Here is a 72,089-nt window from a genome sequence, read left to right on the forward strand (position 1 = left end):
GCGTAGGAACTGCACACATGAAATAAATTTCCTGAAGGAATCTGAAATTCTAGAAAACAAATTGGTCCAGAAAGGTTATGATAAGAAACTATTAGAAGAAGCAAAAGAAAAAGCTCTACAAAAGAATAGAAAAAGACTTGCTTAAAAAAAAAAAAAAAAAATTGATAAGGAAGAAGGGGAGACTACTATTAGGTTTATAACAACATATAATGAAGGATCTAAACAAATTAGGAGGATCCTTAATAAGCATTGACCTATTCTTAAGGCAGATCCCATTTTAGGAAATCAATTAGGGAACCATCCTGAGCTAACTTTCAAAAAGGGTAGACATTTAAGGAATATTCTAGCTCCTAGTAGACTGAAGAACCAAATGGATAAGGGAAATATAAATTCCAGCTGGTTAATGGGTAAAAAAGGAACTTTTAAAATGTGGCAAATCTAAGTGTGTGATGTGTCTTCCACACATTAATGGTTCAACCACATTCACAAATTCTGATCATTCAAAAGAGTTCACCATTAATGTTAAGAGCAATTGTCACTCCACATTTGTAGTGTATCTCCTTGAATGTGGGTGTGGCCTCTTTTATATAGGTCGCATGAAAATAAAAATAAAAAGGAGGTTTTATGAGCATGTGTATAACATCACAGAGAAACATCTTAAACATAGTGTGCCTAGACACTTTATGGAGGTACATAAGTGTGATCCCAGCAGTTTACGCATACAAGTGATAGATTGGGTACCCCCTAAAGAGAAAGATAGACTCCTGAAGCTGCGCAAATTAGAAACCCTGTGGCTATATAAAATGAATTGCTTAACTCCATCAGGATTAAATATTGACATAGACGTTGCAGCACACATGTTTTTATCTGATGTTTTACATTTAAGAACCTCCTATATATTTCCATCTGGGATTTAACATATTCGATTCAAACACCCCTCATTGCATGTAAATATCTTTGCCCCATATGGAAACTTTTTTTTCCCATCAGGGACCGGTGTATAAATAGAGTTTTAAATTTTATGTATTTTTAATACTGTATGTCTTTTTAGGAATATATGTTTTTAACTTTATTATGTAATTGGTGAACATATATGAATATATTTATATATATATATATATATATATATATATATATATATATATATATATATATATATTTTTAAGACTATTTTGCATGCATTTTTATAGCTTTTTATTATTTTTTGGAACAATGAACTGAATGGGTTAAACTGAGGTTGAATACAAAAGGGGCGTGTAGTTCAATTACCTGTACTGCAACCTGATTGGTACATAACAATTATATTAAGAACAGCACTACAGGATAGATTCATCTGTCCTCTTGAGAAAGCCCGTTCGCTAAACGGGGGAAACGCGTTGAGGTATCCGCTACACCTTACTGGTGATATCTGAGTGTATCTGTACCGTATATCTGCTGTTGGTATCTTGACATCACCTTGTGGGCTTGTGGTGATTGTTCCGGTCAGCAGTGAATTGTACACCTCATCTATTACATGCTTTTTTATACTTCACTTCTAGTAAGTGCAGTACTGTTTGTGTGTCATATGTATATTTGTGAATAAAACACACTTGAATCTTGATGCGCTCTTTGTTCTTTTTCTATTCGCACAATGAGGACAAGCTAGTGGCATCGCACTGAAATCGTTACCAGTTTATCCCTTCATTTTGAGAGATTTACCCTTGGTAGCCAAAGAGATTCATTCTCCCATGGTACAACAGGTATATATATATCCTCTGACAATATCCAAGTAACTATTGGGCACCAAACCACTTATGGTAACTAGAAACTTATATACATATACCTGAGGCCATCTATTTGAAATAACCTCTATATACCTTAAAAAGTATTTAGATTATGACAACCATTTAACAATTACGTTATTACATAACATTGGTTGTCCATAATTCTTCTCTGGGCACCAAATAAGCAATTTGTATTTTTTAACCTCACTTCTCCCCTCCTTCTGACCCATCCTCACTTCTCTCCTCCTCCTTACACATCCTCACTTCTCCCCTCCTCCTTATACATCCTCACTTCTCCCCTCCTCCTGACACATCCTCACTTCTCCCCTCCTCCTGACACATCCTCATTTCTCCCCTCCTCCTTATACATCCTCACTTCTCCCCTCCTCCTTACACATCCTCACTTCTCCCCATCTCCTTACACATCCTCACTTCTCCCCTCCTCCTTACACATCCTCACTTCTCCCCATCTCCTTACACATCCTCACTTCTACCCTTCTCCTGACACATCCTCACTTCTACCCTCCTCCTTACACATCCTCACTTCTCCCCTCCTCCTTACACATCCTCACTTCTACCCTCCTCCTGACACATCCTCACTTCTACCCTCCTCCTTACACATCCTCACTTCTTTCCTCCTCCTTACACATCCTCACTTCTAACCTTCTCCTGACACATCCTCACTTTTACCCTCCTCTTTACACATACTCACTTCTCCCCTCCTCCTTACACATCCTCACTTCTACCCTCCTCCTCACACATACTCACTTCTTCCCTCCTACTTACACATCCTCATTTCTCCCCTCCTCCTGACCCATCCTCACTTCTACCCTCCTCCTTACACATCCTCACTTCTACCCTCCTCCTGACACATCCTCACTTCTCCCCTCCTCCTGACACATCCTCACTTCTCCCCTCCTCCTTACACATCCTAACTTCTACCCTTCTCCTTACACATACTCACTTCTACCCTTCTCCTGACACATCCTCACTTCTCCCCTCCTCCTTACACATCCTCACTTCTACCCTGTTCCTTACACATCCTCACTTCTCCCCTCCTCCTGACCCATCCTCACTTCTACCCTCCTCCTTACACATACTCACTTCTCCCCTCCTCCTGACACATCCTCACTCCTACCCTCTTCCTGACACATCCTCACTTCTCCCCTCCTCCTTACACATCCTCACTTCTAAGCTTCTCCTTACACATACTCACTTCTCCCCTCCTCCTGACACATCCTGACTTCTACCCTCCTCCTGACACATATTCACTTCTCCCCTCCTCCTTATACATCCTCACTTCTATCCTTCTCCTTACACATCCTCACTTCTACCCTCCTCCTTACACATCCTAACGTCTCCCATCCTCCTTACACATACTCACTTCTCCCCTCCTCCTTACACATCCTCACCTCTACCCTCCTCCTTACACAAACTCACTTCTCCCCTCCTCCTTACACATCCTCACTTCTACCCTCCTTCTTACACATCCTCACTGCTACCCATCACCTTACACATACTCACTTATCCCCTCCTCCTTACACATCCTCACTGCTACCCTCCACCTTACACATCCTCACTTCTACCCTTCTCCTTACACATCCTCACTTCTACCCTTCTCCTTACACATCCTCACTTCTTCCCTCCTCCTTACACATCCTCACTTCTATCCTCCTCATGACACATCCTCACTTCTACCCTCCTCCTTACACATTCTCACTTTTCCCCTCTTCCTTACACATCCTCCCTGCTACCCATTTTCTTACACATCCTCATTTCTATCCTTCTCCTTACACATCCTCACTTCTCCCCTCCTCCTGACACATCCTCACTTCTACCCTTCTCCTGACACATCCTCACTTCTACCCTTCTCCTTACACATCCTCACTTCTCCCCTCTTCCTTACACATCCTCACTTCTATCCTTCTCCTTATACATCCTCACTTCTCCCCTCCTACTGACACATCCTCACTTCTACCATTCTCCTTACACATCCTCACTTCTTCCCTCCTCCTTATACATCCTCACTTCTACCCTCCTCCTGACACATCCTCACTTCTACCCTCCTCCTTACACATTCTCACTTTTCCCCTCTTCCTTACACATCCTCACTGCTACCCATCTACTTACACATCCTCACTTCTATCCTTCTCCTTACACATTCTCACTTCTCCCCTCCTCCTGACACATCCTCACTTCTACCCATCTCCTTACACATCCTCACTTCTATCTTTCTCCTTACACATCCTCATTTCTCCCCTCCTCATTACACATACTCACTTCTCCCCTCCTCCTTACACATCCTCACTTCTACCCTTCTCCTTACACATCCTCACTTCTCCCCTCCTCCTTACACATCCTCACCTCTACCCTCCTCCATACACATCCTCACTTCTCCCCTCCTCCTTACACATCCTCACTTCTTCCCTCCTCCTTACACATCCTCACTGCTACCCATCACCTTACACATACTCACTTTTCCCCTCCTCCTTACACATCCTCACTGCTACCCTCCTCCTTACACATCCTCACTTCTACCCTTCTCCTTACACATCCTCACTTCTTCCCTCCTCCTTACACATCCTCACTTCTACCCTCCTCCTGACACATCCTCACTTCTACCCTCCTCCTGACAAATTCTAACTTTTCCCCTCTTCCTTACAAATCCTCACTGCTACCCATCTCCTTACACATCCTCACTTCTATCCTTCTCCTTACACATCCTCACATCTCCCCTCCTCCTGACACATCCTCACTTCTACCCTCCTCCTGACACATCCTCACTTCTATCCTTCTCCTTACACATCCTCACTTCTCCCCTCCTCCTGACACATCCTCACTTCTACCCATATTCTTACACATCCTCACTTTTATCCTTCTCCTTACACATCCTCACTTCTACCCTCCTCCTGATAAATCCTCACTTCTACCCTCCTCCTGACACATACTCACTTCTCCCCTCCTCCTTACACATCCTCACTGCTACCCTCCTCCTTACACATCCTCACTTCTACCCTTCTCTTTAAACATCCTCACTTCTTCCCTCCTCCTTACACATCCTCATTTCTACCCTCCTCCTGACACATCCTCTCTTCTACCCTCCTCCTGACACATACTCACTGCTACCCATCTCCTTACACATCCTCACTTCTATCCTTCTCCTTACACATCCTCACATCTCCCCTCCTCCTGACAAATCCTCACTTCTACCCTCCTCCTGACACATCCTCACTTCTATCCTTCTCCTTACACATCCTCACTTCTCCCCTCCTCCTGACACATCCTCACTTCTACCCTTCTCCTGACACATTGTCACTTCTACCCTTCTCCTTACACATCCTCACTTCTCCCCTCTTCCTTACACATCCTCACTTCTATCTTTCTCCTTATACATCCTCACTTCTTTCCTCCTCCTGACACATCCTCACTTCTCCCCTCTTCCTTACACATCCTCACTTCTATCCTTCTCCTTACACATCCTCGCTTCTCCCCTCCTCCTGACACATCCTCACTTCTACCCATATCCTTATACTTCCTCACTTTTATCCTTCTCCTTACACATCCTCACTTCTACCCTCCTCCTGATACATCCTCACTATAACCCTCCTCCTGACACATCATCACTTCTACCCATCTCCTTATACATCCTCACTTCTATCCTTCTCCTTACACATCCTCACTTCTACCATCCTCCTGACACATCCTCACTTCTCCCCTCCTCCTTTCACATACTCACTTCTCCCCTCCTCCTTACACATCCTCACTTCTACCCTTCTCCTGATACATCCTCACTGCTACCCATCTCCTTACACATCCTCACTTCTATCCTCCTCCTTATACATCCTCACCTCTCCCCTCCTCCTTACACATCCTCACTTATCCCCTCCTCCTTACACATCCTCACTTCTACCCTCCTCCTTACACATCCTCACTGCTACCCATCACCTTTCACATACTCACTTCTCCCCTCCTCCTTACACATCCTCACTTCTCCCATCCTCCTCACACATACTCACTTCTCCCCTCCTCCTTTCACATCCTCACCTCTACCCTCCTCCTTACAGAAACTCACTTCTCCCCTCCTCCTTACACATCCTCACTTCTACCCTCCTTCTTACACATCCTCACTGCTATCCATCACCTTACACATACTCACTTCTCCCCTCCTCCTTACACATCCTCACTGCTACCCTCCTCTTTACACATCCTCACTTCTACCCTTCTCCTTACACATCCTCACTTCTACCCTTCTCCTTACACATCCTCACTTCTTCCCTCCTCCTTACACATCCTCACTTCTATCCTCCTCATGACACATCCTCAATTCTACCCTCCTCCTTACACATTCTCACTTTCCCCCTCTTCCATCCTCACTGCTACCCATTTTCTTTTTTACACATCCTCATTTCTATCCTTCTCCTTACACATCCTCACTTCTCCCCTCCTCCTGACACATCCTCACTTCTACCCTTCTCCTGACACATCTTCACTTCTACCCTTCTCCTTACACATCCTCACTTCTCCCCTCTTCCTTACACATTCTCACTTCTATCCTTCTCCTTATACATCCTCACTTCTCCCCTCCTCGTGACACATCCTCACTTCTACCATTCTCCTTACACATCCTCACTTCTTCCCTCCTCCTTATACATCCTCACTTCTACTCTCCTCCTGACACATCCTCACTTCTACCCTCCTCCTTACACATTCTCACTTTTCCCCTTCCTTACACATCCTCACTGCTACCCATTTTCTTACACATCCTCATTTTTATCCTTCTTCTTACACATCCTCACTTCTCCCCTCCTCCTGACACATCCTCACTTCTACCCTTCTCCTGACACATCCTCACTTCTACCCTTCTCCTTACACATCCTCACTTCTCCCCTATTCCTTACACATCCTCACTTCTATCCTTCTCCTTATACATCCTCACTTCTCCCCTCCTCCTGACACATCCTCACTTCTACCATTCTCCTTACACATCCTCACTTCTTCCCTCCTCCTTATACATCCTCACTTCTACCCTCCTCCTGACACATCCTCACTTCTACCCTCCTCCTTACACATTACCACTTTTTCCCCTCTTCCTTACACATCCTCACTGCTACCCATCTCCTTACACATCCTCATTTCTATCCTTCTCCTTACACATCCTCACTTCTCCCCTGCTCCTGACACATCCTCACTTCTACCCATCTCCTTACACATCCTCACTTCTATCCTTCTCCTTACACATCCTCACTTCTACCCTCCTTCTGACACATCCTCACTTCTCCCCTCTTCCTTACACATCCTCACTTCTATCCTTCTCCTTATACATCCTCACTTCTCCCCTCCTCCTGACACATCCTCACTTCTACCATTCTCCTTACACATCCTCACTTCTTCCCTCCTCCTTATACATCCTCACTTCTACCCTCCTCCTGACACATACTCACTTCTACCCTCCTCCTTACACATTCTCACTTTTCCCCTCTTCCTTACACATCCTCACTGCTACCCATCTCCTTACACATCCTCACTTCTATCCTTCTCCTTACACATCCTCACTTCTCCCCTCCTCCTGACACATCCTCACTTCTACCCATCTCCTTACACATCCTCATTTCTATCCTTCTCCTTACACATCCTCACTTCTCCCCTCCTTCTGACATATCATCACTTCTCCCCTCCTCCTTACACATCCTCACTTCTACCCTTCTCCTGATACATCCTCACTGCTACCCATCTCTTTACATATCCTCATTTCTCCCCTCCTCCTTACACATACTCACTTCTCCCCTCCTCCTTAGACATCCTCACTTCTACCCTTCTCCTTACACATCCTCACTTCAACCCTCCTCCTTACACATCCTCACTTCTCCCCTCCTCCTAACACATACTCACTTCTCCCCTCCTCCTTACACATCCTCACCTCTACCCTCCTCCTGACACATCCTCACTTCTATCCTTCTCCTTACACATCCTCACTTCTATCCTCCGCATGACACATCCTCACTTCTACCCTCCTCCATACACATTCTCACTTTTCCCCTCTTCCATACACATCCTCACTGCTACCCATTTTCTTACACATCCTCATTTCTATCCTTCTTCTTACACATCCTCACTTCTCCCCTCCTCCTGACACATCCTCACTTCTACCCTTCTCCTGACACATCCTCACTTCTCCCCTTCTCCTTACACATCCTCACTTCTCCCCTCTTCCTTACACATCCTCACTTCTATCCTTCTCCTTATACATCCTCACTTCTCCCCTCCTCCTGACACATCCTCACTTCTACCATTCTCCTTACACATCCTCACTTCTTCCCTCCTCCTACTTTTACATCCTCACTTCTACCCTCCTCCTGACACATCCTCACTTCTACACTCCTCCTTACACATTCCCACTTTTCCCCTCTTTCTTACACATCCTCACTGCTACCCATCTCCTTACACATCCTCATTTTTATCCTTCTCCTTACACATCCTCACTTCTCCCCTCCTCCTGACACATCCTCACTTCTACCCATCTCCTTACACATCCTCACTTCTACCCTCCTTCTGACACATCCTCACTTCTCCCCTCCTCCTTAAACATCCTCACTTCTACCCTTCTCCTGATACATCCTCACTGCTACCCATCTCCTTACACATCCTCACTTCTCCCCTCCTCCTTACACATACTCACTTCTCCCCTCCTCCTTACACATCTACCCTTCTCCTTACACATCCTCACTTCTCCCCTCCTCCTTACACATACTCACTTCTCCCCTCCTCCTTACATTCCTCACCTCTACCCTCCTCCTTACACATCCTCACTTCTCCCCTCCTACTTACACATCCTCACTTCTACCCTCCTCCTTATACATCCTCACTTCTCCCCTCCTCCTTACACATACTCACTGCTACCCTCCTCCTTACACATCCTCACTTCTACCCTCCTCCTTACACATCCTCACTTCTCCCCTCCTCCTTACACATCCTCACTTCTCCCCTCCTCCTGACACATCCTCACTTCTACCCTTCTCCTGACACATCCACACTTCTACCCTTCTCCTTACACATCCTCACTTCTATCCATCTCTTTACACATCCTCACTTTTCCCCTACTCCTGACACATCCTCACTTCTACCCATCTCCTTACACATCCTCACTTCTATCCTTCTCCTTACACATCCTCACTTCTACCCTCCTTCTGACACATCCTCACTTCTCCCCTCCTCCTTACACATACTCACTTCTCCCCTCCTCCTTACACATCTACCCTTCTCCTTACACATCCTCACTTCTCCCCTCCTCCTTACACATACTCACTTCTCCCCTCCTCCTTACATTCCTCACCTCTACCCTCCTCCTTACACATCCTCACTTCTCCCCTCCTACTTACACATCCTCACTGCTACCCATCTCCTTACACATCCTCATTTCTCCCCTCCTCCTTACACATACTCACTTCTCCCCTCCTCCAAACACATCCTCACTTCTACCCTTCTCCTTACACATCCTCACTTCTACCCTCCTCCTTACACATCCTCACTTCTCCTCTCCTCCTTACACATACTCACTTCTCCCCTCCTCCTTACACATCCTCACCTCTACCCTCCTCCTTACACATCCTCACTTCTCCCCTCCTCCTTTAACATCCTCACTTCTCCCCTCCTCCTTACACATCCTCACTGCTACCCATCACCTTACACATACTCACTTCTCCCCTCCTCCTTACACATCCTCACTGCTACCCTCCTCCTTACACATCCTCACTTCTACCCTTCTCCTTACACATCCTCACTTCTACCCTTCTCCTTACACATCCTCACTTCTTCCCTCCTCCTTACACATCCTCACTTCTAACCTCCTCCTGACACATCCTCACTTCTACCCTCCTCCTGACACATTCTAACTTTTCCCCTCTTCCTTACACATCCTCACTGCTACCCATCTCCTTACACATCCTCACTTCTATCCTTCTCCTTACACATCCTTACTTCTCCCCTCCTCCTGACACATCCTCACTTCTATTCTCCTCCTGACACATCCTCACTTCTATCCTTCTCCTTACACATCCTCACTTCTCCCCTCCTCCTGACACATCCTCACTTCTACCCTTCTCCTGACACATCCTCACTTCTCCCCTCCTTCTGACACATCCTCACTTCTCCCCTCTTCCTTACAAATCCTCACTTCTATCCTTCTCCTTACACATCATCGCTCCTACCATCCTCCTGACACATCCTCACTTCTACCAATATCCTTACACATCCTCACTTTTATCCTTCTCCTTACACATCCTCACTTCTACCCTCCTCCTGACACATCTTCCCTTCTACCCTCCTCCTGACACATCCTCACTTCTACCCATCTCCTTATACATCCTCACTTCTATCCTTCTCCTTACACATCCTCACTTCTACCCTACTCCTGAAACATTCTCACTTCTACCCTCCTCCTGACACATCCTCACTTCTCCCCTCCTCCTTCCACATACTCACTTCTCCCCTCCTCCTTACACATCCTCACTTCTACCCTTCTTCTGATACATCCTCACTGCTACCCATCTCCTTACACATCCTCACTTCTATCCTCCTCCTTACACATCCTCACCTCTCCCCTCCTCCTTACACATCCTCACTTCTCCCCTCCTCCTTACACATCCTCACTTCTACCCTCCTCCTTACACATCCTCACTGCTACCCATCACCTTACACATACTCACTTTCCCCCTCCTCCTTATACATCCTCACCTCTCCCATCCTCTTTACACATCTTCACTTCTATCCTTCTCCTTACACATCCTCACTTCTACCCTCCTTCTGACACATCCTCACTTCTCCCCTCCTCCTTACACATCCTCACTTCTACCCTTCTCCTGATACATCCTCACTGCTTTTTTTTAAATTCTTTTTTTATTAGTTGCAATCCAATATACAGGTACAACGGAAGACATAATAACGACAAAATAACAGGAAAAAAAAAACAATAAAGGATACACAGTAGACACATCTGTATATTTTGTTTATGAACTCTTTAACCTCAGAGATTCAAAATCTGTCTTCTTATTTAAATATGATCTTTTGGATTACCAGTTTTTTGTACCTAAAATAATTAAAGAAAGAAAAAACGAGAAAATGGAAAGAGGGATTAAAAAAAAAAAAAAAAAAAAAAAAAAAAAAAAAGAATAAACTCACAGGTTCCCCCCTGTCTCCCATAGACCAAATCCTAGGTCCATACGACCTATATCAAGAACAATGACCTTCCAGATCTTAGATGACCCTTAATAAACTTCTCTGTAAAGCGAGATCCAAGATGCTGGAAATTCACCATGCAATACTAGCTCTGCAAAGCTATCCGAACTCAAAAAGGGATTCAATATACCCTTTTGGACTTGGGTGGGATATGTTTTAATTATGGGCAGCCATCTTATGAGAAATGTTTTAATTTTTTTTTCACCTGCTGATTGCGTATGAAAAGATTCGAATATGATTTGATTTTGTATTTCTTTAATAAAGAGTGGGAAGCTGGGGGCTGTTTTTCCTTTCCATGTTTTCAGTATTAAATGTCTGGCTAGTAGTATTATTGTATTAAGTACATTTTCATGAAGAGCTTGGTTATTTGTATGATTTTTAAGAAATATAATCTCTTCTAACCCAATAGTGATCTCAACCCTAAAAGTTTTGTTAAGCCAAAAAATAATCTTTTTCCAAAAGTGATTAATCTTAGGGCAAAGCCCAAACATATGTAGGATATCTGCTTCTATATACCTACAACGTGGGCAGAGGAGTGTTCATGATGTAAACATTCTACTTAATCTAGATGGAGTGTAATAATAGTTATTTAGCAATTTCATGTGTGATTCTTTCCAATTCATTGAAATCCTACATTTACTCAGGGCTAGAAAACTTAACTTTATTTTTTCATGGTTTATATCCGGGAAATAGGGTATCCACGTATCGGATATTTTATCTAAAAGAATTTGACTTTGCTTAGCCAGCATTATGTTATATATTAATGATATTGACGATGTTCCACCTGAGGATTTTTGTATATGTATTCTAATATCGGACCATGCACCATCTCTATCTAGAGTCCAATCTTTACTACCAATAAAGTGCCTTGCTTGTAGATAAGCAAAGAGACTGTTTCTAGGAAGACCAAATTGCGTTACCAGAGATTCAAATGAGGTTACCTGCCCAGAGTCTAATAATAATTGGTAGACATATTTCAAACCTTTTTCTTCCCAGGTTTTAAATATTACCTGGGAATTTCCAGGTAAAAATCCCGCATTGCCTCTTATTGGGAGATATTCAGAGAACAAATAGTTTGCTCCAATTACATGACAGAATTTACGCCAAGCTATCAATATATTATTAAAAGATATTAGGTAACGTATACTCAGAGGGATTTCATCTGGGGAATTATGTAAAATAGCTTTAAGTGAATAAGGATAGATCATATAGCTCTCAAGATCAGTTGCAGAAAACCAATTGGTTTCTGCTAGCCAGTCGAATGCAATTTTGACCAAAGCGGCCAGATTATAAAGACTAATATTTGGTAGTGCAAGGCCCGCAGTGCCACGTTTTTGAGTCAATTTGTTGAGAGACAAACGCGCTTTCTTACCATGCCATATGAACTTGTTAAACATGGCATTTATTTCATTAATATCTGATTTCTTTAGAAGTAACGGCAGATTCTGGAGAGGGTATAACAGTTGTGGAAAGATAATTGTTTTTAGTAAACTGACTCTAGCTGTTATAGATAAGGGAAACGCTGTCCATATTTCTAGATTTACCTTGATTTTTTGAATAAGCTTTTGGTAATTTAAATTATACCAGTTTTGGGGATTTTTATGCAGATGTAAACCTAGATATGTAAGCGTGTCGACAACTTTAAACGGAAGTTCCCGTATACTAAATTTAGTTTTCTGGAGCCACATCAGTTCACTTTTAGTATAGTTTATTTTATACCCTGAAAACGAGCTGAAAAGGTTTAAGTATGTTAGGATTATAGGTATTACCTGAGAAGTGTTATAAAGAAAAATTATAATGTCATCGGCATACAGGAGAATTTTTAGTGTTGGTGTAACTAGTGGGGTCCCTATGCATACCTGTCTTAACCGGATGGCCAGAGGTTCGAGGGCGATGTTAAACAGTAGGGGGGAAAGTGGGCAGCCCTGCCTTGTACCTTTTTTAATGAAATTGCCTTAGTTAATGTCCCATTAATCAGTAGAAAGGATATTGGATTCCTATATAAGTTATGTATAAAATGAACAAAATGATTTTTGAATCCAAATTTTTCCAATGCTTTAAAGAGATAGTCCCACTCAATCGAGTCAAAGGCCTTCTCGGCATCGAGGGTTAACAAAGCTGTATCATATTTTGAATGTTTCCCTTTAGAATTTTTAATGTTCCATATATAATCTATAAAGGTTATCACTTTACGGATATTTTTTGAAGATTTTCTAGATGCCATGAAGCCCGTTTGATCCGAATATATGATTCCATCGAGACAATTCATTAATCTAGCAGCCACAATTGATGTTAAAATTTTATAGTCTGCATTTAAGACCGATATCAGCCTGTATGATGATAGATCTTCGCTGTTTTTAACTTTTTTTAGTATTAATGTAATGTTTGCCGCTGAAAAATAGGCTGATATTGGGTTGTTATAAATAAAGTAGCTATTAAAAAGTTTTTCTAATATTGGGCTAACCTCTTCTACCAAAATTTTCAAATATTCAACTGGCAGGCAATCTGGGCCTGCCGCTTTATTTAAATTAGCTTCATTGATTGCCTTAGTTATCTCTTGTACAGTGATCGGTAAATTTAAGGCTGTAAGCTGTTCCTCGTTAATTCGAGGTATTGTGACTTGTGACCAGAAATTTTCTTGGTTAATCTCATTCCCATTAGTATTTGTATATAACTTCTGATAGTAATTAAAAAATACCTGGCTAATATCTCTAGAGTCTGTGTACCTCTGGTCAGCATCTTTAATAGCTGGAATAATATTTTTCTTCTTTCTATTTTTAATTATGCTAGCTAGATACTTAGCCGAGCATCCATGAAATCCTTTAAACTTGGTGCTAATCTTTTGCTCTTCTTCCTGGGATTTTTGTCTTAGCACGATATCCCTTTCCTGTCTCGCCTTATTATAATTCCCCCAATTTATATCTGATGGATTATTATATAATTTCTTATACGCATTTTTAACCTGATTAGAAAGCTGCCTTTCCCGGGCTAGTGATTTCTTTTTACTGGTATTCACGTACGCCTTAATTTCTCCCCTTAACACCGCTTTAGATGCTTCCCAAAAAATTTGAACTTTATTGAGGTATGAAATGTTATGTGTACAATAATCTCTCCATTTCTGTTTTAACCAGTAGGCAAATCTCGTGTTATTATATAGATGTCGTGGAAAAGGAATACTTTGAATATCAGGTTTAAGCCTATTTCCTAACTGGAAAGACAATGAGATGATCGCATGGTCCGATATCAGGATATCATTTATCAGGGGTTCAATCCTCATTAAAGAAAGAGATTCAGAAACCAATAAAAAATCAATTCTCGAGAAAGATTTATATGATTTGGATTCACATGTGAAAGTATGTAAATTAGGATTTTTAATACGCCATATATCGAGGAGCTTGAGTTTGGAACAAAGGCTCTTAAAGTATTTGGCATGTTTATTGTGAATTTTCATATTTTTTTTAGTGAATCTTTCTGCTTCTGGAAATAAGGACATGTTAAAATCACCGCCAACAATTAGATTGGCGGATGTGAATGGGAATAATTTAACCTTAATTTTTTCCCAGAATTCTTCTGAGAATTTGTTTGGAGCATAAATATTGCAAAGTACAAGTTTAACTGTATCAACCTGAATCTGTATAATCATATATCTTGCCTCTTTATCTAGTTCAATCCTATTGATTTCATAGGTTAAGTTTTTATTTAACAATATAGCAACACCTAGCTTTCTATTAACACAAGGAGTGGCCAACACCTCACCAACCCATTTGGTTTTTAATTTAGAGATTTCAGTCTCCTTTAAATGCGTTTCCTGTAAAAGGACAATACTTGGATTATGTTTGCCTAGTTCTTTAATTATAAGTTTACGTTTGATTGGTGAGGTGATGCCCCCTACGTTCCATGAAAGCACATTCAAGTCATTAAACATCATCTCCTATTTTCTCTTATTTAACTGGGAGACAGGGGGAAGGGAAGAGAAAAAAAAAAAAAAAAAAGAAAAAAAGAAAAAGAGAAAACACCACAGAAAATGAACAGGGTCGGAACCCCCCCTCCCCCCGGGGGAAAAAAAACAAAAAGAATATGTATTTTATAATGACATTGCCGAAAAATATGTATATAAGATAGAGCTTATTAAACATCAGGTTCTAATACATTTATACCCTTTTGCAAGTACTCTGTATCCTAATAAACAGTTATCTAGATCTTAAGAATTCTTTAGCCTCATTAGTGTCACTAAATGTGTGTCTACTACCATTCTCTTCCACTATGATTTTGGCTGGGTATATCATTCGGGCTTTTAAACCTTTTTCAATCATTAACGAGCAAATAGGGGCCATATTCTTTCTTTTCTGGGATGTCTCTACAGAAAAGTCTTGGAATAGCAAGATCTTTCCCCCCCCTATTATAAGTGTATCCATTTTCCTGAACAGTTTTAAGAGTTCTAATTTGTCTTGGTATCTTAATAGTTTAAAGATGCACATTCTAGGTCTTAGGTTATTTTCTGTGTGTCTACCCATACCTATTCTGTGTGCTCTCTCAATGGGAAGGGGGAGACAGTGCGCAGGAAATCCTAGTGCTTGGGGCAGGATCTTACTAGTAAATTCTATTAAATCCGTATATTCTTGGGTTTCAGGTAATCCAATTATTCTTATATTATTGCGTCTGGAGCGATCCTCCAGATCCTCCAGACGGGCTTGCATATTTTGAATCTTAGTTGTTTGTACAGTTAGGGCTGATTCATGTGACCCCACTAGGTCCTCTAAGTCGGAGACTCTATTCTCCACTTCCGTCATCCTAGTAGCAAACTGTTTTACCTCAGTATTTAATGCGATTAGTTCAGAAGATATACCCGATAACTCTTTTTTAATCATGTCAAATTGTGGGGAGAAGAGGTTACTTAACTGCATTACTAGGGTTTGCATATCAAAAGGGGGTAGAGGTGTTTCAATGCAATCAGAACTAGTGTCAGTGACCTTAGCTTTTTTTTCTTTAGTTTTAGCAGGCATAGTGGGAGAGTGATATTTTACCTGAGTGACAAATTTTTCCATTTAATTATGTGCATAAAAGAAAAAATAAACAATATGTGGATGTGCTATACGGGATGGTGGGAAAAGCAAGTGATCAGGAGCCACCAGTAGGTGGGCGAAAAAAAAAAGAAAAAAAAAAAAAAAAAAAAGAAGATTGGTTGTGTTCCCCCTTGATGTGGGGAATAGTGAAGAACTACTATCCCTGAAGGGGATTAGACTACAGTGCTCGTGTATGTGTGTTATTGAGTGTTTTATCAAGCCTGCATTCAATTGTCAACAATACTAAGTCTCACTTATAGCGATATTGATTCCCCTTTCCTATACCTTCCTAATCCTTACCCCTTTAACTCTTCTTTAACCTTATCCTTTAATTAAATTTCAACTCTGCGGGCGGGTATTAATTGCTACAAGTATCAGAGTCTTATCTGAATGATACACACTAGCTAGTTCAAGATACCATATAATTAAGTTGTATAACAATACTAAAGGATAGTTTTAACTTAATTTTGCGGTTTACAATACTTTACATGAGCAACATCTTAAGTAGATAGTTTAGACCAGCAAACACATAAATACCTATAGCAGCACAACCTTAGTCAACAAGATTTTTATGCTAACGAAAATACAAGGTTTCATAAATTCCTGTAACAGATAAGATTATTGCAAAGGTAACCAGCTGTAACCAGCGATTATATTTCCAGATCAGTAGAATATGCTAGCAAGACATGCCTATATTTTAGGGCTTAAGCCCCTTTTTCCTCTTTTTCAAGACAAAAAAAGCCTATAACAGCACTGAATAATATTTTAAATAGTCTCCCATATATTAATCCAAAGGATGTGGAGTATCAGGCAGTCAATTTTAAAGGCCAGTAATAAATGTCTTAAAGAACATCAGTTTCACTATTATAGATGATGGTTAGTAGCAGTTTGTTGCAGTCATGGTATGTAGGGGCCAGCTGTAAATAGGAGCATTTATATCCAGTATTAGCGTATTTCAGTGGCGGGTCTTTTCACTATGACTTAGAGGGATATTTAGAGGGATAATTGTAGCAGCAGGTCCCGTAATAAACTTAGAGCTCCACTTTATCCAACTTATCCTTACAGGATGTAGGATTGTTACTTTCTTTCCCAGCCTTTTCTGGGTAAGCCAGAGGATCACCGGCAAAGCGAAGATACAATCTAGGTAAGTCAAGTACAGCAAGGGCACAGAGTAAAGCTGAGTTCTGCGATATAGGTAACCTATTATCTTATGCTTTTAACACTGTGTCTTGTCATGACATGTATTTCCACACTCAATATATGCTCTCAGCGCAAGTCTGTCTTACCCCAGTTCTCGCTTCTCTGATCTTCATAGGGCACTGGGGAGCACCTGCAGTTTATTCTCAGCTGCACACCTCCTCTCCTTGGTGCAGCCACACAGGTAAGCTAGTGCCCTGCTAATCACTGTCTGTGTCCGTGTGCTTCGAGCGTCTGTCTACAGCGGGTCTGCTGTAACGGATAGACAGGAACTGGTACCGCCTCCTCTATTCCCCCTTGTTCCTCCTCGGGGCGTCAGCGGGGAGCTTGCTGCAGTAGATAACCAGGATCTACACCGCCGCCGCTATTTACCCCGTTCAGCCGTTCAGGTCCGCTTTATCGGTAGGAGCTTCAATGTACCAAGGTAGCCTTTTTCCCTCCGGGGGCCGCTTACAGGGAGGGTCCCTTGAAATAAAAAAAGATTTCTTCGCGACCAGGTCGCTTGCTGCTCCAGCTAATCAGAGACTCCTTAACTCGGGCGGGCCGAAGCCTCGCAGAGCGCCACAAAAAACACCTGGTTAGCACTCCAGGATAAGTGGCTAGGAGCGGGGAGCCATAGAACGACGTTCTCTCACAACACCTGTGCGCAGGTAGTCTGCACAGCACCTCCCTCACCGGAAGTCTCCATCATCCAGTGACTTTTTTGATACATCCTCACTGCTACCCATCTCCTTGCACATCCTCATTTCTCCCCTCCTCCTTACACATACTCACTTCTCCCCTCCTCCTTACATATCCTCACTTCTACCTTTCTCCTTACACATCCTCACTTCTACCCTCCTCCTTACACATCCTCACTTCTCCCCTCCTCCTTACACATACTCACTTCTCCCCTCCTCCTTACACATCCTCACCTCTACCCTCCTCCTTACACATCCTCACTTCTCCCCTCCTCCTTACACATCCTCACTTCTCCCCTCCTCCTTACACATCCTCACTGCTACCCATCACCTTACACATACTCACTTCTCCCCTCCTCCTTACACATCCTCACTGCTACCCTCCTCCTTACACATCCTCACTTCTACCCTTCTCCTTACACATCCTCACTTCTACCCTTCTCCTTACACATCCTCACTTCTTCCCTCCTCCTTACACATCCTCACTTCTACCCTCCTCCTGACACATCCTCACGTCTACCCTCCACCTGACAAATTCTCACTTTTCCCCTCTTCCTTACACATCCTCACTGCTACCCATCTCCTTACACATCCTCACTTCTATCCTTCTCCTTACACATCCTCACTTCTCCCCTCCTCCTGACACATCCTCACTTCTACCCTCCTCCTGACACATCCTCACTTCTATCCTTCTCCTTACACATCCTCACTTCTCCCCTCCTCCTTCCACATACTCACTTCTCCCCTCCTCCTTAAACATCCTCACTTCTACCCTCCTCCTTACACATCCTCACTGCTACCCATCACCTTACACATCCTCACTTCTCCCCTCCTCCTTATAAATCCTCAATTCTCCCCTCCTCCTTACACATCCTCACCTCTCCCCTCCTCCTTACACATCCTCACCTCTCCCCTCCTCCTTACACATCCTCACTTCTCCCCTCCTCCTTACACATCCTCACTTTTCCCCTCCTCCTTACACATCCTCACTTCTACCCTCCTCCTTACACATACTCACTTCTACCCTCCTTCTTACACATCCTCACTTCTACCCTCCTCCTTACACATACTCACTTCTACCCTCCTTCTTACACATCCTCACTTCTACCCTCCTCCTTACACATCCTCACTGCTACCCATCACCTTACACATACTCACCTCTCCCCTCCTCCTTAAACATCCTCACTTCTACCCTCCTCCTTACACATCCTCACTGCTACCCATCACCTTACACATCCTCACTTCTCCCCTCCTCCTTATAAATCCTCACTTCTCCCCTCCTCCTTACACATCCTCACTTCTCCCCTCCTCCTTACACATCCTCACTTCTACCCTCCTTCTTACACATCCTCACATCTCCCCTCCTCCTTACACATACTCACTTCTCCCCTCCTCCTTACACATCCTCATTGCTACCCTCCTCCTTACACATCCTCACTTCTACCCTCCTTTTTACACATCCTCACTTCTACCCTCCTCCTTACACATTCTCACTTTTCACCTTTTCCTTACACATCCTAATTTCCCTCTGTACACATTCTCACTTCTACCCTCCTCCTTATACATCCTTCTCCTTTCCTCCTTCTATCTATCTAACTATCTATCTATCTATCTATCTATCTATCTATCTATCTTTCTATCTGTCTAATTATATATCTATCTATCTCTATCTATCTATCTTTCTATCTGTCTAATTATATATCTATCTATCTCTATCTATCTATCTATCTATCTATCTATCTATCTATCTATCTATCTATCTATCTATCTATCTGTCTGTCTACAAGTCTGACAAGAAAATAATTATAATCACAACAGTAGCCTTTTTATTTTGTTATACATTTAATATACCCTCATCTAGATGGAATGTATAAAGATATTGTAAACAATGTAACAATAGCACATTGTACCTTTTGAAGTTACCATGTAGCCATAGAACTTTAAATTAATATAATTTCATTTAAAAAAAATAAAATTGCCTTATGTAAAAACACTGCATTTTCAGTGCATGTTAAAATGTCATTAAGTATAACCATTTTTAAGTATGAAGACATAGTAAGACTGTGCCACCGAAAAAAATCACTATGTTGATTGGTTTGTAGAAATAACAGTCAATTTGAGAGTAATAAGAGAATGTGTGCTTTGAAGTCACACCTTTCAAGAGATCTAACAACACTGGATACTCATCTTTGTTAGTTTGTTTCCAATTCATCCACACTTCACATTTTTTTCACTGTTGTATAAGGATAGTGTTAATGACACACATAGTAAATCCTTTGTTAGGTTTGTTTAATTTATAATGACAGGGACTGTCACTGGAATATGCATAAACGCTCCAATGCTGTTGAGGACATTATTTCACTTTAAATTGTCATTGCCTTATGACTGGATAATTTGCATTTATATATTTTACTATTTTAAACTCATCATCCCTACTACTATGTATTTAATGTTCTTCTATTCAAATTTCTTACCCAACTCGTTTAATAAAGCTGGATAAACTTTTTCTCCTTTTGGAGCAATACTATCCAAATTCAGTACTAGCTACTATTTCATTGCTTGTGCTGGCAAATCGTTATGGAGTGAAATTAGCTGACACTTCTCAAATCCGACCCTAACATTTACTGCCTATTGAGTAGTAGTTTTAGGGACTCACTAGCGGAAAACAAGAAAATTATGCCTAAAGCTCATACAGTGTCCATAATTATGGACACAGCAAAGTCAAATTTGCCATTTAGCCATGCTGAGATGAAACAAACATTACAACAAGCCGCAGTTTAATTGTGAGCTTTTTGTTTGTTTTTTAGTTATAAAAATGTAAGTACAAAATGTGACTTTTTATTTTGGGTATAATGATACAAAATGTTCAGATATTTAAAAATAAGGGCACGTTGGTTCTAAATTCTGCCATTTTAGGCATTTACAAAAAATGGCTGAAAAGTGTTTTATTTATTTGTTATTATACTTATTGTGCACATATTCTGTCTCTGAATTAATAGGAAGCAATTCAGATATTTAAAAAAATCAGATCCACTGAGTAGCATCAGATATATAGCAAACACAAATATGAGAAATTGAAAAAGACCAAGGGCGAGATTACATATGCAACGCAAGCTTCAGCGTAACTGCTGAAACCCGCATCGCCCGTAATTTCTCCTTGCACATCGGGGAATAACATAAACCGCGCCGACAGTTCATATACTGCCGTAAGTCGGATAAATTGGCGATGTTCAGAAATGTGAGTAAATTCACGTTTCTAGAGTCGCCAGTGACTTACAGCAGTTTTGAAACTGTCAACACATAAGAAAAAAAAGAAAAAAGTTAAATCTCCCGTAACAGTCTAACCCGTCTCCCAAAAATAAACCAGACACGTCAAAACCCCTATATCCATCATTACCTCACATCGCAACTAATAATAAAAGTATTAACCCCTAAACCGCCAACCCCCCACATCGCATTAAACCTAATTAACCTATTAACTCCTAAACTCCTAAACCTCCAACCCCCCACAATGCAAATACCTAATTTAATTACTATGCCCCCTAACCTAACACATCCTAAATTAACCCCAAATACAAAAAATAACTAAGTTACAATAAAAATAAATTACCTAACATTAAATTAAATAAATCTAAAATTACAAAAAATAAAAATGTCTAAAATGACAGATAAATATAACCCGAATTATCAAAAATTAAACCTAATCTAATACCCCTATGAAACTAAAAAGCCCCCCAAAATAAAAACACCCCCTAATGTAAACTAAACTACCAATAGCCTTAAAAAGTGCGTTTTGTAGGGCATTGCCCTAAGTTAAACACCTCTTTTATATTAATTTTTTTTAGGGGGTGTTAGGTTAGGGGGCTTAGTAATTAAATTAGTTTATTGCGTTGTGGGGGTTGGTGGTTTAGGAGTTTATAGGTTAATTAGGTTTATTGTGATGTGGGGGGGGGGGTTGGCGGATTAGGAGTTAATACATTTATTAGGTAGATTGCGAAGTGGGGGTTTGGCGTTAAGTCCTTGCGCTGAATGTGTGATACCGATTTGTGACAAAGTTCTATGTTAGTTTATGGGAGTAAAAATAGCGGGCAAAGGGTGAAATATGCGCGCCGCATTTATATGCGGCACCGTATATGTGATTGCAATACCCGACTAAAGACTGGTGATGCCAGCTTTTGCGGGCAACACCGCGTATGTAATCTCGCCCGAATTTGCAAAAATCAAAAACAAAATTACCTTTGTTTACAGCTAAACAATAAAAATAAGTTAAACCCTGGAGTATAAACATTTCAACAACATCACAACGGTAAGGATAAGTTAGAATTTGTTAGAGATCAGAACCCTAAGTCAGTAGAATTATAAAACAAAGTTTTATGATCATTTAAAAGAGCATATTCCTATATGCTAAATCAGTTGAAAGTAATGCAGAATATTATTTTACTAGTCAAAAATCTGACTAGAAAATATCACATGAACATACCTGTGTTAAAAGATATTTTACCTCAAAATGTCCTTAGTAGCTACATCCCATTGTAAAGGTGTCCAATCAAAATGCTTGTCCCGGACTTATAAGGGAGCATGCATCTGGCATGCACATGCACAGTCACTTTATTTTCCCGATTATTGTTAGGAAGTTTACTATGAAATCTCATGACATTATGGTAAAATCCACAGTAAAACACAATATAAACTCTGCACTGTTGATGCTGATTGGCTGTTGTATATTGTCTGTTGTATTTTTCACCATGCGGCTGACAGAGAAAAAGAGTAGCTGAAGGATAACTGGTCACAGAGCTCTTACTCTGGTGAGCTGAAGAAAGGACTACAACTTACCTTTCCATGTCCTGAATCTCAAACTACTTTTCCCACTTTAACACTAACACACATGGGTAGAGTGTCTGAAAACAAGCAGAAAACGAATCAAATATGTGTTTCTGTCTGTTTTCATTTATTGTTATATTATCTTATAACTGTTTTTATTGTGCTCCATGGGAGATGACGCCACCCCCCCTCACCATTCGACATACAGCTAAATGTAGCCACCAATCAGCAAGCGCTACCCAGGTGCTGATTCATAATGTGAATTTTCCATGCAAACCACACTTCCTGATCATGCTGCAAGTAGCACAATGGTTTCTGAGGAATCTTCCTATCATGTGAAGATGCATCACCAGCCAAAAAATCAAAGCTCTTCTGCAAAGCCATTTTCTATCCTGTTAACACAGAAGGGTCTCAGAAGGCACATACTTGTTTTATTAATTTCCTTATAGTCAAATAATAGTCAACATTGAAATGTGCATGAGAGCATTTCAATTTTGAATAGAAGCATTTGTGTAATATATTCTTGATAGCAAATATTCTTCTAGTAAAATGGATTGTTTTAAAGGGACACTGAACCCAATTTTTTTCTTTCGTTATTCAGATAGAGCATGACATTTTAAGCAACTTTCTAGTTTACTCCTATTATCAAAATTTCTTCATTCTCTTGGTATCTTTATTTGAAATGCAAGAATGTCTAGATGCCGGCCCATTTTTGGTGAACAACCTGGGTTGTTCTTGCTGATTGGTGGATAAATTCATCCACCAATCAAAAACTGCTGTCCAGAGTACTGAACTAATAAAAAAGCTAGGATGCCTTCTTTTTCAAATAAAGATAGCAAGAGAACGAAGAAAAATTGATAATAGGAGTAAATAAGAAAGTTTCTTAAAATTGCATGCTCTATCTGAATCATGAAAGAAAAAAATTGGGTTCAGTGTCCCTTTAAGAGCATATGTACGTATGCCGGGCATGGTCCGTGAACCTGCATTCGAATACTGTGTCTGTCTAGATAACTGATGGTGGTTTGCTTGATGCACATTGAATTTTCACTGATACAATTTCTTTGAACAGACAGCATAATATACCCCCGAAAAAAAATAATAACTTTTACATGTCTGTTAATACAAATACAGGTACAAATCCCTAAATGCGGAAATTCTAAAATCCAAACTTATTCCGAATCCAAACTTTTTAATTAATATTTAAAAAAATATATCAAAAATAACTATTTTCCCCACCTCTAAGTCACAATCTTCTCTGTCTGTTTCTTTGGGTTGTTGTTTTGAGGTTCTAAAATGCATATAGTCCATATTTATTTCAAACCACAAATATTACCTTTCGGATAACAGTATTGTACTTTATTAAGGGGAACTATGTATACAAAAGTATTAGAAATTATATAAAACTACCGTTAGATTATATGTAAAAGCTTTATGATTACTGGGGATATATATCTATCAAGCCGTCAACATTGTTGCATTCGACGGCACCAATACGCTCGCCTAACATTGCGGCCGCGGACCTGAATACGATCTCCATATTTATCAAAAAAGCCGGCATAAAGATGAGCAGCGGACTGTTGTTAACTAACAGTCATCGATCTCGCTGCTATTCGGATTTTTACCAACTTTATTTATATCCTGTCACTAAACGCTGCCACTATACTAAAATGTTTAACCCCTATCCCGCCACTCCCGAACCCAGCCGCAACTAAATTAAAGTATTAACCCCTATCCCGCTGCTCCAGGACCCCACCACAACTAAATAAAAGTATTAACCCCTAAACCCCTGACCTCCCACATCACTACCACTAACTAAACCTATTAACCCCTAAACACTCAGCCCCCCACATCGCCATAAACTAAATTAAGCTATTAACCCCTAAACCTAAAAACCTGCTAATTTTACATTAAAATTACAATTTTTTGGATGAGAGCTCAATCCTATTGGCTGATTGGAACAGCCAATAGGGTGAGAGCTGTTCAAATCCAATTGGCTGATTGGAACAGCCAATAGGATTTTAGTGGCTCTAATCCTATTGGAAGATTTAAGCCAATAGGAATGCAAGGGACGCCATCTTGGATGACATCACTTGCATTCAAGATCCAGTTTACGGCGGAGACCGTATTGAAGAAGAGCTCCGCGCTGGATGTGTTTAGGATGGACCCCCTCCGCGCCGGATGGATGAAGGCTTTGCCGACTGGATGAAGATGGAAGAGGCCGCCCCGGATGAAGACATCTTGCCGGCTGGATGGATCCTTCAAATGGAACTTTAAAAACTATAAGTGGATCGTCGGGGATTAGTGTTAGCTTTATTTAAGAGTTTTTTGGGTGGGTTTTATTTTTAGAGTAGGGTCTGGGCATGTAAAAGAGCTAAATGCCCTTTTAATGGCAATTCCTATACAAATGCCCTTTTCAGGGCAATGGGGAGTTAATTTTTTTTAAAAAGGTTTTTATTTGGGGGGGGGTTGGTTGTGTGGGTGGTGGGTTTTACTGTTGGGGGGTGTTTTTTTCTTTACAGGTAAAAGAGCTGATTTCTTTGGGGCAATGCCCCGAAAAAGGCCCTTTTAAGGGCCATTGATAGTTTATTGTAGGCTAGGGTTTTTTTTTATTTTAGGGGGGCTTTTTATTTTGATAGGGCTATTAGATTTAGGTGTAATTTGTTTTTATTTTTGATACTGTGGTTTTTTCCCCCGTAATTTAGTGTTTTTTATTTTTTGTAACTTAGCATTTTTTTTGTTTGTAATTTAGTAATTTTTAATTGTAGATTTAAATAATTTGAGTAGGGTTAGTTTTTTTTTTTAAATATGTAATATAGTTAATTTAATTGGTAGTTTAATGTAATTTTATTATAATAGTTAGGGTAGGTTAATTAATAGTTTAATATAGTTTAATTTAATTCTACAGGTAAGTTTTAATTTATTATAAGATAGGGATGTCATTTTAATGTAAAGTTAGCAGATTGTTAGGTTTAGGGGTTAATAGCTTAATTTAGTTTATGGCGATGTGGGGGGCTGGCGGTTTAGTAGTTAATAGGTTTAGTTAGTAGTAGTGATGTGGGAGGCCAGGGGTTTAGGAGTTAATACTTTTATTTAGTTGCGGTGGGGTCCGGGAGCAGCGGGATAGGGGTTAATACTTGTATTTAGTTGCGGTGGGGTCCGGGAGCGGCGGGATAGGGGTTAATAACTTTATTTAGTGGCAGTGGGGTCTGGGAGCGGCGGAATAGGGGTTAATAAATTTTATTTAGGTTGTGGCGATGTCGGGGTGGCAGATTAGGGGTGTTTAGACTCTGGGTTTATGTTAGGGTGTTAGGTGTAAACGTTACTGGTTTTCTACCATAGAAATCAATGGAATATATCTGGCGGCATCGAACATAAGCTTTCGCTGCTTTCAGACTCCCATTGATTCCTATGGCATCCGTGGCCTCCAGGGTGGCAAATTGAAAACCAGGTACGCAGGGCTGGAATAGCCGCGAGCGTACCGGTTAACTTTTTAATAACTTTGAAAAAGTGTCAAATAGTGCTGAATGTATATTCGGAACATCTGTAATGACGTAAGCATTGATCTGTGTCGGATTGAGACCGGCAGATCGAATGTTACGTCACAGATTTCAACTTTTGCCAGTCTGTAGGGTTTGATAACTAGGTCAAATCAAGCTTGCCACAATAACGCTGCAGAATTCCAGCGTATTTGCAGTTGATGGCTTGATAGATATCCCCTTACATGTAAATATTGCCTACACGACATAGGATATTGTTGCTTACACTCGGTTCGACCCTCTCTCCAAACTGTCCCATTTTAAAGGTGCAAATATTCGAAAATCCAAACTATTCTGAAATACAAACCTTTTCCGGTCCCAAGCAATTTGAATAAAGGGTTTTCTACGTGTATGTTGCAAAAATGGCTCTATTCAAAACTGATATGCACTCATGCACAATTCAATTTTGATTGTTATGTCACTTTAAATGAACATAAAACCAATTTGTTTCTTTTATGATTCAAATAGAACACACTTTTTTTTTTTTAAAGCTTCCAAATTACTTATATTTTCCTTTTAAATACAGGGAGAGTCCACAGCTGCATTCTTTACTTTTGGAAAATACAGACCCTTTCCACCAGGAGGAGACAAAGACACCCCAGCCAGAGGCTTAAATCCTCCCCGACTTCCCTCATCCTCCAGTCATTCTTTGCCTTTCTTCACAGGAGGGTTACTTGGTCCTTCTAACATTTTTTTGTTTCTTTGGCTTCTGTAGAAGCAGTTTTCGGGAGATTGGTTTTTTTTCAGGCTGTGGTGCCCTCAGATTGGGTCCACCTCTCTTGTTACCCCTCCCGTTAGCATTCAGTGTCCTCTATAGCTTGGATATTGTTTTCCCAAAAGTAATGAATGCAGTTGTGGGCTCTCCCTGTATTTAGAAGGAAAACATAAATTATGACTTACCTGATAATTTCCTTTCCTTCTATACAGGAAAGTCCACATCTCCCGCCCGTGCTCTCCGGTGGGCGGCATAAGTTTAAGTTATTTTCTTCTGGCACCTTTTTCACCCTGATATTTCTCCTACTGTTCCTTGTTCCCTCGGCAGAATGACTGGGGGATGAGGGAAGTGGGGGAGGTATTTAAGCCTTTGGCTGGGGTGTCTTTGCCTCCTCCTGGTGGCCAGGTTCTGTATTTCCCAAAAGTAATGAAATCAGCCAATATGATTTAAGCAGCTCTCATTCTATTGGATGATGAATCATCCAATAGAATGATAGCTGCTTAAATCCTATTGGCTGCTCAAATCATCATCCAATAGAATGAGAGCTGCTTTAATCCTAACAGCCAATAGGATTTTAGCAGCTCTAATTCCTATTGGCTGATTCAAAATTTTCAGCCAATAGGAATGCAAGGGACACCATCTTGGATCACGTACCTTGCATTGAAGATTCAGTGTACGTCGGCGACCATATTAAGAGGATGCTCCGTGACGGATGTCTCAGGATGGATCCGCTCCGCGCCGCCGGGATTAAGATAGAAGATGCCACCTGGATGAAGATTGAAGAGCCTGCCTGGATGAAGACTTCTCGCCGTTTGGATGAGGACTTCGTCGCCGGAATGAAGATTGAAGAGGCTGCCTGGATGAAGACTTCTCCCGGCCTGGATGAAGATCGTTCAAGCAGGACTTAAAAAACTGTAAGTGGATCTTCGGGGGTTAGTGAAGGTTTTTTTGGGTGTTTTTTTAGTTTAGGGTTTGGGCATGTAAAAGAGCTAAATGCTCTTTTAAGGGCAATGCCCATCCAAATGCCCTTTTCAGGGCAATGGGTAGCTTAGGTTTTTTAGATAGTTTTTTTTATTTTGTGGGTTTGGGGGGGTTTGTAATGTTAGTGGGTATTTGTATTTTTTTTTCATGAAAAGAGCTGATATCTTTAGGGCAATGCACTAAAAAAGGCCCTTTTAAGGGCCATTGGTAGTTTATTCTAGATTAGTTTTTTTTTTTTTTTTTAATGGGTATTAGAATAGGAATCATTTTTATTATTTTTGAAAATTTGTTTGTTATTTTGTGTAATGTATTTTTTAAGGGGGTGTTTTTTTGTAGCAATGCCCTACAAAAGGCCCTTTATGGGCCCCCCAAAAGGCCTTTTTAATGGCCCTTGGTAGTTCCAAGGGGGTGGGGATTTGTATACTGTTAAGGGGTGTGTTTTTTTGTAGCAAAAGAGCTGTTTAACTTAGGGCAATGCCCTACAAAAGGTCCTTGGTAGTTTATTCTAGATTAGGCTTTTTTATCTTAGGGTGTTTTTTTTTTTTTTTTTTTAAAGGGCATTAGAATTGGAATATTTTTTATTTTTTGGATAATTACGTTTGTTTTTTTTGTAATGGTAGGTTTTTTTTATTATATTTTGTAATGGTAGGTTTTTTATTTTTTGTAATGTTAGGTTTTAGTTTAAGGTAGCTTAGGTTTTATTTCACAGGGAAGTTTGTATTTATTTTAACTAGGTAGTTAGTAAATAGTTAATAACTATTTACTAACTAGTCTACCTAGTTAAAAAAAATACAAACTTACCTGTGAAATAAAAACAAAACCTAAGCTAGCTACAATGTAACTATTAGTTATATTGTAGCTAGCTTAGGTTTTATTTTACAGGTATGTAAGTAAGTATTTAGTTTTAAATAGGTTTTATTTAGTTAATAATTGTAAATTTAATTTAGATCTATTTTAATTATGTTAAAGTTAGGGTGTTAGGGTTAGGTTTAGGGGTAGGTGAAGGGGTTAATAGTTTTATTAAGGTTGTTGCGATGTGGGGGGCTGGCGGTTTAGGGGTTAATAGATTTATTTAGTGGTAGTGATGTGGGAGGCCAGAGGTTTAGGGGTTAATACCTTTATTTAGTTGAGGCGATGTCGGGGAGTGGCGGGATAGGGGTTGATAACTTTAATATAGTGACGGCGATGTTGGGGTGTGGCGGTATAGGGGTTAATAACTTTAGTATAGTGGCGGCAATATCGGGTTAGGGACATTAGGGGTTAATAACTTTATTTAGGTGGCGGTGATATCGGGAGCGGCAGATTAGGGGTTAATAAGTTTACTTAGGTGTCGGCAATGTAGGGGGCGACAGATTAGGGGTGTTTAGACTCTGTGGTTTATGTTAGGGTGTTTCTTTTTCCCCATAGACTTCAATGGGGCTGCGTTACGCAGCTTTTCTTTCCGCTATCGCAGGTGTTAGACCTGCTCTCCCTATTAATGTCTATGGGGAAAGCGTGCACGAGCACGTCAAAACAGCGCTTGTTTTGTGTGCGGTATGAAGCTTAAAAACCCCATATCGCACGCACAAGCCAGGTTTTGAAAAACTTGTAATGGCTGCGCTATAGGGGGTTAAATAACGCAACTTTTCTTGCGTTCGTTAATTTCCCTATAGCGAGCATAACTTGTAATCTAGGCGACTGTATTCTATTTGGCCTCTTGCCATTGGTTTACCAGATGTGTTCAGCTAGCTCCCAGTAGTGTATTGCTGCTTTGAAACTGACCATAACTATATTTTAACTCCTTTACAGGGTTTAAACGCCTAGGGCTAGATTACAAGTGCCACGCTAACGTTAGCGTGCACAATATAAGAATATCGCAGACGCGTTAATTTGCATGCATATTTATTTAAAGTAAAGTGTCGGGTTATCGCAGCTGAAGACCTTTAATAAAGCGTTAGGGATAAAATAAAAGTTGCACTAAACACAACATAAATACATTAAAAATACTGTTACACTCATATAAACACTATCTGATAAACATTATGCATATAAATATTGATACAATTTTTATAAGGGTTCAAAGGTATATGGCAAGTATTTGACTGCAAATACTATAATATTTTATATATATATATATATATATATATATATATATATATATATAATGTGTTTTACTGTGTATTTACTGTAAATCACATTCCAATGTTCTTCACATATAAGACAATGTTATTTTTTTTTAAAATACATATTTCTCTATATGCCTGTACATATCTTTGGCTAAATTTGTATTCCTGTATCCAAATATATATATATATATATATATATATATATATATATATATATATATATATATATATATAATATTTCAATAATGTGCCTTAAGATAACAAATTCTTCATGTGCACTAACCCGATACCGTGTTTGACTGAAAGCGTGAAACCCGAATCTCGTTATGCATATTTTACATTCCTATTGTTCTTTATGTGAAGAACATTGTAATGTGAATGAAGAACATTGTAATGTGAAATATTAATGACTCCTGTCGGATTAACGCGCAAGTGATAAGTGCTAGTTTTTTTCTATGGGGAGAAAATATTTAGCACAGTCGCGATATCCGAGGTCCTGAAGTTAGCACGTGTTGAGTTTTGCACGCATGCTAAACTTCTACTTTCAATTTGTGATACGCACAATAACCTGCGCACATAGATTTATCCTAGTGTTTTTTTTTTAGCGGGAGTGCTAAATAGCGTGCCACTAGCCCATAGTTATCTGCAAACAAAAGGGCAATTATAAAATGTTCTAACACATTATAGCATTTTCTTTTTTTGTACTTTTATGCCTTTTTAAAGCTCTTGTGCTTGCTCATTTCACATTAATTACCAGAATGTTTTATTTTTTCGTTTCATAAAAAGTTCAAAATAAAGTTCACGCAAGTTTACGATTGCAACAAAGTGAGGTTTAATAATGCAAATTAGAACTTTAAACAAGATGATATGACATTATATATTAATTAATATAATTGTTAAAGGGACAGTCAAGTCCAAAATAAACTTTCATGATTCAAATAGGGCGTGTATTTTTAAACAACTTTCCAGTTTACTTTTATCACCAATTTTGCTTTGTTCTCTTGGTATTCTTAGTTGAAAGCTAAATCTAGGTAGGCTCATATGCTAATTTCTTAGACCTTGAAGGCCGGCTCTAATCTGAATGCATTTTGACAGTTTTTCACCACTAGAGGTCGTTAGTTCATATGTGTCATTGAGCTAACGCACGTGAAGTTACCTAGAAGTCAGCACTGATTGGCTAAAATGCAAGTCTGTCAAAAGAACTGAAATAAGGGGGCAGTCTGCTAAGGCTTAGATGCAAGGTAATCACAGAGGTAAAACGTTTATTATTATAACTGTGTTGGTTCTGCAAAATTGGGGAATAGGTACTAAAGGGATGATCTATCTTTCTAAACACAAATTCTGGTGTTGACTGTTCCTTTAAGTAAAAATACTACTTAGTAATGATGACCTGTCATTTTTTACTTTTTAGTTTGTAGCAATTTCTTTGCTTCCATGAAGGCCTCGAGAACCCTTGGAAAAACTTGAAAATATTGGCACTATGCCTATTTCTTATAGTGTTTAGTTGGATTTTAGTGGATTTCATTAGATTTTGCTGTTTATTATTTTCTACACAAACTTTTTTTTTTTAAGTCAAAGATCTTCTTGTTGACTGGTATACCTTAAAGTATTAGTAGTTTTGGAATGGGAATGTAATTTATAGCATATATACCTGGGAGCATCCATTCCCAAGTAATAAAAGCACTGCTATGTATATTGTTCCTCATCTGTGTCCAATGTTATAACATTTCAAAATGGTACATGCTCTAAATGACAAAAATCACAAGGTAAGAATTTATTACCTTAAAGAGATGTAAAGTGTAAAAAGAAAATGTTATTAATTTAGGGTTGCACCGATACCATTTTTTTAAGACCGAGTACAAGTACCGATACTTTTTTTCAAATACTCACCGATACCAATTACCGATACTTTTTTAATGTCATGACAGTTTACCAAGCACAATACAGACTAATGATTTAAGATTGCTTCTTTATAATTATGAACTGTATCTCAAAAGACATTTTGAAATAATAAAACAGTTTTATGTGCTTGTTGTCACAAAGTTCAACATGTTTATAAATAAAATTATTACAATAACAAATATAAATAATAACAACAATAAATAACAGCTGCAGCAGCTTTGACTGGAAAGCTACAATTTAAAGGGGTGATTACTGGATGCAATTGAGTTGTAGGGTGCCTATATAACTGATAAATCTGACACTTGCACTTAATACAAAGTTGTATAATTTAATTCTGAAAATAATATTGGGGAAGAAGTATCCCAGTAATCCCCTTTGAAAAAAATGGGGCATTTGTATTCTACTGACTCAACAGAAAATAGGGCTGGTCTTCATATTTTTCCAGGGCTGCTTTTTATTCCCAGCCCAGCCCTGGCTAAGGGTGTTCCTCAGAGTACAGCATATTTTGAGCATAATTGTGCAAGATGAGAGGCTTCGAGCTGTAAAGTAGCAGCTTTTAAAGCACTGCTCTGACATAAATAATACAAATAACAGCAATTTGTATTGGCAGAACAGAAGTGAACAATTTTTAGTTAAGTCTCCACTCCAGCTTAAAAGGAAATGGGAACATACAGTTTGAAAAATGCCACAAGATGGCATATAGGTAGGAATTGGAGGTATCGGTTTAAGTATCGGTGCATTTGCACAAGTACAAGTACTCATGCAAATACTTGGTATCGGCACTGATACCGATACTAGTATCGGTATCGGTGCAACCCTAGTTATTATTGCACTGTTGTGGGGATGCATTTAACTCAGAGGAGTTAAACACATAGTTCAAATCTGCTCCAGACCAGAAATACACTATTGTGAGCTAGCTGAACACAGCTGTTGAGCCAGTGAATAGAGACAAATGTGTGCTGCCAGCAATTAGCAGCTAGCTCCCAGTAGTCTTCTGCTGCTCTTGAGATTACATAGGATTGCTTTTCAACAAAGGATATAAGGTGTACAAAGTCAATTATATTAGTAGTAAATTGAAAAATTCTTGCACGCTCTTTCTAAACAATGAAAGTATATTTTTTACTTCCAGGGCCCTTTAATATGAGCACTGCAGCTTAGAGAAGAAAAGTGAGAGGGAGAAAAAAAAAAAGAGAGTTCAGAAATAATTTTTAAAACAATGATTTTTACAAAGATAGATCAATATGGGAGAGTAAAGATGTTATGATAGTAAACTCTGACAAATACATTTTAAAATATTTTTAAACCTATTACCAAATTCTGATGCTGCATACTGTAGGTTTGTGCAAGCGATCATATTATTAATATTGCATTGTACCTCAATGAACTTACAAAAAAAGATAATCTGCCAAAATATTAGTACAGTGACAATTTTTGTATCTTCATAATTGAATTTGAAAAACGACACAATAGACCCCCGTTTTACTCATGGATTTGAAAGCATACAACATATTGTGTTACCCTAATGTGAATTAATCACAGCAATTATAATATATATTTCTAAAAGTCAAATAATAGCTCAGATTGAAGGTAACATTGTGCTCTTTGTAGGACAGGTTACAGAAATATGTCGCACTTTTCTTAATCTTTCATGATTGCTATTATTCCTCGTCATTGAATTCTTGGGATATAAAAATCCAGGGGTGATTAGTGAAATCCACAGTCTAACAGCTGTAATTGAAATGTCTTCTTTATGCCGTATTTTCTTCTATGTGATTATGAGCAAATTGTAGGAACAGGTCAGTTGTAGAAATGCTTCAATTTGCGTTTGCACAATAATAGTGGTAAATGAGGCAATATTTTCAAATATCCACACCCCTCCCAAACACACACATTTAGCTATGTGGAGCAGCTGTTACAGCCATCCCTAGCTTTTTCAGGCATATTTCTGAATTACTACTGATGGTTATTAGAGCTTTACAGGATTCATAGTTGCTAAATGATGAGAGATATGGTTCCCTCCACAAATAAGGCAATATCACACCTCACAGAACAAACCATGCAAAACTATGGGAGCTTAAAGGGACAATTTTTTGTTCAAATGAAATAGGGCATTCCAAAATGCATTTTTTAACCTCATGTTCTTGTCCTGAAATAATAATAATAATAATAAAAATAATAATAATGTTTTCTTGTCATACAAACAAATTTATGTCCCTCTTTATCAGTAATATAGACATATTTATCAGCCAATGAGAATTAGTAGTAAATACAACACAAATACTGCAGTATTTAAAATGTATACAGATACAGTTTTTTACATGCATAAATGCTTTTGCTTAACATTTTTTCAGGGGAAAAAATATCTATTTTCGAAATAGGTCAATTATATAAATGATAGATAAATAAATACAAAAATTCTGTGATTCCAATAAATTATTGGTCATTATTTTTTGGGTGCATAAGTCCAAGCATAATATTACCTCAGACATGTTTTTTTTAAAAATAAATATGATTTTATAATATTCAACATTAATAACTAATTTATGAACCATAGAAAGATTACATGTTGTTATAACACAAAGTTTACTTGATTTAGTAGGTGCAATCATTTTTTGTCAACCTGATCACATTGATTTGACAGACATATAACACAATATTATGCTTTGATCCAGCAATACATGGGTTAAAATTGTTTTACAGCATACAGAGAATATGGTCCCTGCACGATTTCAGCATTTGTCATCATGTAAACTTAACACCTAGAGAGAGCTTTGTCAGTTACAAAGAAGAGGAAATGAAGCGAGAGTAAGACTCATCTTTTTCTCCTTGTTTTATGCTTCGTTGGTGAGATACCATTTACAAGCTGAGAATAATTACTTGCAAAGCAATGCACCACCTTCAGAACCAAATTCATTTTCTGCTCCCGTCTATCTTTATTTCCCTATTTGTTTTATGGTGCACACATATATCATGCAGTTGTTGAGACTGTTCACATTTTCTTATACTTTACTTTTCTTGGAAAATGCAGTTTCCTTTTTTAAGACAAGTTTTTTTTTCTACTCAATGTAATTTTTAGGATGGACTAGTGAGCAAGGCTACCTGGAGTTAGTTGGTAAACAAATGCTACACAAGTCAGGTGCAGAACAGCATGGAATTTCTTGATGATTTTTATACAAACAGATGTTAAAAAAAAATATTTTACCTTAAATATTATGATATGTTTAAATTGGAGAGGTGGGGTTTACATATTTTCGATCTGATGTGATTTTTTTTTACAGTATATTGAAGTCACATATTATAGAAACAGATTTACATTAAAAGCCAACTATTAAACAGCCTATTTGAAATTACTAAAATATCTATAGAATATCGCAGGCCTTTATTAAAGGGACAGTAAACAACTTGAGATTTTTATATATAATGTTTGTCTCCTTTTCATGTAATTTAGCTCTGAATTGAGCAATTTCTAATACTCAGAACTTGAAATGCACCTGCTGATTTTCAAGGCTAACTCTGCTGGATATCTGTTCCTAAATAGATTTTAACTGATAACAACTGCAAGTAAATACATTTTATACCTATCTTATGAGTGACAGTGGGTAGCCTGGATGTCTGGTGACTAAAGCTTAGATAGGCTCCTAAACGTAAGGCCAATGCTGGGCGGAGTTTGGCTTAAAAAAAAATATGTTAAAGGGATAGAAAAGCCAAATTGAAACAGAAAAAGACCAGCGCTTCCTAGGTGGCTATATTAACGGATACGCTAACGGAATAAAAAATATTCCAATTGTTAATATATGGGTAAATACACAATGATAAATATAAATAAAGTATATAGTGAGAATCTCCCAGTCACAATAAGTAAGAGAAGGAGAAAAGTGTCTTACAAATATTAATATAATTACACAGTCAATGCCCAGAATACCTGGAAGTGTCCATCTGATAAAGGTTATATCCTGTGAAGGCAATACTGTGGATCCTGCTCTGTGTAATGAAGGTGGTATCTGTGATAAGCCCTTTGGTAAATCACTGCATTAAAGACAAAAGGGAACATGAGCACAACCCACTCTAAGAGTAAAACATTTACTATACACTTAAAAGCACAAGATAAAAACAGACTTACAAAAAGTCAGTAAAATAATGCAATGAAAGTTTTCACCGTGTGATCATAGAATTCCGCGAGCCTTTGCCTCTGTTTATATCCGCTGTTACGAACTGGGTGAGCAGGCTTTGTTGTAGCCGTGATGATGAACCACAATCCGACTTGACGCTTGCTGACGCTCTGAATTAACAGAGAAGGGTTGCACTGGCATCACAAGTTGAAAGTTATCGTTTGCGTTCAAGCAAAAGCCAAAACTGTGCTAGAATATTTAGTGCGACTTCAGGTCTGAAGTAAACTGTAAAGGATTACACTGAACGTTCTCCTCTGTGAAAAGCATTATTATGCTCTTAGGTGGTAACTCACCATAGAACAAACCATTAAACTGTTGTTTATTCCTGGTAGAGCGCTTCTCTTTTTGTATGCATATATATGTGTGTATACATGTCTATATATGTGTTTATAGGTGTTAATATACAGTATATGTGCACACATACGAACTTTACATATCTGCGCATTTATATATTAAAGGGACATAAAACAAGTTAGGTTAGAGAAACAATATAATAATATGTACTTTAATTACTTTACCTGTAAATTTATACTGCAGTGCCTGGCCATTAACCCTTTTTTTAAGTTTCCGAATTGTAAAGCTCTAACTCCCCCCCACACATTTCCTTCTATGGCTGTATCTATATCTATTGTTGTATTGGCAGAATGCAAAAGTGAGCAGGGATTATCTGCTGGAGCATGCCTAGAAGCTGTGAACTCAGTTGAAATACAATACCTGTGTCTAAACACTGATAAGGGCTGATAAGGGGGGTGGAGTAGACTGCTCCAGACAGCATGGCTATTTAAGTATTTTTGCTTATTTTTGAAAATTATTTTAAAATACTTGCCAGCAATGTTTAAACAATTGTTTATGCAAACTATTTTAATTAATTAGCCCTGTTAGGTTCCAGGAGGAATGGTTGTAAATCGAAACCGTTGTAAATTGAAACCCAGTTTATAATGTAAGTCAATTGGAAGTGAGGGAGTTAGGTTTCAGGCCCCTTTCAAAATTGTCATAAGTAACACCTAATACATTATTTTTAAAGGTTTGAAATGAAGACTTGAAATGCTAAACAGCATTATAAACCTAATAATATAGATTGTATCATCATCAAACTAAGTTTAATGAACAAAAACATTTGCTAAACATCACCTAATAAAATAATTACACACCATATTGCATCATCATCAAACTAAGTTTAATGAACAGAAAAGTTTTTTTACTTGCATTTTTCTGCAAACAGTTCTCTGCATTGTTAGCATGTTGGATAATATTGGGTCTGCACCTATGCATTTCAATCTGCAGTGATTAATAGGCAGTTAGGCACCCTCACCTCAAGCAGCTTGACAGGAAGATAATAGGGAAGTGTCTGCTAAATCTTGCTTGATAGATCTGGTCTGATCTGTGTACACAGATCAATTTCAGGCTGTTAAACTTGCTTAAAGGGACACTAAACCCAAAAAATGTATTTCATGATTCAGGTAGAGAACATAATTTTAAACAACTTTCCAATTTACTTTTATTATCTAATTTGCTTCATTCTTTAGATATTCTTTGCTGAAGAAATAGCAATGCACATGGGTGAGCCAATCATACGAGGCATCTATGTGCAGTCACCAATCAGCAGCAACTAAGCCTATTTAGATACGCTTTTTAGTAAAGGATATCAAGAGAATGAAGCAAGATAGATAATAGAGGTAAATTAGAAAGTTGTTTAAAATTGCATGCTCTTTCTAAATCATGAAAGAGAACAATTGGGTTTCATGTCCCTTTAACTTTGCTGAAACACAAGCGGACAGCTCCACCTACTGGCTATTTTAATTAGTGCACTGCTTTTCAATGCATTTCAATAGCAGTCCTATGACTGAAAAAAAAGGTTGTTATTCTGAAACGGCGCAAATTGAACCGGCGTAAACCGAGGGCCACCTGTACTTGAAATTCCTTCATTCCTACATAGAAAAATAAATCATTTTATTAATATATATATATATATATATATATATATATATATAAATATTCATATATACAGTCCAGATAGAGGACAGCACAATCTTACACCAATTCAACTGCCAAGGTGCACTGCAAGCCAATTCGTATCCTCTCCAAGAACACAGGCACTCACTGGTCTTTATAAAAGGTAATCCTTTATTCAATCCATTAAAACGATAATAATACCATGACGTTTCGGCACACCATCGTGCCTTTATCAAATGTATCAAAATATTAAAAAGCTTCATATCAAACTTACCCCAAATCACCTCTTAAATACTACTGGAATATAGCACATGTCGCCAGCTCATCGTGTGTAAAATCTGCGTCTGACGTCATCAGGGAGCGCTGATCTGTGCGCCCTGTGAGATCGTAGAGCCGACGTTGCCATGGCAACATGTAAACTATACACAGTTACTCGGCGAATGTGCAATAGGCCAATAGATATATTTGCATATCGAGCGTGTCGCCGATTACACATATTGACGGAATTCCCCATACTTATTATAATGGGGCAAAGTACCGCAAGTCTCCAAAATATTGGACAAAAACGATGTCTATATCAGCGCAACACTCCCAGCAAATAATACTAAAAACAAAGTGCGTAAAAAACATAGTGTATAAAATTCAAAAATGTGTTAGAAAGGAGCATCTATATAACATTGTATCTATATCATAATGAGTGAAAAGTATCAAAAAGCATTTGATGTCATAGTGACAGTAAACTACTTCAATTTACATATAAGGTGAGATACTAGTTCGCATTCATGCCTACTAGTATTATGGTAGAAACATAGGAACAATATGTGAGAGATGATTATATGTCCATTTTTAAGACCCATACGCTATAACAGGACAAATCTGTGTACTCTGATTATGTTGCAAAAACAGAATTTATCTAGTAGAAAGGGCTGAAGTCCAGAGAGGTATTGAGGCCATATGGAGAGATGGTATTTAGTCTGTAGATCCACTTGGTTTCACATTGTAGTAACAGGTTCCCCCTGTCACCTCCCCTTGGGAGTGGGGGTATATGATCTATAAGCATTGTGCGTAAACTTGAAACTGCATGTTTATGTTGGATGCCATGCCTGGCTACTGGTTGTTCTGATTCACCAGTGCGTAGGGCCTCCCGTATAGCACACCGGTGGTTTGCCATACACTCACGGAAGGTTGTTACGGTTTTACCGATGTGTACACTGGAACATGGGCAAATAATCATGTATACTACATATACGCTGGTGCAGGTAAGGCGATGCCTAATGTCGAATCTTTTGTTGCTGTGAGGGTGCTGAAACGAATTGCCCCTAAGCATACCATTGCAGGTTACACATCCAGAACAGGGAAAACAGCCCATCTTCGTGGGTTTAAGCCAAGTATCCTTTTTGTAATTCCTTATTGGATCTGACTTAACCAATATGTCCCTTAGGTTATTTGCTACCATTTGGGAGGGTGGCTGCCCCCAGAATAGCATACCGAAGAGCAAATAACCTAAGGGACATATGGGTTAAGTCAGATCCAATAAGGAATTACAAAAAGGATACTTGGCTTAAACCCACAAAGATGGGCTGTTTTCCCTGTTCTGGATGTGTAAAATGCAATGGTATGCTTAGGGGCAATTCGTTTCAGCACCCTCACAGCAACAAAAGATTTGACATTAGGCATTGCCTTACCTGCACCAGCGTATATGTAGTATACATGATTATTTGCCCATGTTCCAGTGTATACATCGGTAAAACCGTAACAACATTCCGCGAGCGTATGGCAAACCACCGGTGTGCTATACGGGAGGCCCTACGCACTGGTGAATCAGAACAACCAGTAGCCAGGCATTGTATCCAACATAAACATGCGGTTTCAAGTTTACGCACAATGCTTATAGATCATATACCCCCACTCCCAAGGGGAGGTGACAGGGGGAACCTGTTACTACAATGCGAAACCAAGTGGATCTACAGACTAAATACCATCTCTCCATATGGCCTCAATACCTCACTGGACTTCAGCCCTTTCTACTAGATAAATTCTGTTTTTGCAACATAATCAGAGTACACAGATTTGTCCTGTTATAGCGTATGGGTCTTAAAAATGGACATATAATCATCTCTCACATATTGTTCCTATGTTTCTACCATAATACTAGTAGGCATGAATGCGAACTAGTATCTCACCTTATATGTAAATTGAAGTAGTTTACTGTCACTATGACATCAAATGCTTTTTTGATACTTTTCACTCATTATGATATAGATACAATGTTATATAGATGCTCCTTTCTAACACATTTTTGAATTTTATACACTATGTTTTTTACGCACTTTGTTTTTAGTATTATTTGCTGGGAGTGTTGCGCTGATATAGACATCGTTTTTGTCCAATATTTTGGAGACTTGCGGTACTTTGCCTCATTATAATAAGTATGGGGAATTCCGTCAATATGTGTAATCGGCGACACACTCGATATGCAAATATATCTATTGGCCTATTGCACATTCGCCGAGTAACTGTGTATAGTTTACATGTTGCCATGGCCACGTCGGCTCTACTATCTCACAGGGCGCACAGATCAGCGCTCCCTGATGACGTCAGACGCCGATTTTACACACGATGAGCTGGCGACATGTGCTATATTCCAGTAGTATTTAAGAGGTGATTTGGGGTAAGTTTGATATGAAGCTTTTTAATATTTTGATACATTTGATAAAGGCACGATGGTGTGCCGAAACGTCATGGTATTATTATCGTTTTAATGGATTGACCAGTGAGTGCCTGTGTTCTTGGAGAGGATAAATATTCATATAGATATATATTTTACAAAAAAATATTCAAATATAAATATAAAGAAAGATAGATTTTAAAAAAATAATAAGATTTTTTTCTATGTGAAGAACATATGAATTTAAAGTATTGCTAACTCACTTTGAGTTTAGCGCAGTTGGTCTTACGCAGTGTTGGGTTAGCACGTGAGCCATAACTGGTTGGTTCTTTCTTACTTTCAACTTGTATTACGCGCGCTAACCGGGCAACAATACATTTTTCCTTTGAGTGCAGTTAGAGTGTAAGTGAAAAAAATTATTTAGCAAGCCACTTGTAATCTGGCCAGATCTTGGTATTCAATTCATGTATATATGATGTGTAATTTATATGCTTTCTACTGTAAAATTGTTATTTAATTTGACAAGTTTTGGTCTAGAAACAAAATTAACAGTATGGGATATAAATATCTTGCTTAAAAAAACAAAATTCCAATCACAATAGTGGGGTTTTAAAAATCTCTCCCACTGTAAAACACACTGTAAAACATGTTTTTGTAAAAAGGCGTGATTTCTACCATTCAAACTAATAAGCCGTATCTTTCTTGCACATCTGTAATTTCTTACTGTAGTAACCACTTACTGTAGGAACACCATCAGTATAGCGAGAAATTATAGTTTTGCAAGAAACACCTGGCTATTAGTTTCAATGGTAGAATTCACCTTTTTACAAAACAAGTTTTAGGGTGATAAATGTATTAAAGGCCATTTTATTATGAAATATGTTAATATCCCACACATTCTTTCAAGACCTCAAAACCTCACCAAAATAGTAAATGAACATAAAATTAATTAAACAATTTTACAGTATAATGCATATAAATTGCATATCATAAACATATGTATTGTATACCCATAATGCTCCAGCTAAAATGGATTAAACAATAATGTTGGTGATCCATTTTAAATACTGGAGTGTATTAAATTTACAAATAGCCCCTTAAAGTTTATTTTGTATTTTTTTTTATACATTTCAATACTTATGTACTGGTTATAGAAATGCTGTGTAAACGAGAATGTTTAGAAAAAAACTAGCTCCCAGTGGGGAGAGATAATTAAATGCACATTTTTTCATTGTTTTCTCAATGTACTGGTCTCACTGTGTATACAGTAAGAGAAAAGATAAGGAGTATTTTGTGTAAATATAAAGCTAATTAAATCTGCTCTCCCTGAAAGTTCAGCTAGTTTGATTGGGTTTTGGTGACCATTATCTGAGACAGCTATTTCAATTAAAAATATATACCTAAAGGGTCATTTCACATAGATATCCCTGTATGAGCAGTCACATTGACATTTCCAGAATTTTTCACATTGGTTAACATTTACAGAGTTCATTTTATTATCGCTCGAGTGCAAGGGTTAATCATGGACTTGTAATATGAGCATGAGATCCCACTTTTGCATTTGTCATTGAAAGTATAGGGAGCGTTAGTAACTGTGAACTTTTGCAAGAGAGGTTGTGATAAAGTTTTTCATGCGCAACTGAATACGTAATATGAGTTTTAGAGGTAAAAATATAGCAACTTTGCAATTGCGTTTGAGCTTTTCGCTGTAACAATTACACTCTACTTGTAATCTAGGCCATAGTTAATTGGACACGTATATAAAAATGCAAAATGCATATATAATTTAGTACTCAATAGCCTTAAGGAATATATATTGATTAGCCTAGATCTTTGGTGATTAATTGTTTGTCAACTATGCACAGTTAAAGGGACATTCCGGTCAAAATTTCAGAGCACCAGTGGGGCTTGTATCTTGTCAGCAAATAACAACTTGAGTCATTACCAGATGGTACAAGCACATTATGCTCTCTGAGCAAGTGCTGTTTAAAATGCTGGTGCACGGTGCATACTTAAATACACGTTTAAAACAGTTATAGCTTATATTAGAAGCATTTTTGTTAATGCATGTATATTACAAAAATTATTCTATTCAAACTAAAATGCATCCATGCGGATTCTAATTCTGGCTGGAATGTCCCTTTAAGCAGATTTGCAGTGACTAGAACATTTTACTTTCAAATGAATCCATTCATATTCACGTACACAGGGCACATTCATTCTTTTTGTATGCAGTTGAAAAGGGTGGAACATGTTTTATGTAATCCTTATTATTAAGTGTTTTGAGTACTTGAAATATGCACTTTTAACTCAGAATACTGATCTCTTTCAAGTACCATATCTAGTTCCAATGATTACTTCTTAAAGGGACACTGAACCCACATTTTTTCTTTTGTGATTCAGATAGAGCATGCAATTTTAAGTAACTTTCTAATTTACTCCTATTATCAAATTTTCTTCATTCTCTTGGTATCTTTATTTGAAATGCAAGAATGTAAGTTTAGATGCCGGCCCATTTTTGGTGAACAACCTGGTTTGTTCTTGCTGATTGGTGGATAAATTCATCCACCAATGAACAAGTACTTTCCAGGGTTCTGAACCAAACAAATAGCTTAGATGCCTTCTTTTTCAAATAAAGATAGCAAGAGAATAAAGAAAAATTGATAATAAGAGAAAATTAAAAAGTTGCTTAACATTGCACGCTCTATCTGAATCACTAAAGAAAAAATTTGGGTTCAGTGTCCCTTTAAAATATTAAGAAATAACTTATAAATTAAGACCGACAGGCACACACACACCAGTGGCATATTTAGGTTTGGTGCTGCCCTAGGCACTCAAACTTCTGCAAATGTCTTTAATTTCATTAAAATATCCAAACAATAAATAAATAGAGAATATAAATGTTGGTGCGAGAATTATTTGGAAGCATCAAGTCCTAGCGCTTCTGAGCATGCAGTTTAATCAGATAAGCTGAGATGCTAACAATTACAATATGTTAGTTATTACATACTTCAGGTTTTGTAGTGATAATATAAGTAACATATCCTGTTATTTGACTATAGTTCTGCAGACTGATAGAAAGGGTTTTCGTCTGCTGTACTTACTACTAAAGGCTACTTAGATATGTAATAACAGGGGGTCATTTCAAAACATTTATGTGTGGGAAAATTTAAGAAATACTTCAGTACATACCTTGTAATTTCATGATAGACTAAGCACATACTTAGGCACAGCATGTGGCAAGTTGCATCAAATGGTTCTGTGAGATAGCCGGGCAGGGTAAGCACTTCATGGACAGATATGGCATGGGTTTTTATGATGCAAGACACACACAAAACATGTTTACAGAGAAACAACAATATAAAGCTATTTAAAGCCATTGTACAGTTAGCATGTCAGCATAAAAATGAAGGGTGCATTGGAATGTCATAACAACTTGTGCTTATGATGGACCCAACTGCATTTCTTGAGAGGCCTTGACAGGTCAGGTTTTAATGACCTCTCTTCTAAATATAGGTGTCAAAGTTAGCAGCTTAGTTTAGGCTTAGTATGATTACTGTCCTGCTTGTCAGTGGTCATTGTGTACTTTATAAACACTATGTCACAATGCGCATCCTAATGAACTTTTTAAACATTTTATGATAATAAAATTGTTTTTCTTTATACTTTTCATATAAGACCTGAGAGTGCCTATCACTTTTTTTAAATGATTTAATCATTTGTCTATTTTTCTTTTTTCATTTTTTATTTCTTACATTGTCTATGAATCTCACCCTTAGACCTAAAGCAAATAATTTATTATTTTTCTTTTTAAAAAGATGATAAATAACTGAACTTTAGGAGACATGAAACAATTAGGGCTAGATTACAAGTGGAGTGCTCAATTATCACACTCCTGCAAAGGGCAAATTTGCCCGTGTGCACGAGCACAATAATTAACCAGCCATTACAAGTGGCTGATTATTGCAACCTCGAGCTTGTGGTAGCAATTAGCGCTCCAAAAAATTAAACAGATATCAGATCTCTGGTTAATTTGTCCCAAATGCTTTCAAAATAGGCAGTTTTGGGGCTTTAATATGTGTGTTAATATGTGTATTTCACCAAAAAATTATATATGTATGTATACTGAACAGTTTTATGAGCCACTATTTTTTATTATATTATTAAAAAAATATTTTATTAAAAAATGTAATGTGAAAACTTTTGCTGAGTAATTCAGTACAGGAACAAAACTAAAGTAATATAAGTAATATGTAGAGTAGCATTAGAAAATAAAGAATTAACAAAAGAAAACAATTTCCTATCTTCATAAAGGAGGCATTTCGCAAGCTTCTCATTATATCAAAAAGCGGAATGAACTCCAAGAAGAACAATTTACATCTCCCACCTTAATGAAACCTAGAGCCTTGCTTCTGTAATACATTGTGTTTTAGCTGGCATCTCATTTATCATCCATCATCTATTGTACACTTTAAACTTTCTATAACTTTCTCTTCAGAGGCTTAATTCACAAAATCACCTCTTTCCTCTGTCAGTGTTTCTGACACTTTTCAAAGTGATATTTTTCTGGTAATTGCACACCTCAACTTCATATTATCTTCTCTCCCCCCATCAGCTTAACTGACAAAGGCTAGAGAGGCTGTCACTCAGACCCGGCCTGCTGCACATTGAGAGATAGCCAAGGGGACAGGCGGTATACTGGCAGATGCTGTTGGGTAGTTAGCACCAGTATAAAACTAGCTTTTAAAACTAAATGCACTGTAAAGAATTCAAGGAGGAGTAATAGCTTAACAGATGGACAATAACATCATTAAATCACACTTAGGTTCAGTGTTGCACAAATTTTTTCCCCCCACTCGCGTGCAAACGCTGTTAAAAGTAAAGTTTTAATGCATGCAGGTTAGCGCGTTTAGTACAAGTTGTAAATAAATTGTTAGCGCAAATGTGAAACCCAATGCAGTTATTGCCACCTGCGCCACTTGTAATCTAGCCCCTAGTATATACATATAGTATGAGCTAGATTATAAATGGAGCAAAGTCGAATGTGCAGCATGACTTATCTTATGTATAGTCTTGTGCAATGAATGATGCACAATTTGTTTTTACAAGTTGATGGTTTAAAATGTACCCAAAGCATCCTAATGCAGCTGAAACTTTTTAGCAGGCCATATAACTTTAATGAATAAAGCAGTGAGCGCTGTTAGCATGCTTATTGCACTCTTATTAAAAGTGGCGCGTTAAGTGTTGTACTTAATTGCAATTCAAAATACTACTTTAAAATATAGGACTTGATTACATGTGAGGCGCAAACTGTTTTGCGCAAGCGATATTGTCTTTTCACAAGCATTTTTAATTGCGCTGATATTACAAGTTGAGCACAATCGCATTTGCCATTTTTGCTTCAATCCTTACCATGATCTCAGAGCTCAAATAGCTAAAATGTATTTGTATGGACAGTATATATATATGTCTATATATGTGTACATATGTATTTATGTATTTATTCTAAAAGACAGTCCAAAGACAAAGAGGCGCCTCTGTCTTTGGACTGTCTTTTAGAATGAATACCTGTTAAAGAGAAAGGAGAGTGCTGCCCATTCTACACATCTGAAGTTTGTGTTTCGGACATTATATTCTGTGATCCCACAGTGGATTCGGATAACTACTGAAGGACTTCCACTATATTGAACTCGTTTGAAATTCATTTAGCTATATGAAATTCCTTGTTCCATTTTAGTTTTAAGTTTTTATTATTATTTTCATCATTATTATTAATAATTAATATTAATTTATTATCATTTTGTTACCATTATCAAGGGTTTAATCAGTTAGAGCCCTCTTGTGTTTCATTACACATTTTTTATATATTTATGTATTTATATGTGCATATATGTATTGAAAGACATATATACACATATAAACACATAAATATATATGTACACACATATAAACATATATATAAGGGCATTGTAGCCATTTGCTATTAAGTAGATGAAAAGATGTAAAAACATATTTATGCAATATTCATGTTTAATAATTATTTTAATCATGTATTTATTGTAAATATTTCACATTCGTTAATGTGAACATGCTATGTTGTTTGCACAATGGGTGTTAGGTTTTTTTTCACCAATTTTTTTTTCTCCATTGACTTCTATGGGGAATGAGAAAATGCGATGGTGTTAGTGCAATCTTGCATGTTAGTTTTTTTCTCTTTTTTTTCTCCATTGATCTCTATGGGGGAATACATGCACGTGCACGCAAAAAGTTAGGATCTTTGCCCTATTCAGGTTGACGCTTGCGCAAAATAAGTTTTCTTGGAACTTGTTATACAAACGTATCACGACTAGCACAAAAAGCTTAACTCTAGAGGAGTTTTTGCAATCTACCGCGCCACTTGTAATCTAGCCCATAGTGTTTTATGAGTAAACAATTTTTGCATGCTAGTGGGCATAACAAAAGATATAAGAATGCTAGTAAATTAATGATTTAAGTAATATTTAGACGTAATACTTATAAAACGTTTATTAATGCAAAAAAGGTTTTGTGCAAGAAGTGAAGGGATAAGGTATATGCCAAGGGACAGGACTGGGAAGGGGTCAAAGGTGTGTGTGTATGTCTGTATGGGTATGTGTGTATATATGTATATATGTATGTGTGTGTGTATATCTGTGTATTTGTGTGTATGTGTATTTTATTTGTGTGTGTGTGTGTATATATGTGTATGTATGTGTGTGTGTATGTGTATGTAAGTGTGTGTGTATGTATGTATGTATGTGTATTTGTATATGTATGTGTTTGTATGTATGTATATGTATGTGTGTGTGTTTGTGTATGTGTGTGTGTGTGTGTGAATGTATATGTGTGTGTGCATGTATGTGTGTGTGTGCATGTTTGTGTCTGCATGTGTTTGTGCGTATGAATATGTTTGTGTATGTAAATGTGTGTATGTATGTGTGTGTGTGTATATGTGTGTGTATGTGTGTGTGTCTGCGTGACTATGTATGTGTGTATGTATAGGTGTGTATGTATGTGTGTGATTGTGTATGTATGTGGGTGTATGTATGTGTGTGTATGTGTGTCTGTATGTATGTGTGTGTTTGTATGTATGTGTGTGTGTGTGTATTTGTATGTGTATGCATGCATGCATGTATGTGTGTGTATTTATGTATACGTGTGTTGGCATTTGTATGTGTATGTGTATGTATGTGTGTGTATGTATGTGTTTGTATGTGTATGTATGCATGTGTACGTATGTATGTGTATATATGTATGTATGTGTGTGTATGCATGTATGTGTATTTATGTATACATTTGTGTGTGCATGTATGAGTGTGTGCATGTATGTGTGTGTGTGTATGTACATATGTGTGTGTGCATTTTTGTGTCTGCATGTGTTTGTGTGTATGAGTATGTATGTGTGTATGTTTGTGTATGTATATGTGTTTATGTATGTATGAATGTATTTGTATGTATGTATGTATGTATGTATGTGTGTGTGCATGTGTGTGCATGTATGTATATGTGTGTGTATATGAGTATGTGTATGTTTATGTATATGTGTATGTGTGTTTGTATGTATGTGTGTTTACATTTGTGTGTGTATTTGTATGTGTGTGTATGTGTGTGTGTATGTATGTGTGTGTATGTGTGTGTATGTATGTATGTGTGTATGTATATGTATGTTTGTATGTGTGTATGTATATGTGTGTGTATGTATGTATGTGTGTCTGCGTGTGTGTGTTTATGTATGTGTGTATGTATGTGTGTGTGTATGTGTATGTATGTGTACGTATGTATGTGTGTGTATATTTGTGTGTGTGGTTGTGAGTATGTATGTATGTGTGTGTCTGCATGTGTGTATGTATGTATGTATGTGTGTGTATGTATGTATGTGTGTGTATGTATGTATGTATGTGTGTATGTATATGTATGTTTGTATGTGTGTATGCATATGTGTGTGTATGTATGTATGTGTGTCTGCGTGTGTGTGTTTATGTATGTGTGTATGTATGTGTGTGTGTGTTTGTGTATGTATGTGTACGTATGTATGTGTGTGTGTATATTTGTGTGTGTGGTTGTGAGTATGTATGTATGTGTGTGTCTGCATGTGTGTATGTATGTATGTGTGTGTATGTATGTATGTGTGTGTATGTATGTATGTATGTGAGTGTGTTTGTATATGTGTGTATGTATGTGTGTGTATGTATGTGTGTACATGTATGTGTATGTATGTGTGTGTATGTATGTATGTATGTATGTATGTGTTTGTATATGTATGTGTTTGTATGTGTGTATGTGTGTGTTTGTATGTGTGTATGTATGTGTTTGTATGTATGTATGTATGTATGTGTGTGTATGTGCATGTGTGTGCGTATGTGTGTGAATGTGTATGTATGTGTGGAGTGTTCATGCTTAAAGCGACAGTCAACACTGAAATTGTTTAAAAAGATAGATAATGCCTTTACTACCCATTCCCCAGCTTTGCACAACCAACATTGTTATAATAATATGCTTAATAACATTTAAACCTCTAAATTTCTGCCTGTTTCTAAGCCATTACACACCGCCTCTTATCATCTGATTTTTATTAGCTTTTCACAACAAGAGACTGCTAACCCATGTGGGCAATATAGATAACATTGTGCTCTCTCCGTGGAGTTGTGGCTGATGCTGCACTAATTGGCTAAAATGCAAGTCAATAGATAATAAATAAATAGCCATGGGATCAGGGGGCTATCAAAAGAGGCTTATATACAAGGTAATCAAAGTAAAAAGTATATTAATATAACTCTGTTGGTTATGCAAAACTAGGGAATGGGTAATAAAGACAATATCACTTTTGGAGTTGACTATGCATTTAGGTTTTATTAAAGCACAGATATAAATGAAGAACTAATTGAGTGGATTGTTGGAGGTCCATTGGCTTAGTGATTGAATGATATCTGATATTAAATTTACTGTGCCCTAAAGACCCTCTCTATCCAACATGCAGGTGTTAGCGCTCTCTAGACTATAATTCAACATATATATTAGCTTTCATTTATTAGCTGTGCTATGTAGTTTATATAGTAGAACATAGCAAGTTACACTTTCTACTTTCTTAATGTTTTTATAGTTGTATTAGATGCTTTTTTTACCAGCAATTTAAAAATATAAAACGATACAAGCAAAAAGGTATCAGTGCATAATAATAAACAGAAGAAAGTACAATAATTACAGTTAATGTATTCTGTTCTTTTTAAAATATGTCAACAACAGGTAAGCAGAATAAGCTGTTTAAAATGCTGGTGCAGATTAGAATGTAATACCCATTGCACAAGCTAAACACATTTCCCCTTTTTTTTATGTTTCCAATGCAAAATGCAAGAATATAAGAAACTCTGAGTTAATAAGGGAGAAATAATAGGGAATGAAGCCTTAAATGTGTAACAAGACTCTTTTGGGACCTTATGAAGCAAGTTGCAGAGAACCTCAACATAACATGAACTTTGCTGTAACCTTCTCTCTTGCTGAGGATCCTTCTCAGTGATCTATTGTATGACCTCAGCCTGGAGTATACATAAGAAAGGAATATTCATACCCACAACCACTACTATATTCTCAGCATGTACTGTGCACCCAAAAATTATCTAAGTAGCTGTAGAAGCTATTTCTAAACGTATTTTGTTAAAGGGACAGTAAACACCTTGTAATTACAAAGTATTTCTACGGTGTTGCTATAAAATAATCTTTCAATATAAACTACTTTATTGCAATTGTTTTTCGATAGCCAAACTGAATTTACTATTTACCTTATTTGGAGGAGCCAATCTGAGCTTTAGTTTGCAGACAGCAAGGCTAGCGACGATTATGTTAGTATAAAGTACATTGTTTTGCAGTTGTTATCAGTTAATGCTAAATAGGGACAGATGTGTAGTAGGGTTAGCCTTGAGAAGTCTGCAGGGGGCATTTCAAGTTCTGAGAATTAGAAAGTCCTCAATTACAAGACAAACAATGAAAGAATATTACAATGGTATTTCAGTATGCATAACTAAATATTTATTATAAAAAATGTCAAGGTATTTACTTTCCCTTTAACACATGCATATTAAGTAATACGTCCCCTCAAATACCAGATTGCGTCATATTTTAAAAAGTAAAATATGTGTTTAGTTTTTCTTTTGAAAATTTTCAGTGTCCTTAATATTTGACTTGATGGATAGAATGTTTTGTAGACCAATAGTTGGTCATAGAATTCATAATTTGTCTGTTAACGAAAATACATTCCTATGGGATAGATTTTTAGGGCAAGGAGCGTCTGTGCAAAAAAACCCAACTACCTTAAATAAAGTTGTAGCTAGTTCTACTGCTACAAGTCAGAAGCAGCACTAAAATAGATAATATATATTTAAATAGGTTCAGTATTTATCTGAAACAAAAGTGAAGCTTACATGCTTATTGGACGACACTCACTTAACCCCTTAACGACCAAGGACGTACGCCACACGTCCTCAAAAAAAATGCAGTTAATGACCGAGGACGTGTGGCGTACGTCCTTGGTCTGGAAAGCAGCTGGAAGCGATCCTGCTCGCTTCCAGCTGCTTTCCGGTTATTGCAGTGATGCCTCGATATGGAGGCATCCTGCAATAACCCCCCTTGGCCATCCGATGCAGAGAGAGCCACTCTGTGGCCCTCTCTGCACCGGACATCGATGGCCGGTATCGTTGGTGGGTGGGAGCCGACTTGGGAGGCGGGTGGGCGGCCATCGGTGAGATCTGGAAGGTGAAGGGGGGCTGGATCGGGGGCGGAGCCTTCGGGGGCGCGCACGGGCGCGCACACGTGCACGGGGGGTGGAGGGCGGGCGCGTGCACGGGCGGGAGCGGGTGGGAACCGCTACACTACAGAAAAAAATGTAAAAGTAAAATGTCAAATAAAATGAAATACTTATTTTTTTAAAACGATCTAAGGGATCTGGAAGGGGTGGAGGGTTGGTATTGGGGGGGGGGGGGAGCTACACTACAGAAAAGGGACATTTTTTAATTAAAAAAAAGCATATTATTCACTAAAATGGGTACTGGCAGACAGCTGCCAGTACCCAAGATGGCGCACATTAAGTCAGAGGGGGAGGGTTAGAGAGCTGTTTGGTGGGGGATCAGTGAGGTTGGGGGCTAAGGGGGATCCTACACAGAAGCATATGTAAATATGCAAAAAAAAATGCACAAAAAAGCCCAAATTTTCCTTTTATTTTAGTACTGGCAGAGTTTCTGCCAGTACTTAAGATGGCGGGGACATTTGTGGGGTAGGGGAGGGAAGAGAGATGTTTGGGAGGGATCAGGGGGTCTGATGTTTCAGGTGGGAGGCTGATCTTTACACTAAAGCTAAAATTAACCCTGCAAGCTCCCTACAAGCTACCTAATTAACCCCTTCACTGCTAGCCATAATACACGTGTGATGCACAGCGCCATTTAGCAGCATTCTAATTACCAAAAAGCAACGCCAAAGTCATATATGTCTGCTATTTCTGAACAAAGGGGATCCCAGAGGAGCATTTACAACCATTTGTGCCATAATTGCACAAGCTGTTTGTAAATGATTTCAGTGAGAAACCTAAAATTGTGAAAAATTTAACGTTTTTTTTAATTTGATCGCATTTGGCGGTGAAATGGTGGCATGAAATATACCAAAATGGGCCTAGATCAATACTTGGGGTTGTCTACTACACTACACTAAAGCTAAAATTAACCCTAGAAGCTCCCTACATGCTCCCTAATTAACCCCTTCACTGCTGGGCATAATACATGTGTGGTGCGCAGTGGCATTTAGCGGCCTTCTAATTACCAAAAAGCAATGCCAAAGCCATATATGTCTAATATTTCTGAACAAAGGGGATCCCAGAGAAGAATTTACAACAATTTATGCCATAATTGCACAAGCAGTTTGTAAATAATTTCAGTGAGAAACTGAAAGTTTGTGAAAAAAATTGTGAAAAAGTGAAAGATTTTTTGTATTTGATCGCATTTGGCGGTGAAATGGTGGCAAGAAATATACCAAAATGGGCCTAGATCAATACTTTGGGATGTCTTCTAAAAAAAAATATATACATGTCAATGGATATTCAGGGATTCCTGAAAGATATCAGTGTCCCAATGTAACTAGCGCTAATTTTGAAAAAAAATGGTTTGAAAATAGCAAAGTGCTACTTGTATTTATGGCCCTATAAGTTACAAAAAAAGCAAAGAACATGTTAACATTTGGTATTTCTAAACTCAGGACAAAATTTAGAAACTATTTAGCATGGGTGTTTTTTGGTGGTTGTAGATATGTAACAGATTTTGGGGTTCAAAGTTAGAAAAAGTGTGTTTCTTTCCATTTTTCCTCATATTTTATAATTTTTTTATAGTAAATGATAAGATATGATGAAAATAATGGTATTTTTAGAAAGTCCATTTAATGGCGAGAAAAACGGTATATAATATGTGTGGGTACAGTAAATGAGTAAGAGGAAAATTTCAGCTAAACACAAACACCGCAGAAATGTAAAAATAGCCTTGGTCCCAAACGGACAGAAAATGGAAAAGTGCTCTTGTCACTAAGGGGTTAAATTCCAAAAACTCTACTTTCAACACTGGATGTTTCATATAGGCACAAATGGAAAAAGATGGTATTATCTTACCAGGTACCCAGTCATTTAACAACAAATTTTAAATTTAGCAAATAATACAAAATTTGGTCGAGATTACAAGTGGCGCGCTAATGATAGCACTGGTCACGATAAGCAGCTCCGCTAGAGCACGCTAACATTAGTGCGCAACTTGATATTACAAGTCCATGGTAAATCAGATTTACTAGAGATGGGTTAGCATGGCTTACATTCCTTTAGAGCAACCTATAATCAATGGCTATCACGACCACACTAAATAGCAATGGTATTACAAGTTAAAACTTATAGGCCTAGATTTGGAGTTTGGCGTTAGCTGTGAAAACCAGCGTTAGAGGCTCCTAACGCTGGTTTTAGGCTACCTCCGGTATTTGGAGTCACTCAAAATAGGGTCTAACGCTCACTTTTCAGCCGCGACTTTTCCATACCGCAGATCCCCTTACGTAAATTGCGTATCCTATCTTTTCAATGGGATCTTTCTAACTCCGGTATTTAGAGTTGTGTCTGAAGTGAGCGTTAGACATCTAACGACAAAACTCCAGCCGCAGGAAAAAAGTCAGTAGTTAAGAGCTTTCTGGGCTAACGCCGGTTCATATAGCTCTTAACTACTGTGCTCTAAAGTACACTAACACCCATAAACTACCTATGTACCCCTAAACCGAGGTCCCCCCACATCGCCGCCACTCAATTAAATTTTTTTAACCCCTAATCTGCGACCGCCACCTACGTTATACTTATGTACCCCTAATCTGCTGCCCCTAACACCGCCGACCCCTGTATTATATTTATTAACCCCTAACCTGCCCCCCACAACGTCGCCTCCACCTACCTACACTTATTAACCCCTAATCTGCCGACCGCAAAGCGCCGCCACCTACCTTATCCTTATGTACCCCTAATCTGCTGCCCCTAAAACCGCCGACCCCTATATTATATTTATTAACCCCTAATCTGCCCCCCACAACGTCGCAGCCAGCTACCTACAATAATTAACCCCTAATCTGCCGACCGCAAAGCGCCGCCACCTACGTTATCCTTATGTACCCCTAATCTGCTGCCCCTAACACCGCCGACCCCTATATTATATTTATTAACCCCTAATCTGCCCCCCACAACGTCGCAGCCAGCTACCTACAATAATTAACCCCTAATCTGCCGACCGGAGCTCACCGCTATTCTAATACATGTATTAACCCCTAAAGCTAAGTCTAACCCTAACAATAACACCCCCCTAAATTAAATATAATTTTAATCTAACAAAATTAATTAACTCTTATTAAATAAATTATTCCTATTTAAAGATAAATACTTACCTGTAAAATAAATCCTAATATAGCTACAATATAAATTATAATTACATTGTAGCTATTTTAGGATTAATATTTATTTGACAGGCAACTTTGTAATTATTTTAACCAGGTACAATAGCTATTAAATAGTTAAGAACTATTTAATAGCTACCTAGTTAAAATAATTACAAAATTACCTGTAAAATAAATCCTAACCTAAGTTACAATTAAACCTAACACTATACTATCATTAAATTAATTAAATAAAATACCTACAATTACCTACAATTAAACCTAACACTACACTATCAATAAATTAATTAAATGCAATTCCTACAAATAACTACAATGAAATAAACTAACTAAAGTACAAAAAATAAAAAAGAACTAAGTTACAAAAAATAAAAAAATATTTACAAACATAAGAAAAATATTACAACAATTTTAAACTAATTACACCTACTCTAAGCCCCCTAATAAAATAACAAAGACCCCCAAAATAAAAAAATGCCCTACCCTATTCTAAATTACTAAAGTTCAAAGCTCTTTTACCTTACCAGCCCTGAACATACAATACCCCCCCCCAACATTACAACCCACCACCCACATACCCCTAATCTAACCCAAACCCCCCTTAAATAAACCTAACACTAAGCCCCTGAAGATCTTCCTACCTTATCTTCACCATACCAGGTTCACCGATCCATCCTGAAGAGCTCCTCCGATGTCCTGATCCAAGCCCAAGCGGGGGGCTGAAGAGGTCCATGATCCGGCTGAAGTCTTCATCCAAGCGGGAGCTGAAGAGGTCCATGATCCGGATGAAGTCTTCATCCAAGCGGGAGCTGAAGAGGTCCATGATCCGGATGAAGTCTTCTATCAACGGCATCTTCAATCTTCTTTCTTCGGGAGCCATCATCTTCCATCCGACGCGGAACATCCTCTTCTCCCGACGCCTACTAGCCAAATGACGGTTCCTTTAAGGGACGTCTATCAGCCAATCGGAATTAAGGTAGGAATATTCTGATTGGCTGATGGAATCAGCCAATCAGATTTAGCTCGCATTCTATTGGCTGATCGGAACAGCCAATAGAATGCGAGCTCAATCTGATTGGCTGATTGGATCAGCCAATCGGATTGAACTTGATTCTGATTGGCTGATTCCATCAGCCAATCAGAATATTCCTAACTTAATTCCGATTGGCTGATAGAATCCTATCAGCCAATCGGAATTCGAGGGACGCCATCTTGGATGACGTCCCTTAAAGGAACCGTCATTCGGCTAGTAGGCGTCGGGAGAAGAGGATTTTCCGCGTCGGATGGAAGATGATGGCTCCCGAAGAAAGAAGATTGAAGATGCCATTGATAGAAGACTTCATCCGGATCATGGACCTCTTCAGCTCCCGCTTGGATGAAGACTTCATCCGGATCATGGACCTCTTCAGCTCCCGCTTGGATGAAGACTTCAGCCGGATCATGGACCTCTTCAGCCCCCCGCTTGGGCTTGGATCAGGACATCGGAGGAGCTCTTCAGGACGGATCGGTGAACCTGGTATGGTGAAGATAAGGTAGGAAGATCTTCAGGGGCTTAGTGTTAGGTTTATTTAAGGTTAGATTAGGGGTATGTGGGTGGTGGGTTGTAATGTTGGGGGGGGGGGTATTGTATGTTTTTTTTTTTACAGGCAAAAGAGCTGAACTTCTTGGGGCATGCCCCGCAAAGGGCCCTGTTCAGGGCTGGTAAGGTAAAAGAGCTTTGAACTTTAGTAATTTAGAATAGGGTAGGGCATTTTTTATTTTGGGGGTCTTTGTTATTTTATTAGGGGGCTTAGAGTAGGTGTAATTAGTTTAAAATTGTTGTAATATTTTTCTTATGTTTGTAAATATTTTTTTATTTTTTGTAACTTAGTTCTTTTTTATTTTTTGTACTTTAGTTAGTTTATTTCATTGTAGTTATTTGTAGGAATTGTATTTAATTAATTTATTGATAGTGTAGTGTTAGGTTTAATTGTAGGTAATTGTAGGTATTTTATTTAATTAATTTAATGATAGTATAGTGTTAGGTTTAATTGTAACTTAGGTTAGGATTTATTTTACAGGTAATTTTGTAATTATTTTAACTAGGTAGCTATTAAATAGTTCTTAACTATTTAATAGCTATTGTACCTGGTTAAAATAATTACAAAGTTGCCTGTCAAATAAATATTAATCCTAAAATAGCTATAATATAATTATAATTTATATTGTAGCTATATTAGGATTTATTTTACAGGTAAGTATTTAGCTTTAAATAGGAATAATTTATTTAATAAGAGATAATTAATTTCGTTAGATGTAAATTATATTTAATTTAGGGGGGTGTTAGTGTTAGGGTTAGACTTAGCTTTAGGGGTTAATACATTTATTAGAATAGCGGTGAGCTCCGGTCGGCAGAATAGGGGTTAATAATTGAAGTTAGGTGTCGGCGATGTTAGGGAGGGCAGATTAGGGGTTAATACTATTTATTATAGGGTTAGTGAGGCGGATTAGGGGTTAATAACTTTATTATAGTAGCGCTCAGGTCCGGTCAGCAGATTAGGGGTTAATAAGTGTAGGCAGGTGGAGGCGACATTGTGGGGGGCAGATTAGGGGTTAATAAATATAATATAGGGGTCGGCGATGTTAGGGCAGCAGATTAGGGGTACATAGGGATAATGTAAGTAGCGGCGGTTTACGGAGCGGCAGATTAGGGGTTAATAATAATATGCAGGGGTCAGCGATAGCGGGGGCGGCAGATTAGGGGTTAATAAGTGTAAGGTTAGGGGTGTTTAGACTAGGGGTACATGTTAGGGTGTTAGGTGCAGACATAGGAAGTGTTTCCCCATAGCAAACAATGGGGCTGCGTTAGGAGCTGAACGCGTCTTTTTTGCAGGTGTTAGGTTTTTTTTCAGCTCAAACAGCCCCATTGTTTTCTATGGGAGAATCGTTCACAAGCACGTTTTTGAGGCTGGCCGCTTGCGTAAGCAACTCTGGTATCGAGAGTTGAAGCTGCGTTAAAAATGCTCTACGCTCCTTTTTTGGAGCCTAACGCAGCCTTTATGTGGACTCTCAATACCAGAGTTATTTTTATGGTGCGGCCAGAAAAAAGCCGGCGTTAGCAACAAAACTCCAAATCTAGGCCATAGTTTGCACTCGAGCTGAAGTCTAAACTACTCTACAATATTTAGTATTTCACAAAACACACCAAAAATATATTAAAATAAAATATTACATTCATTTATACACTTTTTAATAATAATAATAATATTAATAAAAACATTTAAATATTTTAGCTAAAACGTTTTTAAAAGTTTTAAATATGGTATATGGCAAGGTATTTGACTAAAAAGGGTAAAAAAAAGGTAGCCCTCGGTTTACGCCGGGGTTAGGTTCCAGAAGGAATGGTTGTAAATTGAAACCATTGTAAATTGAAACCCAGTTTATAATGTAAGTCAATGGGAAGTGAGGGAGATAGGTTCCAGGCCCCTCTCAAAATTGTCATAAGTAACACCTAATACATTATTTTTAAAGCTTTGAAATGAAGACTTTAAATGCTAGACAGCATTATAAACCTAATAAAGTAATCACACAACACAGAATATATAATTAAACTAAGATAAATAAACAAAAACATTTGCTAAACAGCATTATAAACCTAATAAAATAATCACGCAACACAGCCTTCACTTGTATTTTTCTGCAAACAGTTCTTTCTATGCATAGACAGGAAGATCTTGTTCCTTTGAAATCTGCTTGATAGCTCAGGTCTGGTTAAACTGATTAATTTCAGCTAGCCTGGCTTTGCTGCAACACAGGCGGACAGCTCCACACACTGACTATTTTAATAAATGCACTGCTTCTCAATGCTTTTCAATAGCAGTCACATGACTGGAAAAAAAAGGTTGTTATTCTGAAACGGTGTAAATTGAACAGTTGTAAAACGAGGGCCACCTGTATATATATATATACAGTATATATATATATATATATATATATATATAGTCGCAAAGAAATAGTGTTCAATAAACTGCACAATATAGTATACAACTGTAAACAAGACTCAGCGTGATGTGTATCTCCTTCTGTGATATGCGTGAAAGTTCACTTAGTAGTACACATTCAAAAAAAACCCCAATTATATAAACAAGAAACAAGCAGAGGCGGATATCAGTCCCCGGTGTTACTGACACTTGCGGTGCAAGGTGGGACCTCCTAGAGCAGCCCGTGCCCAAATGCAGAAATATGCTGCGCCCACTCACCGCTCTTCTAGTGTCTCCAGCGTCTGGATAACCACCGTGATCTCCGTGATCCCCTGGCTCTCTGCTTATTCGAATACGGCGTCCCGCCGTGGTGCTGGGAGGTGTGTCTCCTCACGTAACCTCGTCGTTGCCAATTAACCAATATATACGCAATATATATATATGTCTGTATATGTGTATGTATACATGTCTATATATGTCTATATATGTGTGCGCATATTTATTTATGTGTTTATACTGTGTAAATATGTATGTGCACACACATACACACACACACACACACACATATATATATATATATATATATATATATATATATATATATACATAAAAACAAATATATACACATACATAGATATATTTATATATATAAATATATCTATGTATTACACACCTAGATTACGAGTTTTGCATTATGAGCTGTGCGGTGCTAACGAGCACTTTATTCTCACCACTCACTTACCTGCAGCGCTGGTATTACGGGTTTTTACAAACTAGGCGTTAAAAGGCAAGAAGTGAGCGTTGAGCAAAATTTTGCTCCTTACTGCACTCCAATACCAGCGCTGCTTAAGTCAGCGGTGAGCTGGTCGTACGTGCTTGTGCACGATTTCCCCATAGGAATCAACAGGGAGAGCCGGCTGAGAAAAAGTCTAACACCTGCAAAAAAGCAGCGTAAATCTCAGTAACGCAGCCCCATTAATTCCTATGGGGAAATAAAAGTTATGTTTACACCTAACACCCTAACATGAACCCTGAGTCTAAACACCACTAATCTTACACTTATTAACCCCTAATCTGCCGTCCCTGACACCTGCATTATATTTATTAACCCCTAATCTGCCGCTCTGGACACCGCCACCACCTACATTATACTTATGAACCCCTAATCTGCTGCCCCCAACATCACCAACACCTACATTATATTTATTAACCCCTAATCTGCTGCCCCAAATGTCACCGTTATCTACCTACCTACACTTATTCACCCCTAATCTGCCGCCCCCAATGTCGCCGCAACTATAATAAATATATTAACCCCTAAACCGCTGCACTCCCGCCTCGCAAACATTAGTTAAATATTATTAACCCCTAATCTGCCGTCCCTAACATCGCCACCACCTACCTACATTTATTAACCCCTAATCTGCCGCCCCCAATGTCGCCGACACTATACTAAATGTATTAACCCCTAAACCTAAGTCTAACCCTAACCCTAACACCCCCTAACTTAAATATAATTACAATAAATCTAAATAAAAATGACTATCATTATCTAAATAATTCCTATTTAAAACTAAATACTTACCTATAAAATAAACCCTAAGCTAGCTACAATATAACTAATAATTACATTGTATCTATCTTAGGGTTTATTTTTATTTTACAGGCAAGTTTGCATTTATTTTAACTAGGTAGAATAGTTATTAAATAGTTATTAACTATTTAATAACTACCTAGCTAAAATAAATACAAAAGTACCTGTAAAATAAAACCTAACCTAAATTACAGTAACACCTAACACTACACTATAATTAAATAAATTAACTAAATTAATAATTAAATAAATTAAATTAAATTAGTACAAAAAAAAATAAAACACTTAATTACAGAAAATAATAAACAAATTACAAAATATTTAAGCTAATTACACCTAATCTAATAGCCCTATCAAAATAAAAAAAGCCCCCCAAAATAAAAAAAACCCTAGCCTAAACTAAACTATCAATAGCCCTTAAAAGGGCCTTTTGCGGGGCATTGCCCCAAAGTAATCAGCTCTTTTACCTGTAAAAAAATTACAAACAACCCCCCCAACAGTGAAACCCACCAACCACACAACCAACCCCCCAAATAAAATACTAACTAAAAAAACCTAAGCTCCCCATTGCCCTGAAAAGGGCATTTGGATGGGCATTGCCCTTAAAAGGGCAGTTAGCTCTTTTGCGGCACAAACCCTAATCTAAAAAATAAAACCCACCCAATACACCCTTAAAAAAACCTAACACTAACCCCCTGAAGATCGACTTACAGTTCTGAAGACCGGCCATCCATCCTCAAGGAAGTGGCAGAAGTCTTCATCCAACCGGGCCAAATTTCTCAACGAAGCCGGGAGAAGTCTTCATCCAAGCTGGGCGAAGTGGTCCTCCAGACGGGCAGAAGTCTTCATCCAAACGGCATCTTCTTTCTTCATCCATCCGTAAATATACATGATTATATATAGGAATATATATTTAAAAATACTTAGAACATATTGCCCTATGTGCAGAACATTGGAATGTGAAATATTTATAGCAATTACTCAGTCTAACACTTTATTAAATATGAATTTTGCATAAATATGTTTTTATCTACTTAACTGCAAAGGGCTCCAATATGTTTATATATGTATATATGTCTGTATATATATATATATATATATATATATATATATATATATATATATATATACACACTCACACATAAATACATATGTACACATACTGTATATAGATATAAATATATACATACATATCCATCTTTATAGATGAATATGTATGTATCTCTATGTTAAAGCTCTTTGACTGCATTTTTTTTATATCTCCTGAGATCTCATATATTTGAGCCTTTATAACTTTTGTGTGCAATATTTTTTAAAATATTTTTTTTAGATGGTGTTATTATGAGTGTAACTGTACTTTGTAATGTATTTGTGATGTGTTTTGTGACACTTTTTTGTTTTGGGAAACAGTTAACCAGAGCTCTGAGGACACGGTAATGATTCTAGTGTAAATTGCGATTGTGCTTAAGCAATCGTGTTTACTTTCAACTCGTAATACCAGCAGTTAGCCCAAAGAGCGCAAACACTCGTGATTAACCCCTTATCGCTTGCGTGCAGACGTTAGAGCTCCACTTCAATCTAGCCCTATGTGTTTAACACCTTTGCAAAGGTTAAACATACAATTCTGCTCAATCAACAGTGCAATAATTAAATGCTTTAGTACTTTAAAGAATTGCATTATTGCTCTTTTCGGCTCATGTGAGAACTGAAATGGCATGAATAATGTAAGTAAGCGTTTTTTTACTGCAGAATTAGGCACTTGGTTTATCTTAAAATTAATATACAATCAAGCGATCATATCTCAATGGCTCTCATTTTAAAATATTTTGTATGTGTGTGTATATATATATATACTGTGTGTATATATATATCTTAAACACTACCAAACCCATCAACATTAAATTTTCATTATTATAGTGACTGCAATGTCAACCACTTTTAAAATACTAATAAATTGTCTATTCCCATCTGGTTAAAAAGCATTTGAAAAATCAAGCTTATAATTGAAACATCTGACAAGCATAAGACATACTGTACACAGAAGAAATCATTACCAAATTTGTACTACTTTAAAAATTCCTTTACTTATCAAACTGTTTTTGTTTTTGTCCCCAATAGAAGACCATCACCATATTCTTTGGACTTAAATTTTGAAGAACGCACATCATAATTAGCCTGCAATGTTTAAACAACTGTTATGAGGCACACTTCAAATTGCAAATGTAAAATGAAGGGCTCATGACTGGCTTTCTAACAGCCAACAATGCAGATTCATCCAGGTTAAACTGCTTGTCTTTAAAAGAAAATTGACATTAAAGATCTATTAAGAGTCTAAATAAACAATGGAATAGGAAACCATATAGCCCTCTAGTCTTCTGAACTAAAGGGGCAGTCTACTTGATTTTTTTATTGTTTAACAAAGAGATAACGAGACCCCCAATCCAGGTTGTCCTTACTACCCCCCCCCCATACCACAACTCCTTATCCTACAAGGTCTCTTCACATTGATTGATACCATTGCTAACATATTGGTAATCCAACCTTGTATGCAACTCATTTGTAAGTATGTACTTTTTTTTTTTTACAGCCAGGTAGTGCTAGTTCATGTGTGCATACAGATAACATTGTGCTCACTCCTGTGGGCAATAATGGTCACCCACATTGCCAACACTATATAAAGCTATTAACCCCTAAACCGCCCCCCCCCCCACATCGCTACTACTATAATAAACCTATTAACCCCTAAACTGCTGCGCCCCACATCGATAATACTAAACCAAACCTATTAACCCCTAAACCGCCGGCCCCCCACATCACAAATCACTAAATTAAACTATTAACCCCTAAACCTAACACCCCCTAACTTAAAATTAAATTTACAATATAATTATCTTAAAATAAAAACTTTCCTGTGAAATAAAAAAAATAATAATATTAAACTATAAATAAACCTAACATAAAACTATTTTAAGAAAATCAAATAAACTACAAATACAAAATCTAAATTACAAGATTAAAATAACCTAACACTGGGTGGAGCTTGGCCGTTCAGGGAAATGGCCGCATAGAGGAACAGCTCCTAGGCCCACTTACACCAAACCCAGCAGTTATAGGGGACCTAAGCCCGAACTGACATCCTCTACACTGGCGGACATCTCCCTGTGGCTGGTGATCTCAATGGAGGTCATAATTTACTCTAACCGACCGTCGCGGCTACGCAGGTAAACAAGTGCGACACATCATAAAGCCTCCAAGGGGCCGGATCCTGGTACAGGCCTGAGCGGACCTAGAGTGCCGGTAGCAACAGGTAACCACCACAGCGCAGATAACGTAAAGGCTATCAGAAAATACGATAGCACATAGCCCCACTAAAAAAGCGGTCAGCTCTGCCATAAGTTTAGGCTTGGTACAATCGGCACCCAGAGACGCAGAACACAGTGAGCCGCAGAACACAGAGCACACAGTGGAGGATCGCTATAACAGGTCAGCAGAGGTGACTGTGCATGAATCACAATTGAAACACACACAGTGAGAAAGAGGGGCACAAACCATATCTAGGCCAATATAAGCAAGAGAGACAGCTCTCAGCTGCAGGAGGATTCACCTCAGATAACTAAACAACACGCCAGCCCCCTAATCTTTATTAAGCAGTAGACAGGCCACAGAGGTAGTTGGCATATAAGATAGAGTCACACATTGCTCCCTTAAAGGCGCAGGACGACACTGTACATCAAACCTGCACAGCTATAAATACACTGCAAAAGGGTGCTGCATAGCACGTGTGACTGCGCACATAGGGTGCATAGCTTTCCATCAACTCACAACTGAAACCCATATCAGCAACTGCCACTCAGAGCAGCATAGTTGCCAACAGTCCCTGATTTCCAGGGACAGTCCCTGGATTTTGTTGTATGTCCCTGGATTTTTTTTGTCCCTGGAAATGTCTCTGAAAATCTCTTTTGCACAACATTTGTTGTTTGCATATATATATATATATATATATATATATATATATATATATATATATATACAGATAGATAGATGATAGATATAGTGTATTATTTACATATAATTCATTCCTAATGGAATATTATTATTATTATTGAATGGGTTCACATATTATTTGTCTTTCTAATTTTGATTCTGTGCTGTAAAAATAACCATATGCCCAGAATGTGTTCCAGAGACTGGGTAGGTGTAAGAGCTTGGAGCTGTAATCTGTATAATAAACTATGGATAAGTCTAAATTATACTATTACTTTCAAATGGGTGTGTTTTGATTGCAGAACTGAGTGGGCGGAGCAGTTGAACAGTAGGTCGTCAATACTCCAGTAACCCGCTTGCTTGCTCTGCAGCAAAGTGTCCCTGGAATTTTTTTTGAAATGTTGGCAACTATGGAGCAGCATAGTCACAGGACTGTTCCCATACTTAAAAGCACACAGCTATGCCCGGGTGAAGATCTAATAAGCCTGACAGTAATATGCATCCCAGAACCATGCAGCAATTGTTGAAACCAGCTGAAGCAAACCCTGCCCAGACACAACATACCTCTAACAACAATACACCTGCAGATGACATGCGAAACACTATGCAAACCACATCATCTGCTATGCCTGGCATCCCACAAATCACAAAAGAAGATTTAAAATCTTTATGCACTAAGCATGACCTCAAAGAAATGCTTTCTGAAGTGAAAGGATGGTATGGAGATCTGAAGAGGGACTTGACAAGAGTGATGCAGAGGGTCACCAACTTAGAAGAGAACCACAATACAACTTGCAATGCTATACATCACATGTCCCGTCTGGTTTATGACCAGGAAGAAACCATATACAACCTGCTTGAAAAAGTGGAAGATTTGGATTACAGGGGCAGGAGGAACAATCTTAGAATACGCTGGATACAAGAATCCATACAACCAGGGGCCCTAGAAAGATATCTCCAAGCACTGTTTCGCACAGAAAAAGGGGATAACAGTGCACCAGAAGTAGTTATAGAGAGAGCACACAGGGCATTAAGAGCTAAGCCACCACCCAAGGACCCACCTAGAGACGTGATTCTAAAGTTGTTGCACTTCAAAGATAAAGAAGAAATTCTAAAACACTCAAGACAAAAGCAAGACCTTACACATGCTGGAAATCGCATACAGATTTTTACAGATCTGAGCCCCACCACACTTCAGAAGAGGAGGAAACTGAGCCATATTACTACTGCACTTCAAGAAAAGAAAATACCCTACCGCTGGGGCTTCCCAGTTAGTATCATTGCGACCAGTGGCAACACCACAGCAGTCTACAAGAACCATGAGGACCTGCCTTGCTTCTGCGAAGCACTACAGATAAATATACAGACCAGGGATCAATCAAAAGATGGCTTCCCTACACAGCACCCTCCTGGGGGCAAGGCAATGTCCTCAGCGGCGTTCGCAGCAGAACGGGGCAATATTAAGCATTCCCCTGCAGCGACTGTAGCTGGGGACCTAGAGGACTCACATCAGACACTGGACGAATTGCCAGCACAGTCTCGAGTGGACGCTTGCTCGTGAGGCAGGGCTACAGGTCGTATAATGGGATTTAAATGTTTACATATCTAATGTTGGGTTTGGTGGCGGGGATACTACCCTAACTATTTGTCTGTTTATTATTATTATTGTTTTACTGTTATCATCATATTGTTAATAGTACAGTTTATACTTTTCACATAGCACATTAGTTTGTACATCTAAGTTTATTCTAAAATATTGTTCATAGTTGGCAATTTTCATTTGCTCACTCACACGTAAGGACTTAGAGAATAGCTAATACATTGTCACATAGGAGGCGATAGAAGCACTAGATACCCGAGAGGTGTAAACCATTCAACTTGCCCACACAAGCACATTGAAAGAACGTCCCTGACACACATCTCACGCACGTATCAAGGAGACCGTCTAGACACAGGAAACATGCAGCCACACCCCCTTAAGCTGATTACAATAAATGCAAAGGGGCTCAACAGCCCGGAGAAGAGATCTATTGCATTCACTCAATTGTCCAGGGACGGAGGGGATATTATATACATGTAGGAGACGCATTTTAAAAAGGGGAGAGAACCCAGATGTATCAATTATAAGTACAGAACTTATTACCTAGCATCAGGCAATTCAAAGAAGGGAGGGGTGGGAATCTTCATCAAGAACTCAATACCCTTTCAACCAACCCAAGTGCTGGGGGACCCCAACGGCTCATATATACTAGTGGTAGGAGTAATGTATAACTCATACATCACATTAGCCAACGTGTATCTACCGAATCAGGGGCAACATATAGTTTTTAAACAACTGACACAATTATTATTGGAACACACAAAGGGTGTACTGTATCTGGCAGGGGACTTCAATCTGCCATTAGACCCCATTAAGGATACCTCGACAGGAAAGACAAGCACACCACAAAAAGTAATCAAAGCCATAAACGCACAGCTCTATTCAAACGTTACATGATGTGTGGAGATCGACAAACCCCAAAGTATGAGACTACACATTTTACTCACACCCACATCACCTATACACCAGGATAGACTACAGCATAACAGACCAACTAGGGTTATCCTTTGTAAACAGTGCCAATATACTACCAATAATGTGGTCTGACCATGCACCAGTCCAATGCATAATAATTTGGCCTGACATACCCACATTCCCCTACATATGGAGGCTTGACGAACAAGCCTTAGACAACCCCCTGACCAAACTGGACATAGACACAACTCTGAGACATTTCTTTGAGGACAACCCTCTGGACGCTCTACCTACCTCCGCAACTTGGGAAGCTCACAAATGTGTGGCAAGGGGGAGTTCATAAAACTTAAAGCAAGGGAGGTTAAACATAACAGACAGTTTGTAAATTCCTCTTTATCCCAGATTAGATACTGGGAATCAGAATTAAAAAACAAACAAACAGCTGAACACACATATATATATATACACTGACCGACACATCAGGACAGGCTCAGAATGACAGTGAGAAGATAGCAGAGGCATTCCGACAGTATTATGAAAAACTATATAACCTCAAACACATTAGCTCACAAACTGACATAGATAAATATTTAGAAGGTGTGAAGCTACACACACTTTCCTCAGAGGACGCTGAGTCCTTAGACAGGCCAATCACTACCGAAGAGGTCAAAGCAGCCATTAAAAGTATGCCGAATGGCAAAAGCCCAGGCCCGGACAGGTTAGGAATCAAATACTACAAAACATATGCCCATCACTTATTAATACCCTTAACATTCCTTTTTAATTCACTACTACAGGAGGGAGGGTTTCCAGATCAGATGCTTGAGGCAAACATAACCGTTCTACCTAAGCAGGGGAAAAATCCAGACAGACCAGAGAACTTTCGCCCAATCTCACTTCTAAATGCAGACATCAAAATATACGCCAAGGTCTTGGTCAATAGAATTAACAAATTCCTCCCTGCTCTGATACACCCAGACCAAGTTGGATTTGTGCCAGGAAGGGAAGCAACACGCTGAAAGTGTTGCAGCTAGTAGCACACGCCCAACAGCAACACATACCCCTAATCCTGGATTCGACGGATGCCGAAAAGGCGTTCGATCGAGTACACTGGCTATTCCTAAAAGGGATCCTGACCAAACTGAAATTTAGCGAGACCTTTATAGATCATATCTTTGCATTATACAGAAATCCCACCATCAGAGTGAAAGTAAACAGCCTCTTGTCTAACAGATTTTCTATCAGAAACGGCACCAGACAGGGATGCCCCCTCTTGCCGCTCCTCTTCGCCATGTCAATAGAGGCACTGGCTCAGAGGATCAGGGAGGACAAGCAGATTTCTGGAATATCTACCAGATCATGCGAACACAAATTGGCGCTATACTCGGACGATGTCCTGCTGACATTGACCAGTGCTGACACCTCCCTTTGCAGAGCCTTAGTTACCTTTAAAGAATATGGGCAATTCTCCAACTTTCACCTTAATATAGTGAAATCAGAGTTACTGAATATTACATATAACGCAGAAGAGTTAGACACAGTGCTGCACAACTGCCCCTTGAAGCAGCAAAAGGATAGGATGAGGTACCTGGGAATATATATATCCCCGGACCCTCAGATTGTTTTCCAAGAAAATTACAAAAGACTGGAACTCACGCTGGTAGCAGACCTGTCCAGTTGGAAGAATAAGACAATTTCATGGATAGGCCGGATCAAAGTAGTGAAAATGAACGTGATCCCCAGATTACTATACCTACTTCAAACCACACCAGTCTTACTCCCGGGGAACTACTTACAAAAGCTGCAAAGTATAATAGAACAGTATATCTGGGGTAGGATCAGACCCAGAGTAGCTAAGAAAACACTTTACCTACCAAGAGACAGAGGAGGCCTTGGGATCCCAAACATCCAAATTTATAAACAGGCGATCACACTACGCAGACTACTTGACTGGTGTTCCAATGACCCTAATAAAAAATGGGTGCAGCTGGACTGTGACATAATGGGTACAAAAAACGCAAGCCTAGGGGCCTGGAACCCGGAGAAAGACAGACATGCAGCAACGACAGTGTATCCTTTACTGGCTGACTTCTACATGACATGGGATAAGATAATACACACCACGACGAACATATCCTCTAAGCACCGCTCCAATCCTTCGGCATCTGTGACACAGCTCTCTTGTGGTTCTCTTCCTATCTGACTATCTGAGTGTAGCCTTCTCCGGAGCATCCTCTGCCCCGTTACCACTTTCTGTTGGGGTACCTCAAGGCTCTGTCCTTGGTCCCCTTCTCTTTTCAATCTACACGTCGTCACTAGGTTCCATAATAAAGTCCCATTGGTTTCAATACCATTTGTATGCCGATGACACCCAAATCTACCTCTCTGCACCAGACCTACCTCCTTCCTTACTAACCCGTGTCACTAACTGTCTTTCTCACATCTCATCTTGGATGTCCTCTCACTACCTTAAGCTAAATCTCTCCAAAACTGACCTTCTTATTTTTCCGTCTTCTTCCAATGTCTCCACCCCCAAAATTTCTATAACTGTTGATAATTCCATCATTACCCCTACCCCGCATGCCCGATGTCTTGGGGTCACACCTGACTCAGATCTTTCCTTCACTCCTCACATTCAGTCCTTGACTAAAGCCTGCCGCTGCCACCTTAAAAACATTGCTAACATTAGACATTTCCTTACACAAGATACAACCAAGATTTTAATCCACTCTCTCATCCTTTCCCGCCTCAACTACTGCAATTCCGTCCTCTCTGGTCTACCTAGCTGCCACATAGCTCCTTTACAATCCATTATGAATGCCTCTGCCAGGCTCATCTTCCTTGCTCGTTGCTCTTCATCTGCTGCACCTCTCTGCCAATCCCTTCACTGGCTTCCTCTTGCCTCTAGGATTAAAAATAAAATCCTCACCCTGACATATAAAGCTCTCAACTGCACTGCTCCCCCCTACATCTCAGAACTTTTCTCTAGATACTCTCCCTCCCGTCCCCTTCGATCAGCTCAGGATCTCCTCCTCTCCTCCTCTCTTGTTACTTCCTCACATTCACGTTTACAGGACTCCTCCAGACTGGCCCCCATCTTGTGGAATTCCCTGCTTCGCTCCATAAGACTCTCCCCTAGTTTTAACAGCTTCAAGCACTCCCAAAAAACTCAAATTCAGGGATGCATACAACCAACACTAACCTTTCCTAACGCCATTGCTTTCCCCTTGAACCCCTTAGATTGTAAGCCTATGCATAAGCATAAGAGCTGACTACAACAGTGAAACTCTCAGCAGGGCCCTCTACCCACTTGACCCCTACAAAAGCTATCCTGTACACTGACTATGTTTACAGCGCTGCGGAATCTGTTGGCGCTCTATAAATACCTGATAATAATAATAATAATAAGCATTCACCACTGACTCCCATATACCAGAACACCACAGTGCCGTGGAACCGTTCAGAGAAGGGAACAACCCATAAAACACCCTTCAAAGAATGCACTTTATCAGCACTGATCAGGGGGGACAAACTTAAAACATATTTAGACATCTTGGAAGAGAAGCCCAGCCTAGCTATGAGCTGGTACTCGCATACACAACTAAACCATTATCTTGTGATACATAGCCATAAACATTGCCTTACAAGGCAACTCACTACATTCGAGAACTTGTGTTTGAAGAGCACTCCAACAGCTCATGCAATGTACTTAACATACAAACTTCTTCTGACAGAAGACACGCAAGCACTCCCCTCATACACAAAAGCATGGGAGAAGGAATTACACACTGATATACCACACAAAGACTGGCAGGCAGCTTTCCAAATAACCAAAACCACCTCTATATCTACAAAGGTGCAAGAATACAGTTACAAATTCATGGTGAGATGGTACCTCACCCCCAGCAGGCTGCAGCATATATACAAACAAGCGTCGGGCAAATGCTGGAGGGATTGCGGGAGAGACGGCACGCCAACACACATATGGTGGGACTGCCCTAGGTTAGATAATTATTGGGTTGTGGTACTCAACAATATGGAGCTCATCCTAGGGAAATCCATACAACACAGTCCAAAAACACTGTTATACTTATCACTACCCAAACTTGCCTGCAAGGCGAGGAAGGCACTGTTACTGGTCATGCTGAATGGGGCCAAGCTACTGATACCAAAACATTGGAAATCTCGAGTAGTCCCCACCATTGAAGAATGGCAAAATCAGGTAGATACCCTGATTCACTTAGAAAGATACCACCACATAATACAGGGAACTGCGGATACACACGAGACAATGTTAGGGCAGTGGACCAAACACAGACAATGCACAGCACAGGTTAGACAGGCCAATAGCACAGGCACACTGACTTAGTAAACGTTGGATACTAAATTTTGAATAGAGAGAGCCATACAACACCAATAATTTAGCTCACAGATAACTTGGGGTTCTTAGCATATTGATGATATGTCTCTGTATGTTTTATTCTCTGTTCCATCATTCAATCTTCTTGCCAACAATGCAGTGTAGGGATTAGTATAAGCCTGGAGCAGTCTAAGGGTTAAGGCTGTAGGAGAGTGGGATAGAAGAGAGAGGGCTGTGTTAGGGTGCAACATTGTTGCTATTCAGGGTAGGCCCCTCCTTACCTGTAGAAAAGCTGAATCTCCCCTTGCAACTTCCTCTTCTACTCCGGATCCTGACTGAAGCAGTTTTGTCCTCATCAGTGCAGATATGAATCGTTCAAGACGTTCTACTTTGCCTCCCAGACGTTTTCAGAATGACCAATCTCCATCTGGATCTGCAAATGTGACCAGACAGATAAGTGTACAATCTGATAATTTTGATGATTTAGATATTATTCCTTCAACTCAATTCTCAAATGTAGTTACAGCTCAGGTACATGATATAGAAGAGCTAGAATCAGATAATGAGCAATTAGATCAGTTGAATCCCCCACAACAGCAGACAACCCTGCCTTTGGAAAATATAGCAGCTAGCCACATGGCCTCTCTTATTGCTGCTGTTCCTCCCTCAGCAGTGTCTGCAGTGTCTGGATTCTTACAAAATATAATTGCAGCAATGGCTGCTTCCCAAAGTAACTCCCAGGAACTGGTTGTACAAGTTTTAAGCCAATCTGGCATGCCGGTTCAGCATGGCACTCAGCAACCATCTATGCTGCCTAGCGTTCATGTGGCTCCTGGGCCTAATCCTACATTGTCACCTTGCCTTGCTAGTCCCCAGAGTTCACCTATGCCCCAAATTACTCTGTTGCAGTCGCAACATAATACCGCCACCC

General features: G+C 38.7%; 1 long non-coding RNA gene across 1 annotated transcript; it reads right to left on the bottom strand.

The window, feature by feature from the left end:
• Positions 1-33,471: 33,471 nt before the first annotated feature.
• Positions 33,472-44,082, bottom strand: LOC128637202 (uncharacterized). Its single transcript, XR_008399004.1, has 4 exons — positions 43,977-44,082; positions 36,115-36,273; positions 35,917-36,020; positions 33,472-34,140 (listed from the first exon to the last, which is right to left on the bottom strand). It is a non-coding gene; the product is annotated as an uncharacterized LOC128637202 (long non-coding RNA).
• Positions 44,083-72,089: the final 28,007 nt, after the last annotated feature.

This window comes from Bombina bombina, chromosome 1 (assembly GCF_027579735.1).
Source record: "Bombina bombina isolate aBomBom1 chromosome 1, aBomBom1.pri, whole genome shotgun sequence".
Classification (NCBI taxonomy): Eukaryota; Metazoa; Chordata; class Amphibia; order Anura; family Bombinatoridae; genus Bombina; species Bombina bombina.